The sequence below is a fragment of the Daucus carota genome, chromosome 1 (genome assembly GCF_001625215.2).
Source record: "Daucus carota subsp. sativus chromosome 1, DH1 v3.0, whole genome shotgun sequence".
In the NCBI taxonomy this organism is placed as follows: Eukaryota; Viridiplantae; Streptophyta; class Magnoliopsida; order Apiales; family Apiaceae; genus Daucus; species Daucus carota.
In genome coordinates, this window is record NC_030381.2 from 25,462,781 (window position 1) to 25,533,944 (window position 71,164).

General features: G+C 34.5%; 7 protein-coding genes and 1 non-coding gene across 9 annotated transcripts in view; 3 read left to right on the forward strand and 5 right to left on the reverse strand.

The window, feature by feature from the left end:
- Positions 1 to 1,561: 1,561 nt before the first annotated feature.
- LOC108223689 (uncharacterized) lies at positions 1,562 to 10,553 on the forward strand. Its single transcript, XM_017398443.2, has 9 exons — positions 1,562 to 1,787; positions 2,071 to 2,233; positions 2,777 to 2,887; positions 7,482 to 7,616; positions 8,422 to 8,526; positions 8,753 to 8,922; positions 9,019 to 9,118; positions 9,663 to 9,921; positions 10,232 to 10,553. The coding sequence occupies exons 1-8, from the start codon at positions 1,696 to 1,698 to the stop codon at positions 9,903 to 9,905; spliced, it is 1,119 nt and encodes a 372-aa protein (XP_017253932.1). The 5' UTR covers positions 1,562 to 1,695; the 3' UTR covers positions 9,906 to 9,921; positions 10,232 to 10,553.
- Positions 10,554 to 11,530: 977 nt separating this feature from the next.
- LOC108204992 (uncharacterized) lies at positions 11,531 to 14,989 on the reverse strand. Its single transcript, XM_017374725.2, has 4 exons — positions 14,805 to 14,989; positions 13,800 to 14,070; positions 12,815 to 12,875; positions 11,531 to 12,270 (listed from the first exon to the last, which is right to left on the reverse strand). Exons 1-4 carry the CDS (start codon positions 14,873 to 14,875, stop codon positions 11,663 to 11,665), a joined length of 1,011 nt encoding a protein of 336 aa, XP_017230214.1. The 5' UTR covers positions 14,876 to 14,989; the 3' UTR covers positions 11,531 to 11,662.
- A 5,987-nt stretch (positions 14,990 to 20,976) lies between these two features.
- On the reverse strand, positions 20,977 to 22,399 carry LOC108195868 (uncharacterized). Its single transcript, XM_017362874.2, has 2 exons — positions 21,824 to 22,399; positions 20,977 to 21,393 (listed from the first exon to the last, which is right to left on the reverse strand). The coding sequence occupies exons 1-2, from the start codon at positions 22,343 to 22,345 to the stop codon at positions 21,223 to 21,225; spliced, it is 693 nt and encodes a 230-aa protein (XP_017218363.1). The 5' UTR covers positions 22,346 to 22,399; the 3' UTR covers positions 20,977 to 21,222.
- Positions 22,400 to 22,457: 58 nt separating this feature from the next.
- TRNAG-UCC (transfer RNA glycine (anticodon UCC)) lies at positions 22,458 to 22,529 on the forward strand. Its single transcript has one exon. It is a non-coding gene; the product is annotated as a tRNA-Gly (tRNA).
- A 2,302-nt stretch (positions 22,530 to 24,831) lies between these two features.
- On the reverse strand, positions 24,832 to 36,262 carry LOC108204893 (prolycopene isomerase, chloroplastic). Of its 2 annotated transcripts, none has more exons than XM_017374561.2 (10): positions 35,942 to 36,262; positions 35,204 to 35,427; positions 34,669 to 34,779; positions 34,477 to 34,530; positions 33,946 to 34,233; positions 33,434 to 33,625; positions 33,177 to 33,335; positions 31,848 to 32,084; positions 29,401 to 29,723; positions 24,832 to 25,307 (listed from the first exon to the last, which is right to left on the reverse strand). In XM_017374561.2, the coding sequence occupies exons 1-9, from the start codon at positions 36,099 to 36,101 to the stop codon at positions 29,409 to 29,411; spliced, it is 1,740 nt and encodes a 579-aa protein (XP_017230050.1). In that variant the 5' UTR covers positions 36,102 to 36,262; the 3' UTR covers positions 24,832 to 25,307; positions 29,401 to 29,408. The 2 variants fall into 2 exon arrangements, with proteins under 2 accessions (XP_017230050.1, XP_017230051.1); XM_017374562.2 differs by having other exon boundaries at positions 24,832 to 25,303; positions 35,942 to 36,237.
- An 8,183-nt stretch (positions 36,263 to 44,445) lies between these two features.
- Positions 44,446 to 50,103, forward strand: LOC108216051 (KH domain-containing protein At1g09660/At1g09670). The gene is made up of 8 exons (XM_017388750.2): positions 44,446 to 44,659; positions 44,768 to 44,918; positions 45,721 to 45,806; positions 46,811 to 46,959; positions 47,767 to 47,898; positions 47,985 to 48,101; positions 49,485 to 49,628; positions 49,709 to 50,103. Exons 2-8 carry the CDS (start codon positions 44,812 to 44,814, stop codon positions 49,874 to 49,876), a joined length of 903 nt encoding a protein of 300 aa, XP_017244239.1. The 5' UTR covers positions 44,446 to 44,659; positions 44,768 to 44,811; the 3' UTR covers positions 49,877 to 50,103.
- Positions 50,104 to 51,085: 982 nt separating this feature from the next.
- LOC108207157 (uncharacterized) lies at positions 51,086 to 54,435 on the reverse strand. The gene is made up of 3 exons (XM_017377618.2): positions 54,288 to 54,435; positions 53,285 to 53,554; positions 51,086 to 51,226 (listed from the first exon to the last, which is right to left on the reverse strand). The coding sequence occupies exons 1-2, from the start codon at positions 54,361 to 54,363 to the stop codon at positions 53,322 to 53,324; spliced, it is 309 nt and encodes a 102-aa protein (XP_017233107.1). The 5' UTR covers positions 54,364 to 54,435; the 3' UTR covers positions 51,086 to 51,226; positions 53,285 to 53,321.
- A 13,945-nt stretch (positions 54,436 to 68,380) lies between these two features.
- LOC108205387 (elongation factor 1-gamma) overlaps positions 68,381 to 71,164 on the reverse strand; it is a 3,892-nt gene continuing 1,108 nt past the window's right edge. Inside the window, exons 4-8 of the mRNA XM_017375329.2 lie at positions 71,054 to 71,114; positions 70,926 to 70,978; positions 70,637 to 70,738; positions 69,603 to 70,119; positions 68,381 to 69,045 (exon numbers count right to left, since the gene is read on the reverse strand). Coding sequence (XP_017230818.1) covers positions 68,666 to 69,045; positions 69,603 to 70,119; positions 70,637 to 70,738; positions 70,926 to 70,978; positions 71,054 to 71,114 — 1,113 coding nt within the window. The 3' untranslated portion in view covers positions 68,381 to 68,665. The remainder of the gene's footprint in view (positions 69,046 to 69,602; positions 70,120 to 70,636; positions 70,739 to 70,925; positions 70,979 to 71,053; positions 71,115 to 71,164) is intronic.

Genomic DNA, 71,164 nt, shown 5'->3' on the forward strand with positions numbered 1-71,164 from the left:
GGAAAAAAGGGGGGAGTTGAAGGGATGGAGTTGGGCGGGGGAATGATCAGTGAGAGTTTATTTGTTTTTTCTTTTCATTACATACTTACAACATACGCTACATCACGGTCAATAACGTTGACCGTGATCTTTTAACAGAGAAACACAGCTGGGGTGCATGTTGTTTAATATTTATAAGCTGAGGGGGGCATAGTGCCAACATTATAAATACGTTACCAAATCGCCAAAACCACCTAAATTAGGGGATGCAAACTGTGAATTACTCTATCATATATGAAATTGATAAATAGAGTAGCTTCATATAAACACAGATTAGGTTTATACCATATGTGTCGCTTAAAGTTGTTATTATTGGTGTAACCTAGCCGCACTCAAGGATATTTGTTCATCTTTTGAGAGAGTAGTTTTTATTATGTTTAAACATTATTTGTTCATCAATATAAAAGTGTTCTTCATTGTATTTTGTTAATTTTTGATTGATTGATTGTTAGTGTATTCAACCTCCTTCAAATCCTACATATCTTGCAAGTGTTTTGTTGAGAGACATGTAAGGATGGGTGAGTGCCCTGTATACCCCTTTTATTTATGCACCTACCCAAAATACCAGTCTGCGTAGACAGTGCCCAAAATCACATTTTGGATTCGCATTCTGTGGATGCGCAGTCACATACGCATGACACATATGCGTGATCGTGATGCCATCCTCTTCCCTCTTCTGTTTTAATGTGTCTCGGCATTACGCATTCACAACATGCGTCTAGAAAACTACTCAAACTGAGAAGCATATGCATTCACCATATTTGTTCGATCAGCTACGCAATAACATGGGGTACCTTTCTTAAGTCACCCCTCAATTCTCACCCTAATACTACTCAACTTCAACGCTTTATGTCACTCGACCTCACTCAATGAGGTCATCACACATCACTGTATCAGTATGCATTCACACAACCATTTAAACTCATACGAGTTATAAGCACAAGGTTATGCGTCAGACTATACACTATACACATAAAGCTTATGCGTGGGTACGGGGATTCAAGAGAGATGAATATGTGTTTGTAATTATTATGTGCTCTGTATATTGTGATTTGTGCGTGCATACAAGTGTGTCTGTGTTTAGTGTGTTTAGTTTATCGTATAGGTATACACGCATATGACATATGCGGATTCCAATAGGTAAAATGGATAGTCTCAACCAAAACTGATATATTGGACATTTAAGTACTAAAATTACAGTAAAAAGGGCATTTTCTTTGTAAGGATAGCACATAAAATTATTTATTTTAGTTTATTGAAAAAATAATTTTAAAAAATATATATTTTTGTATTAAACCGAAACTGAATCGAACCAATCTGCTAAGAAAAGATTCAGTTTGGACTAGTTTTTAGAGCACGGTTGGATAACTGAGTGTTAAGAGCTCATCTTTTGTCATTCAGGTCCTGAGTTTGACACTGGCTTACCTCGACAGTTTCTCAGAACAAATACTCATTTGTAATCATATTTATCAAAAAAAAAAAATAAGGTATTATATAGTGCAATTTATTTTTTAAAAAAAATAACAAGTGTAGGGATTTTTAATTTTACGTCTACGTCGTCAAAGCGTATTTCAAGACGAGGAAAGCTGCACAGTGAAGGGTTGAGCATAAACCCCAAGATTCTTGTTAAAAATTCATTGAAAATCTTGCTTGGTTATGGGTTTAAGATCAGTGTTTGATGCATCTGCAGTCAGAACTGAATTTGACAACTCTGGAATCAACACCCACTTCATCCCTTTAATCTGGAAGTGAGTCCCCCTTTTTCGTTACATCTATGTGTGTGTTTATGATTATATATGCATATTGCTCTTATTTGTCGCTAGTTGATAATTCTTGGTGTTTTATGATCTGGGTTCTTTGTAAAATTGCATATTATTGTACCTAGTGTGCGTGTGTGTGAATGTGAATGTGAGAATTCATGTATATTGTTTGTATTATGTATGTATATTGTTTGTGTTTATGAATGGATTGAAGAATTCTTGGTCGTATCTAACTTGAGTTGGGTGCAAATTGTGTCATTTTGCAAAAAAGGTACTTGCTTCACAACCCTAATTGTGAATGGGAAGATATTCCGTCTTTGCCCTCAGCGGCTTATACGTTACTTCGCTCAAAGTTTAAAACTTTGAGCTCGACTCTGCACTCTGCTACTGATTCGTCTGACCAAGTTACCACCAAGATGCTCATTAAGTTGCAGGTAAGGTGTAGTACAACACTAATGTTTTTCGTTATGTGTTTATGCCGAATTTATTCTGCACATGATAATATTGGTTTTGAAGTGTGCGTACTATTGATTTAGGACAGTTGTATAGTTTATAAGTTAGGTTTTTTTAGACTGTAGCTTAGGTTTGATTCTTTTACTTCAGAGAATGAGAAGATTGACATTGTAATTTTATATCATAATTTGAATAATCTGGAGTTGATCACAAGGTTCTGAGGCATTAATTTGATGGCTGATGGTCAACTGATTTGATACAGAGAGAGTAGTTTAGTAGCTGGATGATTATATTGTTCTTTTCCCTCAAGTTTTTGCCAAGAGAAATGTAAACTAACCTTGTCCTGTATATTATTTATTGAAGATGTTGAGTATATAATATAGTTGCTAGTGGTATGACATGAACAAAAACTGTCCTGTACATGCTTTGTACATGCTTTAAAAATATATTTTACACTTCGCTAGTTTAAAGTTACTAGTGTGCCTTTGATAGAGATATAATGTTTTGTTTTCTTATACTTGCAGAATGGTGCATTTGTGGAAGCTGTAATTATGCGGTATGATTCAAGTTTGGGAACGCTTGGTGGGAAACCTCGTCCAGGTGGTCTTAGGTCAACATTGTGTATATCCTCTCAGGTTATATTTCCCATCCATATGTAATAGGCTGATTTTCACTTATTATTTTTGGAGCTTGAAGTAATTGTGTGTCAGGCACTGTATTTTGAGTGTGCTGGATTTTCGAATGTTTTTGTTTTTCAGAGTTTATGAGCTAGAAATGCATTAAAAAAGTGAGAAAACACAGATATCTAGCTTATAGAGAGATTGAGAGAGATGATTGCTAAGATATTTATAGAGAGAAGCAGTTGATAGAAAAACCTAGAGAGAGAAAGAGCAGTAGAAATGAATTCTTTTATTTAATTGCAAAAATATAAAAGAATTACAACTCAAACTGGTACTTATAGGAAATCCATATAGGCATTGAATTGAATACCCCTCAATAATGCTTATACTACTAGTCTTACAACTATTATAATTACTAGTACGCCTGTAACTCATGCAAAGCCTAGTACCTGTTTCAAAATTCACTTCGAAACAGACTCTCTCTATCACTCACAATGGTCTCATGCAGTGTCATCAAAAGTATTAAGCGCACCGAGGCGCAAAACTCTCTGGAGCCTAGGCGCAAAGTGCAAGAGCGAGGTCCGCGCTTCTTTGAAGCTAGGCTCATGTTTTACAATTTTTTTTATATATTAGTTAGGATATATGTATATAGGTTTATAACATAATTTATACTTCATAATATATTAAATCGCACTTTAAGCCAAAAATAACTTAATTTATCCATTATAATATATTAAATAATACTTTTAGAGGGAAAAACAATCCTAAAATTAAATATTAAAATTCAAAATTTATGTTTCATAGGCAGAATTCCAAACTTCCAGCTCCCAACCTATGTTACTCCGACTCTGCACTTCTGGCGGCCGTACCCATGTCGACACGACACGACACGGGACACGTGCCGGATTCGTCTGTGCGCATACGGATCCTTCATCGTCGCCATCGGAAAAATTTTGTAGGTCGCCCGAAATTTTTGCAGATTGCCAAAATAACTACCAATCTTATCATGTGTTTTCAGGTTACAAACTAGATCGGAATAATTTGAAAGGTGAAAATTAAGGACGAGCGCCGATGATGACGAGCGGGGAAGACGACTGGTGGAAAGAGAAGAAGAAAGAGATGGGAAAGAAGAGTCTGAAGAGAGAGACTGCTTTTAATTGTTTTTTTAATTTTTCTATACAACCAGCTGTTAGCACATGCAACACAGCTGTCTTCCACTTTTCTTTTTAATTTTCATGCGTGAAGTTTGGAATTTAATTAGACAGATCTTTTCTTTTCTTTCCTTCCTCTTTCATTCTAAATTTGGTATATATTCAAACTCTTTTTTTTATGGTGCGTAATATATTCAAACTTAAAATCTTCAATTTATTAAATTAAAATAAAAATCATTATAGTCCTAAAATGAACCAAATTTTATGAAAAAAGATAAATTACATGAAACTTATTTCACTGATCTTTTTGATGATTGCTATGAAAATATAAAAATATTATTTATTGAAAAATAGTATATTATGCCGTGTCCCCGTACCCGTGTTTAAAATTCGGACGGTGTCCCCGTGTCCTAAATTTTCAGAGGTACCGAGTCCGACACCCGGATATGTGTCGTGTCCGACACTCCGTACCCGAGTCTGAGTGACTTAGCTCCCAACAGGTAGATATTTTATCAATCATTTTCACCAAAGTCATCTTCATCGAAGTCTTCATCTTCAAAATCCTGATCTGAGTCTTCTGACTCTTCTTCATGTATTAAAGTGTTCTCTTCAAATTCAAACTCCTGTTCTTCTTCTTCTTCTTCTTCTTCGTCCTCATATATTAAACATCGAGGCCTCTTACCTCTGCTCTTTTTTGAACTTGAAGGATTGGGGTTATTTTGAACCCTATTAGAATTTGAGGCTGATTTTGGTTGCGATATGGAATTATATGCGGGCTCTCTAGCACCTGAAGCTTTTTCAACTGTTGACTAGTTTAGTCCATCATCATCGAAGAAGACCTGCTCATCATCTTCATCTGATTCCCCGTCCAGGAGATGAGAGGAAAGAATGGCTAGGCTTTTCCCCTTTTAAAGTCGTTGAAAGCTGAGAGTCTGATATAGCCTTTTTATTTGGACCTAAAATTCTTTTTTTTTTGTTATGGGTTAGTACTTTTGGGCCTTAAAAGTGACCCAAAATTCTTTTTTTGTTATGGGTTGGTACTTTTGGGCCTTAAAAGTGGCCCAATAACATTAAATATCTTATTATGCGCTTAGCTTCGCTAAAGCGCGCTTTTCTACCGCTTCGTGCTTAAGCACGCTTTGTGCTTCAAGGCTAAAAGCGTGCGCTTGATTGAAATTGCTTCGCCTCGACATATATGAGGCGCTAAGGGTGCGCTTTGCGCCTAGGCGCGCTTTTCACAACACTGGTCTCATTTCACGTATTCCATGCAGTCTATAGACCTGCTCATAAAAAATCTGACCTAAACTCTTAAGCTGTAATAGGACAAATTGGCTATAAAGTGGGCATACCTGCTAAACCTATAAACCACCCAAATAATTTAAATCCTTTGGATTTTGGCAAAGTAAATATGAAAATTATAGCTATGTCTGTCCAAGGCTCCTGAGAAACATTTTAGGTTTCAGTAACCCTGTGCTTTTCACATTTTTCCCCTTTTACTTGCTGGCATATTTCACATTCCCTTACCCGTCATATTTTGTAAGCGGCCCCGTTTCTAGAGTGCCCCCCAATTTCATTGCTATGCATCTCTTTAAAATCTTTTTTTCTCAAATCCCTTGCTTTCAAGTTCCAACTACTCATTTGATTGATACCTCATCAAGTCTTGCTTTAAGTAGTATTGTTGGGGACCAAATTTGTTAATGGAAACCTCAGTGATGATTATTTACAACTCTTGATCCCTTTCATAGCTATCAATGATCTATATTCTATTCCATCCAAACTGGTACCATAGCAGCTAATTATTGGCAATATTCTATTATATCTACCTTGGAAACAGGAGTAAGCCTAATCGACTTCCTTGCCACTTAAACTGCAATGCATGAGATTTATAGTTACATTAAGCTCTCCTTGTTTAAACACTCAATGCCCATAATAATACCCCAATCTTGCAAATCAGTCACCCAAACCTTAATAACTGAATTCAGTATCCCTTTCATTTATGCTGTGTACGGATCCCTGTCATTCCACTATCAATGAAGATTTTAATAGCTTTGCTTTGACAAACTCCTTTAAACTGCATAAGCTGATATTGCCTTGAAATTTTTCATTCCTAAAGCTGTTAATATGTTTTCATGACTGTTAATATAATCTTGTGACTCTGTCGATCCTCTATATCTCTTTTCCCTTTAGGATCCTCATCATACTATGGTTCTTTTGTAGTCTTCTTCTAATTCAGCTACCATCAGGAAATTCCGAGGTGTTTTGCATTTTTGTTCTTTTGTTAACTCATCACAGTAGAAACATAAACATTACCATGAAAGTCTATGGTAACCTACTCAATTTTTCTGGATGAGAAGTCTCAGAATTATCTCCACTACAGTAAATAACTCATCCTCATATAATCTATCGAATTGCATCAATGCACTTGTACTCGACTACTGTGGTCTTACACACCAGTACTTCAGACTTTAGCAACAGCATCAATGCACTACTTCAATCACGGTCCCCACTTACTATGCAACTACAATTACCACAAACGTCAACTATTCTCCAGCATTCAGTTGTAAATGCAGCAAACAACCAGTACGCCACTTATGACTTAACAGAACAAATATGTGCTTATACCGAACAGTTTCAAACCTGCTATTATGTACTTTCCGCTAATAACAACTGAGAATGACTATCTACAAGTACACGAGTATGATTCAGCTAATTCAACTAAGTTATCAACGAGATATAACAGGAAATTAACAGATATAAGAGATGAGCTTAAGACGAGAAAACCTGGGTTGATGATGGCAGATCTCTGAGAATACAGCTGCAGTTTCTGCACCTAGAGGTTCGTTTCACTGAGAATGAAGTGCACAACACGATAGAATCTGTGGTTGATTAATTTCTGCTGCTATGTTACCAATTACTGAGGAGCTGGACTTTGAGTTTTCTGAATTTTTTAATGTTTTTGTGATATTTTGAATTTATTATGCTACTAGAAATTCAGTAATCAAGTAAGAAAACAGAGATCTAGCAGAGATTAGTAAACAGAGATTACTGAGAGATTACTTGTGAAGAAAGTTGTTATAGAGAGAGTTTAAGAGGATAACCTAGAGAGCAAGAGTGGTGGTAATGAATTCTATAAATAAATTAAAAGCATAAGAGAATTACACCATAAATTGGCATTCATAGGAATATAATGTAGAAAATTAGCTAAATTCCCTTGCTAATGCTTATACTACTAGTCTTATTCAATTACTATTACTGGTTCGCTGCTCCCTGACATTATGGTATTAATCATAGCTTAAGCTATCTTGAACTTTGGATGAATAGTTAACTGTTCAGACTCTTCACATATTTATATTATGTATTTTAATCCTAAAATACGTCTCAAGTCATCTTGATGATGTTCAAATAATTTGTACTAAGATTAATTTTTTGAATCCTATGTATATTTCGTCTTTCTATAGGTTGGTTGCAAGATGGGATGCACATTTTGTGCAACGGGAACTATGGGGTTCAAAAGTAATCTGTCATCAGGAGAGATAATAGAACAGTTGGTGCATGCCTCTCGCATCTCAAAAATCCGTAATATCGTTTTCATGGTAAATTTAGTTTCTACGATATATTTACCTTTTAGTCTTCTATATCTTTCTATAGGACATGGAATTAGCAGATGCAATGCATTGTTGAGTGGAACGTGTGCAGCTAGTTTTATCTGTGTTTTCATTATATGATGCAGTTTCTAAAGTGGTTTGTCAATTTTCAGTTAAACTAGATGACTTTTTTATATCATAAAATAAAGTTAAAACGTTTAAAGATTTTCAATTATAACTGGATAACTTTTTACTATTTAGAATCACAGATGAGTCCTGATGTTAGATACTTAAAGTAGTTAGTTTTTTGTAACATTAAGTTGATTGAATTAGTATCATCATGCATTTATGTTTAGAGTCTTCCATCACGCATGAATGGTCTACTAATCTTTCCTCAGTATTTGGTATAAGATTAAGCATTTTTTGGGATATATTGGTCTCTTTTATTTCATAGTCCGTTATTTGTCTACTCTGCATATCCATGTGTTGCCACTGTTACTTGAACTCTTCATTTTGCCTCAAGTACCTGTGTCGGACACTCGACATTCAGACATGGGTATGGACACCTGGACACTTATTTCAAGCCAAAAACTTGTAAAATTTTCAAATTGTTGCTGTGACTGAAACTTGGACACGTATCCATGTTGGACACTTCCAGTCCAGTCCGAGTAGCAAAGTTGTGCCACAAATTTTTTTGGATATCATTGATTTGGTTTTGGATGGGGGACTGTGCACTGGGTTTTTCATTCAAGGAAACTGGTGTTACTTTGCTGGTTCACAACACTTTCAATGATGTCATTTGAATTTTGTGCAGGGAATGGGGGAGCCATTGAATAACTATACTGCTTTAACAGAAGCTATCCAAGTGATGACAACTTCTCCATTTCAGCTTTCACCAAGGAAAATTACTGTCTCAACAGTATGTACCCTTTATTTTTGCTAAATTGTTTACCTGTATTATTCCTGTATGATTACTAAGAGAATGAAGGATTTTACCAAATTACGACAAAATTTATGCTCAATAATACCATCAAGCTCTCATGTTACCAAGCAGTTTAAGCTTTCAAGTGTATAAATGCAACCCATAACTACTTGCTCAAAATATTTTTAGTACAACAAATTTCTTTGACTTAAAACCTTCATAGGTTGGAATTATCCATGCTATTAAGAAGTTTCATGGCGATATGCCAAATGTGAACCTGGCAGTATCTCTACATGCGCCAGTTCAAGATATTCGTTGTCAAATAATGCCTGCAGCGCGGGCTTTTCCCTTACATAAACTTATGGATGCACTGCAAGAATATCAAAAGAACAGGTTCCTGTTTGGGCTTTTATATTTTGCATACTCTTTCCAAATTTATTTTTTTAGTTCCTTATTTGCCATGTGTTAACTTCTTCCATAAATTCTTAGCCAGCAAAAAATCTTTATTGAGTACATAATGCTTGATGGGATAAATGATGAAGAACAACATGCTCATCAGCTTGGCAAGTTGCTTGAAACATTTCAAGTGGTGAGATCTATCTCTATTCTAATGTCACTATATGTTTTTAGTATACAGCCAGTTAGTTATTCAAATTTTCGCAAATGACACCCATTTTTTCTATTCCTGAAGATGAAAATAAGATTTCTTTTAATTCTGCAGGTCTATATTAATATGTAATTATGTCAAATTATGCTTGTTTACAGATTAAATGCGACAAAGAAATTGTGAATTTAGTTATATTTTGGAAGCTTCTTTTATTCTTTGTAGAGGAAAGCTTAATAATAATAATATTTCAACGGTCCAACTAATGATGAGAAAACACTCTTCACTATCATACGGTTCAAATAGTGTCTAGGAAAGACAATTGCTAGTGCTGCAAACTTGGAGATGCTTAGGGATCTATTATACGGGAGATAAGGTGGATTATTGGACCTATAATCATGTTGATGTTTGTGCTTTATTACTTGAGAACCTGGAAACTAATAAAAAAATTATAATTTATAAAATCTACTCATAGACTCTACATATTAGCATTTTGGTTCCTTTATGCAACTTCATGCTTCTCTGGCAGGTTATTAACCTGATACCTTTCAATCCAATCGGTAGTTCAAGTGATTTCGGAACGAGCAGCGAACAGAAAGTTGCAATATTTCAGAAAATCCTCCGGGGGACCTATGAAATACGAACTACTGTTCGGAAGCAAATGGGCCAAGATATAAGTGGTGCATGCGGTCAACTGGTGGTCAACATGCCAAATAAAAGGTCTGGCATGAATGCTGCTCCATTAGCTGACATTGAAGATCTGCATCATTAATGGATGCAATTTCGAGGTAAGAATTCTTTTCATCATATGATTCTCTACTAATCATGAGGATGGATATCACTATTAGTTCCCATAGTGGCAGACTTTAAACCACATTTGTATTACTCATTTTGTAGTTGGCCTAATATGTTTCGGATTAGAGGTTTTGTCTTGACGTCGCCTAGTCTTATCCTTTTCTGAGCCTTTGCTCTTAGTAAAAACTCTCAACTATCAAATCATGTTGATGTACAGTTCTCATTGAAGAAATGATCCTTATTCCTTGGTGCTAAATTTTAGTTATGGGCCCTAAAAGAGGGAAATTGTCATATTGCTTGCAGGTGTCCGTGTGTTTGGTGCCACCACAGCCATTTAAGCTGGTGGAGTCTTGATGAAATTTGAAAGACAGACTTGTCATTGGAGGAACATGTACAAGTTGCAAGTTGCTTTCATCAACTGTAGGCTGTACTTTGAGTCGGATCATTAGTAATATTTTTGCACTCCATACCGGAGGTAATTGGTCTACTGATATGCTAATTTGTAGAAATGTGTAAGAGAGTAGTAAATATCAATATATCAGCAATACAGATGGATGTAAACTTTGAACAAGTTTTTGTTGAAACTAGAAATTTTTGAAGTTTTAAAGCACCTTCGTATGATGTATATAGATATTTGCTCTTGCTTCTAAATATTGAAGGCTCAAAGATGATCGGTGTTTCTGCAAATGATGGAAATTAAATGACATTGAGGTTCTGTTTGTTTTACGAAAATAGTTCAATCATATTTGTTTAGTCTTGACATTTTTCATTTTCTAGCTTCTGTTTGAGTGTACGAAAAATTTCAGTACAGAAAAAAGTCTCCTTAAATTACAACTGCAGAAAAAATGTCTTATGTAATAACATTTGCAAATTCGGAGTGAAGTGAGCTACAAACGGGTCAAACATTTTTATGAGTCATTTGAGATTCACTCGCAAAATATCACTCATAGAATTCAGCTTAGACAATAAACTGAACCTATCTTAGTTATTCAAATATTTTTTTATGGAGAAGACCTGGAGATTCAAATTACTCGATTAGCAACGCTTGCAAGTTGCAAGCCTAATCAAGTCTCTATTTGTTGTGTGCGATTCTGTAAGTATTTCATAGAATCGAAAATTCAATCCAAATCTAACATTTTTAACTTTTTATAAGTTTTCGTAGAATCGATCTTTTCAGGTCTCTAATATATCAAACATTATTTACCCCAACTCAGAGCTTAACAATTAAGACTCAATTGAACTCAAGCCCAAACCATTTAGTAATACTCTTATCAAGCGTATTGTTCAGCCGAACTTCGAGCTAAATAATCAAGACTCAGTGGTTAAGAGCTTATCATCTACATCCCAAGTTTCAGGTTCTGAGTTCGACCCTGGCTCACCCCAAAAGTTTCGTAGACTCATTTGTAAGGCTATAAGTCATATTTGTCAAGGAAAAAAAAAGAAGCCTGAACCCATTAGTAAAACTCGAATCAAGCATATTGATCAGATCTCGGCTAGGTAATGTTCAGATAATCTTGGCTCGGTTCCGTAGAAAGGACACTAAACCAAGTCACCAACTATAGTTGAGGACAATATCAAAAAAATATAAGAACACATCAAAAAGAAAGGATCAAGAACAATAAAGTAAACTCTTACACAAACAATCATAAATCCACATTGTTTTTTCCAGGCTAGCTTCAAGTCTACATTAATCATTAACCCAAAAGCTGAGTGCAGTCCCATGCAGGAACTGAACTATGATGACAGAAGTGCTTCAACTTTGGCAATCTGCTCTTCCTCATTTTTGGAGGTAGGACTCTTGTTGGTCTCGTCGTAAAGGTCATGCTTCCACTTTTCAACACGTGCACCACCTGGATAATTACCTGGTCTTCTGTTAAAGTTTTCTCTTCCCCTGTATGTATCACCACCAGCAAATCTCTCTCTCGTTGAAAAGTAACCTCTCTGTTGGTTGCTTCTATATGTATCTCCACTGCTTCTGTTTGAGTTTCCATTCCATACAGGCGGTTTTTCAGATCTGTTTGTACGACGGAATTCCTGACCTCTATCCTCTCTTCTCTCACCTCCTGGATTGAGGTAGTCGGTCTGACTTTTCTTTAGGGTCTCAGACACTTTTTTCTCAGCACTTTTGGACTCAACAGGAACTTTTTGCTCAGTAAACGCAGGCCTTTTCTTTGCAGGTGGTTTCCCTTCAGACTCCCTTTCAAAGAACCGGTCATGGCGCCAAGCACGACTGTCATCCCCACGAGCATGTGACTTCTCATCTTTCTGCAGATTATTATCAACTGCTGTCCTGTCTGTTCTTCCACTCCGCTGATCCTTTGAGTCCCTAAACCATCCTCGCTCTTCAATAAAAAAGAAAAAACAATAGTTAATAAGAACATAACTGGTGACCAGCATGCAACATATCTTTTAAATGAAAGAAAAAGGAATTTTTTTTCTGACAATGAAAACAGAGAAATCACATTTTTAACAAAGTACTACACAAATACACACACATGCATATAGTACATTCCTTTATCATATCAGTGTTATACCCTATAAATACAAAACCTTCAATTGAAACAAAGTTACAGATGCTTAATGAGATCTCAACAGAAGGGCTTCTAAATTTTTAATGGCTAATTACACTTGTTTCACTTTGAAGATTATTAACATTCTTTGAAACATATACAAAAATATTAGCATGTCTTAGTAAGTCTGCACATCCTCTATAATTAGAACAATTTCACACACCACCATACATGTTTGGTAATCACTATGCAGATCTGACAAGGTAATTTCTTACAATGTGAAAAATAGGATACGACTTAATTTATTACCAACCGGCTAAAGACAGATTAATTGTTACAAGGAGCAAGGAACAGCAAATGAAAATAGTGAACTTACCACTATCATCCTTGCGACTGTGGCTTCTGCCAACATGCCTGGCACTGCCACGCTCATCGTGCTGTTATAAGACACGCATACGCAAGCCTAAGATGGTTATTTACACAAAGGTAGACAAGGCACCAGGCCAAGCAATACTCCAGTACTGCTCTACATCAGTCAGAATTCATATATTTATTTTTCACCCAAAAGGCCAAAACAAAACATCATTAACCGCATATATGCTAGACGGTATCAAGCATTCGTATGTATGACTGAAGTGTAAAGCCAAAGTTAAATCTGTATATACTTGTGTGCTTTTACATGACTTTCCGTGTAATGATTACATAATTATAGCTTTCGAGTTTCGACATGATACAGACCCTCTTTCTGTTCTTGAAGTAGGGTCTTGCTTGAGTTTCTTTATCATTTTGCTTCTTTAAAGGCCAAAGCTTTACAATATAGTAGTGTAGCATGTAAACCCCTTCCCCATCCTGTCTTAGTTAAACAATATACTAGAACCCATACAAACACAATAGGGAAGGTTAAATTTACCTTAGATTTTAATTCAAGTTTCCTATTATTGTACATAAATGAGCCTTTTATGCACTAATGTTCTAATTTGTCGATTTCTGCCATGTTAAGTCATATATAAATTCAGTAGCAAGTAGTACTTCACATTTCTGTACCTTAATTCTCTAATAAATTCTGTTAACTTATTCTGAGAAAATTAAAACTCTCCAAACAAACAAAAATGAGCACAGTTTTTTTTTAGTAACCACAAGTCGGGTTACTTATAAAACAGTTACCCAAGAAACAGCTATGGAATCCCAAGATACTAGAAACTGTATCAGCAATCCGCAAGGAACAAATGCAGTAATATATGGTTTAACCGTAATCAAATTTGCAAAATGAAGGAAAACCTCTCAATCAGACCTGCGGACAAAACTGGATCAGTTGTCTATTTTAAGGATGATATGCACAAAAGAATACAACAATATTGAACCTGAAAGTATGACTTCGATTGTTGCGCGTCATCTCGATTGGTTGGATGTCTCTTTACATCTCGGTTAGCATCAGTTTTCTTGTCAGCATCCTTTCCAACAAACTCGCCCTCCTCCTTTGCATCAGGTGCTAATGGAGCATCAAGAGGTACAGCATCTTGCAGACGGCGTGGGTGCTTCCGATCATGATCTTGAAATTCTTCAGCTCCCACTTTAAGCTTGCTAGATGATCGCTCAGTGACTGATTCATCATCCCTTCTTGTTCTCTTAGGACTATAGTATTAACAAAAATACCTCAATAGATATTATTTATTAGATGCTAGTTATATCAACTCTAGTTCATTATTTCATCATAAAGTTTTATCTTCGAACAGCATTATTAAAATTTTTCAGGAATGGCCAAAGTATAGCCTCTAATTGACATTCACTTCTACAACAAATGTATCGCAATTTACATTTACCTTTGACATCATTTAATTTACACCAACTAAACTAAGAATAATCTTTCCGCAGCACTAATGATGTGACTATTACCGCCAGTACCCTAATACATTGACAAATTCCATAGCCTTACCAGCTTCAATGACTCGAAAAGACTGCAAACTGAATATAGACCAAATTACCAAAACATACCCAGTAAACTGAACCGAAAAATAATAATTGTCAAAATTAGTCTCCTCACAATGCCTACCAAACCCTTGACTCTTGAGCCGGAAAAAAAACAGACCCATCTCGAGGGCAGTATAACAAATTCCATCAGACCCATTTGCTAATTCACATCAAATTATACAAGCACATTACACACACGTCACAAAATGAGTCAACAATCAAACAAATAAAGCCCCAAATATTAAAACAACGAAACCCCAATATAATATTTAAGCTCATGCTCTCATATATGCACACGAATTATACAATAGTAGGCGATGCAAACACTCATAAGTTAAATTTTCTAGAAAATACAAAGAAACGGGATGATGTGATAATAATAAAGAGGGAAGAGGGACCTGGGTTCTCGATCAAATCTCGAACGGTGTCGTCTGGAATCAGAATCTCGACCATGTTCTCGGCGAGACATAGGAGTAAGAGAGAGGAGAGAGTATAGGCCTCTGAAATTTTCAGGAACGGGGAAAACCAACACTGCTCAGCTCTAGCCTCTAGGGCTTCTCTCACTCTTGTACATAAAGGATTGGAAACAAATTTGTTTTTTAATTTCTTCGGGAAAATATATAAATTAAAATTAAGAATGACTCATTAGTCATTACCATTAAATCTTGGTGTTTGAAAGTAATTTCATAAACCTTTTCGAAACAAATGTTACTCCCTCCGTCCCTTTTTAGTTGTCACATTTTTATTTTTTTTTGTTAAATTGACTAAGTTTTGACCAAAGACCAAAGATTATAAGTCACTCTTTAATTATTTAAAAAAACTGAAAATTACATCTTAAAGTAGATTATAAGTTATTTCCGGTGACATATTTTTTTATTTTTTCAATTGATAAAATATTAATAAATTTCAGTCAAACTTTGGTCAATTTGACCAGCACAAAACCAAAATGTGACGACTAAAAAGGGACGGAGGGAGTATTTCAGAAGTTTGGCCAATAATAATACTCATGTTTTGAAATATATTGAAATATAGATCGTTTGATTTTTTTTCATGCGTTCTTCTAAGTCATTTGTTCTCATAATTAATATTCCCTCCGTCCCCTTTTAAATGTCCATTTTAGTTTTCGAGAAGTAAAATTGACAAATTTTTGACTAAATATTACAAATTATCTATTAATTATTCTAATGATATAATTTTTATTATTATTCTCAATTATATAATAAATGTAATTTTGAGTCAAAAAATAATCAATTTAGCTGGTCAAAAGTCAAAATAAATATGTAAAAGGGGATGGATGGAGTATTATTTAAAAAAATTCTATTCTAAATATATGATTAATATTAGAATTTACTTAAACTGTACGGTCAAAAGATTAAAAATTTGTGTCAAAAAGTGAAGTGACATATGTCTCTAAAATTCATATTATTGTTTTATTTTTAATCAACCAATACAATTCTAAAATCACAAGATCACAAGCGGTTGTCTGGTTCGAGAGTTGGTGTAGGGTTGAAATCAGTAATCGGATAGTGTGGCATATGATAGAGATATCATTTTTATATCATGTGTTTGGTTGAATGATGGAATAAATATCTTTAATTGAAAATATTTTTACATAATTAATTTTATTTTATTTGAAATGTTATTTTAATTAATATTTTTATATTTTTTTTTGAGTTATTAATTTAGTTTTCTATAAAAAAAATACATGTAATTGTATAAATACAGATAAATAAAAAAACTTTGATTCCCCGTAAGTATGCTTGAAATCCATCTGCGTACTTGGATATGAAAAACTCATACATTGTGGGTTTGACGTGTGGGTTTCATACAACTTTTCCATAACGAAACACTATGTATGAGTTTGAAATGAAGAAAATCCATACCTGATACCTGAAAAGCTTAAACCAAATGACCGCGAAAGTGTTACAGAGTAAACTTACCACGATTATATTATTTCGCATTTTTGCTCAATCATAGATATCAAACATGTCACTTTTGTACGACTTCAATATGATATTTCTCCCAAGGTTCCGGACTTTTTCGGGATCGAAATATAGTCTCCCCGAGTATTATAAGTCTTAATCGCTAGAAAATTAAAATTTTAATTTTTGAATAAATTATTTAAAATGATGTTCAAAACTTGTCTAATATTATCTTTATATTAAAATTATTATTACTATTTCTAATTTTAGTTCATATGTTCAACACTAAAAACTGATCGCAATCTTGTTATTCGCAAAGAAGTAAAAAATAATGACATGTAATTATGATCCAAAGAAAAGTATTAAATTATTACTTGTGTAATATTTTGATTACGAGAAATATCGATTCACAAATTTATTTATACACACCATCTAAAATCTTGTGTATAAGAATTTGTAAAATGCACAATCCAACTATCCAAATAAATTAAAACTCTGTATTATTAAATTCTCATTAATTCTATAACCCGATCATCTTTGTCGAAAGCAACTTTGACATCCCCGCCCACTCAGATCTAGCTTCATAACCCAATCATCTTTGACGAAAGTAACTTTGACATCCCCGCCTACTCAGATCTAGCTTCATAGAAGAGTTTTCAAGATACATACAACTATATCGAAGAGTTTGTAAGATACATAACATTCAGATTTCATCCGACATAACTTGGTAAGTCATTTTCTAATTCGATTCTCAGATAAATTTTTACCGTTTATACTGAAATTAAAATACTTAAATCCTAATTTGATATATTGTGTATACAAATTCATTTATCCTTTTGTTTGAGTTAAAATTTTTGATTCATTTGGATTTGATTAAAATTTTGGGTTTCAAATGAATCCTGTTGTATCGAAACCTTGCAATTGAATTTGATTTTAGGTATATAGGGTTGATTCATATTTTAATCGGTAATTATCCTAAATATTTTGTTTTTGTGAGAATCAACCGATCTACATGTTAATATTTAAAATTGTGGCACAAAAGTATCAACAAGATTTGTGACTTGTTTTGATTTTCTCGAAACTGCACATATCATGAGACGTATAAGATTTTCTACTTGATCTTTAAAATTTTTTATATTTTAAAGTAATATATTAGATTTTTTGTTATGCTTATTAATTTAATAACTTTTTGTAATACAGGAAACAATGAAGAAAGTGCTTCAAATAGTTGTGTTTTGAAGGAAGAGAGTCTTCAGGTTACATTTTCATATGTATTGAAGTTAAATAAAAATCTCATATGCAGAACCTTAAACCATTCCATTTTTTCCATGTGTATATGTAGTAAATGTGTTTGAAAAAAAAATACAAGATCTTAAATCTTCTTCCCAAAATGTCATTAAAATACAAAATATAAATATATACACGTAGGTAAAACTCCTTTTTATTAATTTTGTAGATTATATGTTCTACAAAACATGTTATGTTTGGTCTCTGAGGACTTTAACAAAATAGGGGTTGTAACTTTTTCCTATATATATATATATATAGGCTCATGATCAAATAGAAACCACATTTAAAATAAAAACTAGAAACCAATACAAGTTAGTGATATTCGCAGTACAATTTAGTGATATTCTCTTTAGAATTTAGTGATCTGTGTTGCAAGAATTAGTGAAAACTTGCAGAACAGCCCAGAATCTCCATATATGTTTCAAAAACTGCTCAAATCTTCAGATCTGTTCACGTTTTCGATTCAGATGGTGGTGACGGTGGTGGAGATGGTGGAGGTGAAGGTGGAGATGGAGGAAGGATGATTGTAGCGAAGGTGTGGGTGGCTTGAAGTAGGGGTTGGAGCATTGCCGGAATAGTGGCGGCTCCGCCGTGTTTTGAAGTTGAGCCGAGGTGGAGAAAGAAGTATGAACGGGGCTGAAGAAGGTTGAAGCATCGACCAAGATGGGGTTGGTGAAGATGGAGGTGGAGATTGTGTTGTTAGAGAAATAATGGAGGTGGAGATGGAGGGGGCGGGCGGCATAAAGGTGGTGGTGGTTATGGAGGAGGTGAGACGGAGGTGGTGGCAGTGGCGGATGTGGAGGTGGGGTTGGTGAAGATGGAGGTGGGGTTGGTGAAGATGGAGATGGAGATGGGGTTGTTTGAGAATTTAGTGGTATCTGCTTTAGGATTTAGTGATATTTCAGTTTGGTTTTTAGTTTCTAGACTAAAGAGGTTTCTATTGGAGTAAAACTTTATATATATATATATATATATATATATATATATATATATATACATGTGTATTGCTTGCAGAACATGTTTTGTATAATTAACATATTTTGTAATATTATATGTGGTCTTTTTATAAATCTCATATAAAAAATGGGTCTCATAATATATGTGTGTGATTGAGTGTGGGTATTAACATGTCTGTTTTAAAGGCAGTGAAAAGTGATTCTTCGTCTCTAACCTGGCAGCTTAATATGGAATAATATCACTCCTGACCATGTAAATTATCATATTTTATAACAATCTTCTTTTGTCATCGCTACCGCTGCCTTTTAACACTTAACATACTTATCCATGTTTACCTTTCAACGTTCACTGGTAAAATAGTGACTTTCAGCGTCAGTCAACAGGCGTAGCAAATGTAGGAGACGATGTAGGTTGCCTATAGCGTCGGTTAATTGAGCGTCGCTATTGGTTCCATATAGTGACAGTCTTCTAAAACGCCGAGGCTAAAAGTGATGACCAATAGCATCGGTTTCTAGAGTCGACACTAAAAGTCATGACCTACGGCGTTGGTCTCCAGAATGACGACGCTAAAAGTCATAACTAACCGCGTCGGTCTTATTGGATGTCGACGCTAAAAGTGATGACTAATTGTGTAGGTACACCGGAATGCTGACACTAAAAGTGTATGACCTATTGTGTCGGTCTTCCGGAATGTCGACGCTAAAAGTCATGACTGATTGTGTCATTTCTTAAAATGTCAACGCCTTTGATATATTTAACCTATATTTTTGTTATTTTTAATTATTTTTTATTTTTTTTCCTTGTTTCAGACTTGAGGATGTTTCTGCTGAAAATGCATACACTTTTGACATTAGAGAGGTAAATGTTTAGATGAAATATTGTAACATTGTTCTTAAATAATCAATTGCTAATTTGATAGAGTAACTAATGTCCTAAAAACAATGCAACTAATCTGAACCCAAAAAAGCAAGTATATTGTGGACTTACTCTTGTACTTTTATAAGATTACCTTTTGCGGGTTTATTACAGCGATCAAATAATTGTGGTACTCCCTCCGTCCCCTTTTACATGTCCATTTTGCTTTTCGAGAAGTCAAATTGACCAACTTTTGACTAAATATTACGAGTTATCTACCCAATATATCTAAAATCTGAAAGTTGCATATTAAAATAGACTCAATATATTTTCTAATGATATAATTCTTATTATTTTTCTCAACTATCTGATATATGTAAAGTCTAGCCAAAATATAGTCAATTTGACTGTCAAAAATCAAAATGGACATGTAAAGGGGGACGGAGGGAGTACCTCAGAATATGGCAAGATATGCCATTTATGGATGGCTCATCTATATTTGAGCACGTGTTCTTTTGTGAAATTCTGTATAACCTTCATAGATGAGCCCTCGAGCAGGTATTATTTCCTCACCAAGAGTCCATGGGGCCGTTTGGGTTAGCTTAAAAGAAGTGACTCATTGCTTAAATTAGAGAAGTGGAGTAGAAGTGAGAATTAAATAAGTTAATAAAGTATTTGGAAAAGAAGTAGAAGCTGTGAGAGAGAATAGCATTCTCAGCTTCTTAAAAGCGCTTCTACTTATTTACACAAACGGATCAAGAGAAGCAGTCAAACAAACAACCCCTTTAAATCTTTGTGGCATTCTAATAGCTTCTTTTGTTATTTTTATTATACTTGGTATTTAACATCTACATTATTCATGTTGCGCACATTTGTCAGTTCATATCAAGTTAACTAGATCACTACAAACAGCCCCTATAAATCTTTGTGGCATTTTAATAGCTTCTTTTGTTATGTTTATTATACTTGGTATCTGACATCTACATTCTTCATGTTGCGCACATTTGTCAGTTCATATCAAGTTAACTAGATCACTGGAGAAACTGTTGAATAATGCTACAACTCAAAAGAGAAAAAGAAAAAAATTGATAGAAGGAGAAGCTCGTTTTGATTCCATTGAAGGACAGCAGGAAGCAGATCCAGTTAAGTGTCCGGCTACATTGGATATTTATGCCGGTTGTAGAATTTCGCATTTGTGAACTACGGTAGATCCGCTTTGATTCATTAAAACAATAGAGAGATTACGTGTTCTGCATAGGCTTTTGTTTAGGCTAATTATTTTTTTGATGGAGCAAGGGTACATAATAATAAGTTTCATCCTGTATTGTATTTCCAGCCCTATTGTGTTTCTTGCTCGTAAGGATTAATAACCCATTACAACTGGTTAGGCCTTTTTTTGGTTTTTTAATATAATATTTGGTATGTAAATCTTTTATTATTGATCAATGTCCATTTCATGAATTTTATCTCTATACATTGAAAAGTTTCAAGATGATCTGCATGTTGTAATGTATCCCAGAAACACTTTCTGCATCAACATCTCAAGTTTAAACAAAACTGTATATTTGTTGCAGAAGCCGACGGATACTGATAGGACTTGATAATACTTCACTTTCCATACAAAACAATGACCAGATAACAGGTTTTAAAATGGCAAATGTTGATCAGCATTTTCTTGTACTATCAGTTTCAAAATGGACTTCATACTCAATGGTCAAAAAAAGGTGAATATTAAAATCTATAATCGATTTTTGGAATGGTGATGATACCTTAGTCATAGGAAAATGAAGTATTATTTCTTAGGAATGAATCTAGTGCACCATTTAACAAGAAGGTGTTCCACATTAGCCTCCATTCTTGTCCCAACGCCTCCCCACACCAGCATATGAGTGTAGTCTCCCATCGAAGAACCTGTGACTTCATATACCGTCTTGAATCCGATTCTTGTGTAAAATTTAACCAGCTGCAAGTTTGCCAGAATTTCAGTAACTGACAAAGATCATAGTCCTACATTCATTCATCAAACTACAATCTTGATTTACTGAACCACTTTTACAGATAAAATGGTAACAAAAATTGGAAGTCATTCGAAATAACTTCTATAGCATCTGCTAGCTGAGGCAAGACCTGCTTACAAGTCAAATTATGAGGGTGTTTGGATTTACTTGCAATTAAAAGTTCATCAGATTTGGTTACAAAATAAGAATGCAACAAAGTACTTATAATGACCACATGACAATTCTAAAATATTGTTAAAATTGTGTTACTCGGACTCGAGTACCCGAAACTGACACTCCAACATGAATATGGACACTTAAACAGTTATTTCAAACAACTAGAGTGAAAAAAACATGGAGCAAGTAATGTAGTTGTGGAGCATAAACAGAACAAACCTTTTTGTGATAAAGATCAGAGTCATTAATAGCCAGTAACTCAGCACAAGTACATCCACAATCATATCCATATCTAACAGCCACTGCTCCAAGAAACACACCAATCCCAAAAATGGACTTGTCCATTCCCAATGTTTCTCTAGTCAACTTGATGGAATCCAAGTGCAAAATCTTCCTTCCAAACCACACCCTTATTATCCCTTCAGCCCTCCCAATCTCTGCTTCACTATCCGACCTTTTCGCTGTTATTCGGAAAAAGGGTCCAAGAGTTTGAAGCCTGAGCTCAAGTTTTTGTTGTTTTGATGAATCTAGAATGTCTCTCATGGTTGGTATGGTGATTTTAGGCTCATCTTTGGGAAGCCCATTTGGGTTGTTTTTGGTTGTGAGACTTGCTTTGGTTATTGATGTGATGTGGTGTAGTGAAAGTGAAGTGTATGTTGTGGAAGATGATGAAGGTAGTTTTGGAGTAAAAGGTTTCAAATATGTTAGGACATGGTTGTTGGCCATGTGTGTGAGCTCCATGTCTGTTTTTTCTCTATCTTTTCTTATTTCCTGGCCAGCAACTTTTTATATACTCTTTACTTTTGCCTAGTAATTATTCGAATATAAAAAGTTCATTATATTTAAACAGTTAGCGTTTGTAGTCCAACGGTTAGGATAATTGCCTTCCAAGCAATAGACCCGGGTTCGACTCCCGGCAAACGCATAGTGTTTTCTGTTTCCATTCAGACTATACAACTTTTACAGGTGAATTTTCGGGTATTCAGTTTCAGTTAAGACTATGAAGGATTTTTTTGGATTTTAAAATTTTGGTGCATTGAATTTCTATTTCTAATAATTTATTAAAATTTTGATATATTCCATCACACTATTTGTAGAAGTACAATTAATAGAAGAATATTTATTTGGATTTTTTAAAATTTCGGGTATTTTATCAAGATTTTAAAAAATCATTTAAAATCTTAAAATATTCTTAAATGACTATTCAAAAACTCAAGAATTTGAATAATTTGCTAGTGCATTTGCACTATCTGAAACATCATCAAGTTCTTAAAATTTTGACAAAAAACTCTACTCAAATCAGTAACACTCTATGATAAATTTACAAGATTTTAAATCAATTTTGTCAAACTACACGTAGAATTGAAATCCACACGACCTTTAAAAATTCATAGATTATTATTAATTCGTTAAAATCCTAACCGGATATATCACATTAATCTCGACTTGGTAATTTCATGTAATGTGCAACTATCTTTGTTATTCAGATAATCCAAACAACAAGTTAGATTGTAGAAGGGGGTTTGAATACAATCTACAAAAATTTCAACTGATTTTTGTTTAACAGATTATATTCAAGCTACAAGAGAGAATTAAAACAAGAATAAAAATTTAAAGAACAAGGATCTGAAAAATTTCAGGTGGATTATTTGATCCACCTGAGAGATTTTTATATTAAGAACCTTCCAAGTAAAAATACTTGGCTGCTTACAAAAGAATGAAGAGCAGAAGCTTACAAACAAAAATTTCAGGTTGATTGTTCTCAGTGTTTGGATACTTTGAAATGTAAATTACAAAGTGAATATATACTAGTACAAACAAAACTAGTCTGAAAAAGTATTTTCCTACTCTGTTTCTACCTATTACAAATATAGAATTTCTTGGACTTGATACAACATTTGATAGTTTGAAATTCTTGTTGCTTTGCCAGAAATAGTAGGTTTCGAGGTTCTCAATATTTGACTAAACTGCTTTTGGTTTAGCTTCCAAAACTGGTGCAACATCTGTTACATCAACCCATGTGCTTCTTGTCCTTTACTTGACTTATAGTTGTCAATTGCTAACTATCAACTGCTAAGATTATCGATTGATAATATCTTTGAACTAGATTGATAGGCTTTTTGAATTAGCGATTGATAGCCTTACTTGATTATCAATTGAGGTGTTGATGTAGCGATTGATAAACTCACTAATTAGCCATTGATACTTCATGACTAGCGATCAATATTCACTTCACTTGGATAGATTACATGATTTCAAATATTTACAATTATGTCACCCTATCTATACATCCATTGATAGATCAACTGCTAATCTAAAAGTATACATTATAATATATCGATCGCTAAGATGCTTCAGCTTTGTTACAGTACCTCATCATCCGTTGATGGGTGAATCTGATCAATTGCTACTGCCTTAGCATGCTAACAATCGATCAGCTACATTCAATTTTATTCTAAGTAAAAATAATACACTTTGTATCATCAATCATCACATATTCCTGACAATCTTTAAAAATACATAGATTGTTACTAATTCATTAAAATCTTAACGGTATACACCTCATAAATCTGAGTTAATTTCATGTCCATCTAATTTTTATTGAGGGGTTGCTACCTGTCGCAATATCGAACCCGACCCGGATCTGCAATGTAATTTACTCCAATTTACTGAGACAAAATTCGAAAAGGACCCGAAAATCATCAAGCTAACCCAAAATTAGAATTTCATTCCTAAAAACTTAAGTTTTCAATTTTATTCAATTTCAAGTGACTTTAACTTGAACTAAAATCACCATGTTTATTGACACAAACACAACTTGTTAGCCCTCCCCTACTGCTGCTCGACTTAAAACCTCACTGCGTGTGTGCATCACTGTGTGAGAGAGATGCCGCATAAGCCTTGCCCCTTGGAGTGCGTTTTGCCCTTGGTTTAAAACCAAGAGCTATATGGGGGATAAAGTTCAATGGTACAAAGATCAGATCTTTACACTCGCAGCAATTTAAAAGCTATGTAAAGGTTGCCAGATGCTTCTGAACGGAAATAAACTATCAACATTATGATAAATGAAGAAACTAATACATTTATATTATATTTGCACTGTACTCTTGAACTGAGAGATTTATATTAAAGGACAAGTACTTCGTTACAACACTGAACAAATGCACAAAAAACATGAACTAGATACACTAACAAAGTCGAAAACATGAACAACGATACACAATCACTGCAAGAACATAACATGAAACTGCTTAACAGTAGGTTATTAAAGGACAAGTACTTCGTTACAACACAGAACAAATGCACAAAAAACATGAACTAGATACACTAACAAAGTCGAAAACATGAACAACGATACACAATCACTGCAAGAACATAACATGAAACTGCTTAACAGTAAGTAGCATAAACAAGACAGATTTCCAAACATGCAGAACATAAATTGAAGACTAAGAAGTTGGATCTCGGTATTTTTTCATCTTCTTATCACTGCAAAAACACAGGACGCGACGGTGGATATGACAGCCATTGTTGCATAACTACAACTATCAAACACAGCTTCAAACCGCAACTCTTGTAGACCCCAAAGAGTTGAGACACATGAACATATCTTCTTCAACATCTCTACTATCAGTGCCATCTGTATCAGTATTTTTCTTTGAAATATCTTTACACGACTGCCTGCAGATCTGTGTGTATCTATCTATGACAAGCAAATGTGTTATGTGTTAGTATATATACACAACATACATAGAGAGAGAGATAAAGATAGAGATGCCAATTAATGTTCACTACATCATCTTAGATTGTTCGTAGCGAAAAGGGGCACGTTGCGGACACATGAAAATTGCATAAAAAGTTTATTGATGCTTCCACGATGCTTCGCTTTTTATGGCAGGTTCTACGATTGCATGTCAGTCTCACGAAAGCACAGCCTTTTTTCGAAACGTAAAAGGAAACCGCTATGATTGATTTAACTGATACTTTCTCTATTTTGGCCGTTCATTATTTCAAATTTGATGTGCATATATATATTCTATTAAAATACGTTAGGAATTGGATCAAATGAGAAACATATAGATGTGAAGCGAAAATGAGATCCAATACGGTTTAATATATTAAAAACCGGGGTTTAGCAAACTGAATCTATCAATCCCTAAAAAATATAGGGCCCTGAAATTTCAGAATCACATACATATATATATTTGAAATAAATGTGAAGTATATATGAATTAGGCCCCATAAAACCCATATTTGATTAGGGTCCCTTGAACTTTTGGGTCACCCTAGATTGCACCGATCCATAAAGGGTGTACAGTTGAACGAGGGTATAGTTCATGTACGGTTAAACCAGCCCTTAAATACAAACTAAAAACCAGTACAATTTAGTGATATTCACTTTAAAAATAGTGATTTGTGTTACAAAAATTAGTGATTTTTCAAAAATTACCCCCTCCGTCCCATTGATCAGTATACATATGGGGAGTGGCACGGAGGTTAAGAAAAAGTGTAATTTAGTGATGAAAAGTAAGAAAAGTGGGTGAAGTGGTGGGACCTGTTAATATTTAATGTATAAAATGAGTGTAGTGGGAGTAAAGTGGTAGGACCTACTAATATTTAATGTATAAAGTGGGTGTAGTGGAAGAAAGTAGTGGGTGTAATTAAGTTTTTATATTATAAAAACTTACTATTTTAGGTATGTATACAATTGATGGGACGTCCCAAAAAGGAAACTGTATACAATTCAATGGGACGGAGGGAGTAGTAATTAGTGATTTCTTTTAAAAACCAGAGGTAGCCTTGTTGTGCCATTTGTCCCATCAGTAATTTAAGGCATCCAAAACGTGGTACCCCTCACTCTATACACGTGAGCACTCTCGTAGGAGGCTCGCTGGAAGCGCTACTCTTGTTCTTATTGATAATTGATTCTGTATTATTCCGGCAGAGAACAAAGAAAACTTGGGACGTCAACAACAAATTCAGATCGGCTACCACAGACATTTCTTTATTACCTTCTGTCAGAAACCTGAAGTTTATCACCTTTGTTGTCTTAGGAAACTCCGTAATTCAATTTCGGTGGTGGAGGATTTGACGGTGGTCGTAAATTTGACGGTGGTGGATTTTAATCACTATTCTTAAATACTGAAATCACACATTTGTACATCACAAATTACCGTGTTATATATAACATATCTCTCAAATATAAATATATACATACATATATATACAACATATATGATCATCATCGTCACCCGTATTACAATAATGGACCTCCTGCCACCTTTATCAGCACCATTTATGACTTGCCACCATCCGCCACCATAACTTTCAACAACTAGTGACTACTTACCACCATCACACACCTCCTCTCGTCGCTTACTAGCAAGGATCCACCGCATTCAAGTTTGAGATATTATTTAGATTTTGTTCGTATTTTAAGATAATTACGTTCTGTTAGGATTATATTTTCTGATATGATTCTTTATAAAGACGAGGAAGGTAGTAATCATTACAAGGCATGCAAACTGATCAAGATTTGAGGATTTATGGTGCATATGGATATAAATATTGGAGGCTCAAGGGAATATTAAAAATTAAATAGGCTATAATTTGAGCGAGTCAAGTTCAAGCTTCTTTTGTCAAGTTGAGCCTAAAAATAATCAACCGTTCGAGCCCGGCTTGTGTATTAAACGGGTCGAGGTCAATCCATTACCCAGTTTTTGAGCTCTCGAGTTCTTATCAAACTTATCGGGTTTATCAATCTCATCGAGTTTAAGTTTTAACTTGATTTCCATAAAAATTATCCTATTATTGTAATTTTTCAACTTAAACCTGTAAAAAAAAAATTCCCTCTATTATAAATGTCAAATAAACTTTTAAAGTAACAAACTTATGTCATGAGAAATAACTTAAAAAATTCAAAAATAAGTTGATTGTACTTGTAACTTAATATCAATGATTTTATTAGTTAAATTTTCAAACCAATTTCGTAGTATTTTGATCTTGTCTTCATAACTCTTTTACGGATACAGTTTTTATAAGTTGTGTATCTTTAATAAATAATAACAATAATAAAATAAAATGAGAAACATTTATAATTTGCCAAAATAAATGTAAGGAATAGGCACCAAATCATTAATACTTATATTGATTACATTATTAATTTAATGGCACTAGAACACACGATGATTTTACTAGACTGTGTTAGATGTAGTTTAAACTAAATTGCATAAAGGACATGTTGCTATCCTTGTTTAGCTCCATCAAGTATGCTTTTACATATATTGTTAAACATCTCAAAAGGCTTAATGATGTGTTAAATGCTTTAAGATATAGTGTGGATTATGAAGAATATTATTTGTCAAAGTGGTATAAAAGTACTTGTTAAAGTTTTTGAAAGAGGGGCGGAAGGAAAAAACAAATTTCAACCAAGTAAGACAAGTAGCACTTTGAGTGTTAATAGCCTGATATAATATTATTAGTGAAACATGTAACATTTAAATATTCAGTTTAAAATTTTGTGCAAACTTGAAGATTTTCTTGATGATGCAAGGTCAAAATAGAGTTTATCATATGAACCCCTCACGTGTGATATGTGATCAAGGATTGAAGATTTGTTATAGTAAGTCGATACCAACCCTGAGTTGGAAGCAAATAAATCAGAATAGGAGAGGGTTGCTTCCATGCACATGTTTAGGGATCGATAGAGGAGAGGGACATTTTTTGTTCACAAAATAAAATCAGTGCAAAAGAAGAGTGAGAAAAAGGTAAAATTCTCAATTAGGAAATCTGAGTCGAGAAATTATTTGTTAGGCACGTTCCTCCAAGAATTGTAATCCTAATTTATGAACAGATTTGAGCAGAATAGTATTTGTGGTAGGGTTATTGTTTAAGACAATAAGGTGGTAATTATCACAGGTAAGATTCCAGAGTAGAATAGTATTTAATGAGTTAGTGCTCATGCTCATAAATATAGGAGTTAACCTTAGCGTGAGTACTTGTGAGGATCATTAATTTTGCCCTTGGTTTTTTATTATATTTTGCAATGTTTTATGCCAACATATACATTGATATCATATTATAAGAAAAGAAATACATATTTGACGAAAATTTCAGTAACAAATTTGCAGAACTGGTGATTCCACACACTTCCATTACCAGTGGTTCTGCAAATCAGATGTCAAAATTTTTGCCAAAATTATACTAATTTTCACATAATATAGGCTCCATGAATAATTTGCTATCAAATATTGAAGAAATTTAATTATTTTTGAAAAAAACAACTGCAGAACCTGTGGTTCTCACGAGTTCTCACGCTATGAGTGATAATCATTTTAATCTAAGCCATAAATAGAAATGGTTGTAGGCTTTTGAGATTAAGCAAATATTAAACAGTTGGGTCAAAATTACATGAGAATTTTTGCAACAAAGCAAGGTGATTGAGTTTATTAGTGTTGAGTTAAAGAGAGATTCATGCATTCCATTTATATTAGCAGCCTGTATTTCCACATTAAATCGCCGTGCTATTTACTTTCATCTTCGTTCTTTTGGTTTATCAACGTTATGTTTGTGGATGCAAATATGCAATCCTAACAAGTACGTGTACAAAAATTGTTTTTTATGCTGACGACTCCTTATTGTATATGACTATTTGTTCACAGTATGTTAATAAATGTACAAATTAAAATTAAAATAAAGGTGCAGTTTATCACACATATCATGATGAGTATGAAACTTGAGAGAGAAATATATGTGTATATATGGATAAGCAAGGAACAAGGATGAACTGAACTCACAGATGTTGCTATATTCCAACAGCATCTAGAAGCTGCAAGTGCTGGGAAACAGAAACCAGTGAATTAGCAACAATGGCTCCACTAGCAGCTACAGCCGGGACTCCAATGCCAGGAAACGTAGAATCTCCGCAACAATAAAGCTGAGGTATCGGTGTAGGATGACCTGGAAAGGTGTCTTTACCAGCTTGAATAGCAGGACCATAAGTACCTCTGTTCCTCCGCAAAAACCTTTTGTGTGTCAATGGAGTTCCTACTAATTTTACCTCACACTTCTCTCGGCTAAAACCAGGACCAAGGGCACGCTCTACAGCATTCCACATTACCTATGTGAAAAAATTCCATCAACATTGTAAATACATAACTCAACAAAGATCTATGAATGACACATAAAACTTAAGTGCATAGACTAGTGAATTTTCAGATTGAACATAGGAATTTTTCTTAAAAAAAGGACCTTTTAAATGTAGTGTAGCATCTTGGAAATGAGAAAATATAAGATACTTGCATAACATCTTCGCCTAATCTTTGTATTGGAGTTTCCTATCATATTCACAAACATAATGTTTTTGGTAGTTTTACCAAAGAGTTAAGTTTCATTTTTTTAAGTTTTCTATTAACTGATTTGTGAACTGAAAGAAAATTGTTTCTCTAGAGTTGGCTGTACTATTATTTTCAATCTTGAGGTAGTAAAGCAAAGTTATAACTCGGATATCTAACTAAGTTCCTAAAGAAACTAACTCACTATAGTTGCAACAAGATTGTCTCATATTCCTCTACAAAATGATATGAAATTCAGTTAAAAAAAGATTTACTTACATGAATTTGTATACTTAAAAAAAATAGAATATTTAGTTGACATTAATTTTCTGAGCAAGCATTTCCATAGATAATAATTAATTCCTTCAACTCCTTTTTCATCTCAGACAACCCTTCCTTCACAATTTCACAATAAAATATGGTCTTTTTACCCGAATCTCAATATATCAGTTCCAAATTTACATGCATATGGTAGCCAGGTATTCAAACCCAATCTAGAGAAGGAAACAAGAATCATGATTTTAAAAATTCTAGGAAAAAACAAGCATGTTTTTAATTGGATCTAAGTATGTCAGGTAATACATGTATTATTCTGTTGAAACTGAATTTAGATATCTTTTACCCTCATGGCATAGCCTTTTTTAACGGATATTGCAGAAGGGCAACAAATTTATATGTTAGTATATTAGGTGATACTTTTGAATTGCAATTCTGCAAGTGGTCGGACAAGCTAAATGTTATATACTATGTGATGCTATAGGTTTACATTTACAAATTAAAATATTAAAATATACAATAACATAACTTAGTCGTAAAACATTAAATTAGCAAAAAATATAAATTTGTTGTGTATCAGACATGGAAAATGCCTATTATTACTCGCATTATAAAGTGGATTACAAATAACCTGCAAAATGTTGTTTGTTCTTCAAAGTGCAAATGCACATATTGTATTGTGAATAGCTTGTTAACATATAACAAACGCAATTTTTTTGGTATACAATGCAAGCTTAACAAATCAATTGTAAGTAATAAGTAAATAAATATAGTGTGGTATGGATTAATATATGATTCATACTTAGAGATAACTAAACAATATATACATATATGTTCAAAGACAGAATTCAGTACATAAATAACGGGGCCAAAAGAAATGCTTAACGATAGAGAGTGTTAAGATAGTACGGCTTGGAACCTTGATATGATACTACAAAGAAAAAAATGCATGATCTGACAATACCATTACAATATTATCCAAGACAACAAGACCTGTTAAGTCACAATAATAATAGTTAAAAAATAAAAATTAGATGGTCCTGGCCCCTTTATTCCCTTCCTAGTTCCTCCAGTGGACAGCGAAAATAAAGCTCTCAAGGGAATGAACATCAGTTATAAAAGAACCTTTGCAAGGGAGCTCTTACCTTCATATTTTTCGTTGCTCTAAGATAAACGCGAAGAAATTCTTAATGTTCGTACATCTACCTAATATGTTATTGATCCTTTTCAAATACTTCATGAGAGCTTAAACTGTAAAATCGATGTTAAGATATTAATACTACAACCGAAAATGCGTTACTAAACATGATGGGCTATCATGACATTTAGGTAAGTAAACAAGAATGGATTATTGAAGATGTAAAAACAGATAAGGCATGCTTTTTTACCAGACCTAATAAGAATAGAAGATAGATTGCACAAATCAGTAAAGCGTCATGACTTTCAGACTCCTATATGCTGAATGAAAACCAGCATTCTAGGTTCTAGTTGTATTGGAGCTCGTTACACACCTTTTTATGGTAGGGCTATGTCCCATTCTTGGTTGTTTTTGTGTTTTAATATATTTCTATTTAGAAAGGGAAAAAAAATCATGACATATTTTACATAAACGATCAAGAAAGTTTAGGTCTCACCTCAGATCGTTCATCTTTAAGTTTTTTGTATTTACTGCTTTTGCGATCAAGCCCTTCCCAAAGTCCGAATGGCTCAGTTCCTGGTGTATAGGCATGTAACACATGTTTTCCTGGGGGTGCAAGAGCGGGACTAAGCACACTTGGAACAGATATCAAAACCACATTCTGATCAGCATCAACTCCTCTCTTCCAATCATTGACAACGATGTGATGAATACCCAAGTCCTCGTGCATACCCTGAACATCCAGATAATCTTTTCAAAATGTTTGATTAAGAAATAGATTCTGTTTTTAATACAAAATAAAAATGTGACATTTGACACATGCTGAATAAATTTTCTTTAGTTAATATTATGGAAGTTAAAGTATCAGAGACCAAAAACCATGCTATCTAGTAGAGGGACAAAAAACATGAGCAAAATTTATTAATTGTCCTTACAATACTCAGCTGTCTTGAACTGGCATGAGCATGATTGCATTACAAAAAGTTCCTGTGTTCAAGTACTACACTTTTACTTTGTGGAAATCCAGTAAAATATAGCATTATTGCAACTTTAATTATATTTTAAGACTTGCTTTTCAGAAAATGAAAGCATCATTTTTATAGCTAAGGAAAGTTAGAGATAAAACTTGAAGGGAAGTTAGATGACTGTATACAGAAGAGAACATACAAAATTTAAACCATTAGAATAAATCACATTACTAGCCATATAGCAATAGCAATCTTTTCTTTGATATCTTCTAATTTGCACACTTGCACAAACTTCATGTATCGAAGTGTTGTACATGTTATAATGCAGAAGCAGCACTGGAAACTGACATAAGAACAGGAATTAATGATGCAGTAGTTATGTCAGAGTATTATTCACTACTAATGGTATAATTGGAAAAAAAAAACAGTCTTATACTAAAGCATGTTTTGTGGGGAATATGCCTGCTCTAGTAGAATTGCCTCTACAGGCTACATACATTGGCAAATCAAAATGCGTGGAAAAGCAAGGCACTGGTAAATAATATCAGAAGCAGTATTCCATATTCAGTTCTAAGATTTATAATTGAATCACTTTTGTAAGGGAAAGAGTAATGGAGATAGAATTTTTGGACATATGAAGATTACTGAGATTATACTTACGCGACTATTTAAACATCACAACATTGCCCCAAAATTGTTGGGTCTTGATTTTACTAAAAACAACCATCCAGGGATGTATTAAATTATTAATTTGATATCAAATAACTTATTTTCAAATAAGCAGATATTATTGGATGGAGAACAACTCACTCGGTAAACAAACACACAAAAAAAAAAGGTGGTCAAAAATAGCCAACCTCGGAATCAAAACCCAAATGGAGATGCATGAATGATTCACATTGGGGTGTCTTCTCAATCCTGTCCTGGTAGGATTTGGGAACAACTTCCTTCGGTAGTAGATTCAGAGTATCCCACATAGAAGCATTGCTAACAATTGCCTTTCTTGCACGTACAAACTGTAGCACAATTTACAAGTTTTATCTAATATTTGAGAGAACGTTTTTACTTACAGAATTCTTCACATTTCTGTATTTTGTCCCTAGTAATTACTCACTTGACCAGTTCTTAGCTTCACTCCTACAGCTCGGCCATTTTCAACAACAATAGTTTCCACATGACTTCTGAGAGATATCCGTCCACCAAACTTTTGTACACCTCGAACAAGAGCATCGACTATTGCACCACTTCCTTGAAGTGGGTATTCTAGCGTGCAATTAGGCTTGTACCATTCTGCAAACATGTACACCTAAAAAAATTCACTATCAATTAATAATAGTAATAAGAAGAAGAACAACAACAACAACAATAACAATAACAATAAAAGACACCAACAACAACAGCAATAATAAGAAAAAGAAGTTTTATTTCAAATATATTCAAAACAGGAGCAGTTGAGCAAAGTTCAAAAAAAAAAATACATATAAGAAAGCATAGCAAAAATATTAATGCTCTTATAATGTAATGTAGACATCTAGCTCTATCATTATAAATAGAAACATCGAAAGAAGTTCTCAGACTTAACGTTTTCATATGAAATATATAGATGATTTATCTTGATATACTTACCATCTCTGCTGAAAGTATACCATCCGATTTCACCCCCGCAAGCAAGAAAGAAAGAAGATCTACCCAATTACGTATGAAAGGATCTTTTAGCCCCAAAGAGTCCACAATTTCTGAGAAAGGTCTAAGAAGTTTTGTTGCACCAAGAGCTCCCCGAGGTCCCATTTGAGCAAAGGATTTGATAAGAGTTGGTGCATATCGAGCTGCAGCAGTGGAAAGAACACCCCAATCGCCTCGAATAGATACAGGTGGCAAAGCCATTGCAGCAGTAGACATTGGAAGTATTGCATCCTATCAGAAAATTCTTTAATTTTGAGCTATAGCAGCAGTAGAAATTGGAAGTGCTGTATCCCATAATTTCACAACTCCGAAGTTCATTGGAACAATATAGGTGAATGCTACCACAGAAAATTGAAGTGAAGACTCGGACTTCATAATTTTGTTTGTTTAGTGAACGAAGAAAGCGAGACTCTGTGGCTAATTAAAGGAAAATTCCAATATTGACAGTATGAAACTATGTATACTAATACTCACAAGAAGTTTACGCCATTCACGTACGGCATCAGGACCCGCATACCTTTCAAGATCCTGAAAATTAGCTCTAAAAATTATAATTTGCTCTCCTTTATTTGGTAGGCTGAAGTCAATACTACAATTCTTTGTCTATTGTCAATGAAGCTTGGAACTTGCCATCAAGCATCTTGAACATGGTTCATTTTAACACACCTTGAAAAATTCTGTAGGACCGATGCGTGATAAGAATTCTCCTTCAGGTACATAAACTTTCCATGAGTCATACTTGACGCAAGGTATTGGTTCACCTAATGCATCCAGAACCTGAAATTTATATATGTGTGGTAAGCTATTCTTGTGTGCCTTAGATAGCGCCCGTTTGGCTTACCTTATACGTAACTTCTAAATTGAAAAAACATATGTATTTTAAATTGGAAAATGCTAGGTGCCCCAGAAAGTGATCCCAATTTTTTTTTCCCAAATGTAGTTGCCAATATATGATTGCCTTCACTCACACTAATTATAATGGGACCCCCTGTATACACATCAACCGCCCAATTAAAATTAGCCATTTGTCATGAAAAAAAATGGGAACAGAATTTGGGGTACGTAGCACTACTCTTTTAAATTTATAGGCTGAGCCAAACACGCGCCACGATAATTACACCTACACATGAGTGTAGCCTATAGTCTATAGAGAATAAGTTGGTTTTGTTAATAAAACAAGAAATGATGCAGACAAAATTACTTGTGCTAGGGGATTTGCTTGAAGACCTCTTGACTGAAGTCCAGAAAACAAAGATGGACCAGAGTCGAACTTGTAACCCTTTATATCAAAGGAATGAGCAGCCCCACCTGGCAAATCATGACTTTCAAGTACCAGAACATCTTGGTCGTACCTCGCAAGAAGTCCAGCACAGCAGAGTCCACCAATCCCACTCCCAATAACAATAACATCCGCTTCTGCTTTGCCTGCACATTGTCCACCCTTATATTAATATAAATTTTCCATCAGCGCACACCAAGTCCAAGTACCTTCAATTGACGGTTAACGAGCTCTGTTAATGAGAATCAGAACCTTTATCCCATGCGTTAGTATTTGGATTAGCATCTCATTTGCTTGTAATGTAACCTCATTCCCGTTAGATGGGTAAATCATTCCCTAACTACACCTTGGGATTTCATATCATTCTCATTCTCATTAACACCCACTCCCATAGTAAAGTAGACAATTAAGTTAAATTTCATATTAACTTGCCTTGGGGATTCAAATGAGAAGTTATTTAAAGTGGAATTGTGGTCCGTAAAATTTGCATAAGTTTGTGTTAATGCTAATTAACTTCAAGTGTATTTCAAAAATAAATGAAACACAAACAATTAGACACGTTCACATTCGGCAGACAAATAAGATAAAGCTCGACTCGACTCGAATTGCAGTGATAGAGCAGGGAATAAAAGATTAATGATGACAAGTAGAAAATTAAACCTGTGGATGATAATATGTTGGGAGTGGGAGGAGCGGTTGTTGCTGAGCTGGAGTTTCGCGCCAAAAAGGAGCCTGCTCGCCTACTTGTTCTGACTCCGCTATTCAAATTAAAATTGGTGATAGAGCAGCAGGGATTGTGCAGATGAACAAGCAGCGCCATGAGATTCAACCGCAATCTGGCGATTCGAATTAAACCTCACTTGTGTGTCTGTTCTTGTAGCTTAAAACCAGACACGTCATTCTCTTGACCGCCCTAAGTTATTCTATCTTCTTCACACAAATGCTTCTTTCTTTAAATATTTTCTTCTTGCCTTTCGTGTTAACAAACACTTTGGTAAGATCCCAATAATTTATTACTCACTCTATTTTTTAATATTTGAGTTTTTGATTTTTGCCACACATCTTTAGGTGAGTTGATCGGATAATAAAAATTATTATTTTTGATCGACTTTTTCTGAATTAAAATTTTGATTATATATTTTTATTCATAAAAAGAAAATTTAAAACATAATAATTTTAACTACTCGGTCAAAGCACCTAAAGATACGTGCCCAAAGTCAAAGCGTCAAATATTAAAAAATAGAGGGAGTACACCCTCCGTCTCTTATTACTTTTCATGTTTCTCTCTAACACGTTTGCCAATCTACACTTTTGATCCTTAATATCATTAATTTTGTATTAATATTAAATATAAAAATTTTATTGTATTAAAGTACTCGTGAATACGAATCCAACAAAATCACTCACGACTATATTTAGTCTTATAGATTAGACGTAAATTAGTAATTAGTCTCATGTTATGATCAGTCCCGACATATCAAACAAGAAAAGAATAAAGAAACGGAGGGAATATCTTTTACTAATTTCATAGCGTTTTTCCTTTTTTTTTTGTTTTTCAAATAAAAATTTAAATATTAATTTTTCTTCAAAATACTATGAAGTTATATATAATAGGAGTGTCAAAATGCATGTCAACAAATAACGTAAAAAACCTGCTGAGACAGATTGGGAGTACTATAATAATCAAAGTTTGATATATTTTAAATTTTATTTATAAAACTTCTTAGAACTTAATTTATTAATATGTTATATTAATTTAATATTAACATATTTTTAATGTCGATGTTTAATCTGAAAAGGTTATATCATCACTTAGAAAAAAAAGGTTATCTCATCATTTGAAATAAAAAAATTACAAATTTCCAAAATTATCTTTGACATATATAAATGATATGATTATTTTAATAATATCATGCCTCGTTATACATTATACATAAATCAAATTAATTCCATTTGTTTGATATATATTAGAGACAAAAATTTGTTGTATCTAACCATATCAAGATCGTAAAATGTTACTGGATGACATTCTGCTCAAATAATGGATCAATTTTTTCATTGTATTTAGATTTGATTTCAAAATTATTTTCTCACATATAGATCGATCTCGGATATTTAAGATTCGGAAATTAAATACGAGTCAGTGTCCTATTTTCAAATTTCTAACCAGATAATTTATATAGACCCGAATACGAGCCACTGATATTAAATATAGTTTTAGTTTGAAAAATACTCAAATGCACTCGTGGTTTTGACCATTTAGATGGTACGCAAAATACTTTTGGCTTCCAGATGGCACACTTATTATTGTACCATTTTATATCATATCTCTTCCGTCAAATTCTGTTGCGAACATTAACTAATCAATGAAAACAACATATATATCAAATAGAAAAAATAGAAAAAATATCCAAATGATACATCCACAATAACTAAAAAATTCCAACATGCTCCAAGTAGACGTGACAAAATAACAAGTCCCAACATGATCCATCAAAAGCAACAGACACTCAAAAGATGCAAGTCTGAAACACTACATTATTAGACATCACTCGCTGGTATTTGGGGTCATTTTTTTCCAGTTCTGTTATACTAGGCATTACTTTTTGAATATTTGAGATCTAGGACCTTTTTTGACAAATCCCCGAACTGTCAACTATAATTTGATCATGAAACAAATAACGAGCTAAACAAATAGCTTTTTTGTTTTTAGATCGCTTAACACATATAATATTTAAATTCTTTGATCTAAAAAGTATTACAATTACACATCGAGCAATCCAACCTACATCATCTATGAAACTGACAGCATCACAACTGACCTTCACATAAGCATCATCTATAACCCAACGTTCAGAACTATCAGATATATCAACTGATATTGGAGCAACAATTGTTCCCAACATATGAACAATTTTTTGTTGTGAAAGATGAGCTCTTGCGATATCCACCGCCATCCCAGAATTGATGCGAATTTTATAGATCACCTAAAATATCGTATGAATTCTTTTTAGAGAAACTTCCGACAACGATATGAATACACGCACAAAACTCAAAACATGACATACTAACATCCCAAAAATATGATCATGACTAACAACCTTGATAACAAGGTACTCAACAAAATCTATAGATCTTGGTTTATTGAAAAACTGAAAAGTCCTGAATTTAGTGCTAAAGGAAAACTTAGATAATCTGTCTCAAATTTGAATTTTTAATCGCGGTTGGATTTACATGTTTCATGTTTGGGGTGCTTAGTATGATACCATATGATCATATGGTACCGGGCATGAAATGTACAAATTCAATATTGAATTTACCCACGGTTTTGAGGCCTGTGGGCTGTGGATATAGTAGACAATGTGGCAGGTGCAGTATAGACATTGGAAACGGGGGACGATGCATGCTCAATCCAGTGGTTAAAGACCGGTTCTTCTGGTTATTAACCAACGGACCAGCACAATCTGAAGAACATATTCACATACCCCATAACACTTTACTTGTAGAATCAGAATATCTGACTCTACTGACTCATTATCTATCTACCCACACATTGTATCTCTTTTTTCTTCTTAACACAGAGATGGACTGATAGAAGCTCAATAAAATTGTGGTTCCACCCGTGAGTATTACTTACTATGATTTTAAGAATCCGATTATGTGCTACATATTTTTACTAAAATATTTGAAATATAATAAGTTAAATTTCACCAAATATTAATAATTCTGATTATACGATTAATCAGGGCCATATCATCTCAGCGATTAATCCCGATTATCGGAAGTCACGAGAGTGGTAAGAATACATATACGTGTAGGGATTTGAAGTTGGAGAGGACTTGATAAGAGTAAGTCCAATGCTAGGTGCTATATATCTATTGCTATTGCTATTGCTATTGCTATAATATAGCACCAAAAAGTGTTTTTTGGTGCTAAAATAAAACTTGCACTCCAATGCTAAGTTCTATAAGAGCAACTCCAATGCAATGCTATACTTGGTTCCATTGCTATATTATAGCATCAAAAGTAAAAAAACTCAACTCCAAAGGGGTGCTATATTTGGATGCATCCATGCATAAATGCATCCTTGGTTCTATATTTGAAACCAAGGATGGATCCATCCATGTTGCCACATCATCAAGAGCTAGAAATTGGAAACTAGTTAATGAGTTAATGAGTTAGGTAAAAGTTAATGAATTTGTTCTATATACAAGTTAGGTAAAAGTTAATGAGTTGGTTAAATATGAAACTAGTTATAAAACTTAGCATTGGAGTGCAAGTTTTATTTTAGCACCAAATTTTTTGGTGCTATATTATAGCAATAGCAATAGATATATACTCCCTCCGTCTCTAAATACTTTTCCCATTTGTACTTATCACGTTTGCCAATACACAATTTCGATCATTAATATCTTTAATTTTATATTTGTATTAAATATAAAACCTTCACCGTATTAAAGTACACATAAATATGAATCCAACAAGATCACTCGTGACTATATTTTATCTTATAGATTATACGTAAATTAGTAATTTGTCTCATGTTATGAACAGTGCCGACATTGCAAACGGGAAACGTTTTTTGGGACGGAGGGAGTAGCATCTAACTTTTACCTAACTTCTATAAATAAAATATAGAACCAAAGATGTGGCAACATGGATGGATCCATCCTTGATTTCAAATATAGAACCAAGGATGCATCTATGCATATATAGCTTCCTTGTTCGTAGACAAAGCGGATTCGGAATTGTCTTTCATTCCAAGGCCTAACTTGTATCCATGCGCTTCATATTCGCCCGGAGTTCGCTCCCAGAAATATAGCCATCCCTGCCCCCTCACGTCAATCCCACGAGCCTCTTCTCGATTCTCGTTCAATCACGGCGGGGGAGCAAATCAAAATAGAAAAACCCCATCCAAATATAGCACCCCTTTGGAGTTGAGTTTTTTTACTTTTGATGCTATAATATAGCAATAGAACCAAGTATAGCATTGCATTGGAGTTGCTCTAAGAAGTTCAGCATAGGACTGTTTGTTGGTTCAACAAAGCAGTTGCAGGGGCATGATGAACATTCAAGGTAAAAAAGGAATAGAAACAAGGTGAAGACTGAAAGAATGATTACATGGGAAGATCTTTTAGCATTGCTTTCTCTGTTTTATTTTGCTTCAACTGTAGACAGTACATGCAGAACTCAGACTTGTCGCTTTCATCGAGACTTGACTGTTCTGTGACTTCTGTCTGTGCACAACTAGTATCAATTGTATTAGTTTAATTTTAAACATTCATCTGAAATTTTGTACCTGTAAACATTTCAGACGTGTGTATCCCAAATCTTGTATTGTGATCTCTTATGTAAAAACATTACTAGTCGGGTTTTTGATATATGTATGATATATCATATTATTAAAAGTCGGGTTTTTGTTAGACTTTAATTCTAGATTTTTTATAAAAATAGATAAGATTACGCGGGTGTTTTGGGGGAGCTTTTAAACTCTGCTTCTGGAGTTATAAGTTAAAAAACTAGGAATTTTGTTTCACGATTTCTACTTATTTTCAAAACACTTTAATCACTTATAAAAAGTCTACATTTACTTCTATTTTCTACTTCATTTGTTTTACCTTAAACAAAAAACATTATTTTAAACTCACTCAAACAGCCCCGCATTGTCTTTCAACGAGAAAATGACTTATATCATCAATTTTCTCACCGAAAATATGTTTAAGAACCATTAATCCCTCCGTACTCTCACTGAGGAGCATAATGCCATTGGATTACGGTGATCTTCTCTCTCATCTATTATGCATCTTCCAAATTAATAGCTTATTACGTACATTGCATTATAAATACAAAGCTTCAACACTTGAATCCCTTTCCTGACATCTCCATAGAAGAAAAACACACACAAAAAAGGGGCTTGATCATTAACTCCGAAAAGAAGAATGGAGAAAATCTGGAAGGACATTCCGGATCTCCCCTCTCTCGAAAACCCAAACAACCATTTCCATGGTGTCATGAATCTCCAAGAATCTCTAGGCAGGCCCCTTGTGTACCTCACCCCTCTTCTCCCCGCAACAAATGTCTTCTTCCCATCATCTTCTTCCTCTCATCAAAGTCTTGTTAGTGACATCACTTGTTCATCGCAACCTCAGCTGCCTCTGGCCATGCACTGTGGTGGTGGTGCGAGGAGAAGAACGGGGTGTTCCCGTGAAAATGATTATCAAAGCAGCAGTGATCGCCGGCACCAGCGTTTGATCAGGAACCGGGAGTCCGCTGCTCGCTCAAGGGACCGAAAAGAGGTATAGTATTACTCTCGTATTCATTCGTCCCGACCAAACACAATACTCCTTCCGTTCCCGCTAGTACTACATGTTCACTGTTTGCACGTATATGGAGATTTATATAAAGTATACTCCCTCTGTCCCATTTAATTCTATACGTTTCTTTTTCACTGCTCGACACGCACTTCAATGCTCTTATAAAACATAGTTCTACAACTTATTTTTAAAATTTTCTTTTTCTAAATAAAAATATAACATTCAAACTTTTATACACAGAAGAAAAATCTTAAAAACAAATTATAAAACTATATTTTACAGGAGCATTGAAATCCGTGCCGCGTCCCCGTCCCTCAATGTATATAACTCAGGGGGACGGAGGGAGTATGTTCATAATATTTTTCTGAAATTTTATCTTTTTAATCAACGTTTGACCATCAAAATTTTATTTAGAAGAAAAAATTATAAAAAATATTACGGAATTATATTTTAGACGCTTCTCTGCTCTTTATATTGTTCTGTTTTGGCATTTGGTGAAATGTAAACAGGCACGGACAGCTGAGCTGAAAGAGGAGATGAAAAGATTAAAAGCCGAAAATGCGGAACTAAAACAGAAGCAAAAGGTAATGGAGGAAGCAAAAGCGCTAAAGAAGCCCAGTCTTAACCGCTCAGCAAGCGCTCCATTCTGACGAGTCGTTGGTCTGAGTGCAGACATGTACATAAGTGCTTCTGGTGTTTGTTTAATCAGACGATTAACAAGGAGTGGTTGTAATTTTCAACTCGCAACAACCTTAAGTAGTGAAAATCGTTGCTAATCAGGCTTTTAATTTCTTGTGTTCGTTTCCTACTACTCCCTCCGTTCTTTTGTGCAAAAAGTCAAAGCGACTAAAATCGAGGCAGTAATTCTCAAACTAACAACTTGAACAATGATTGGATTATTACATATGTTGTTAAAATTAGACGCACTTGTGAATTTGATGTTGCTTTATGAAGCGACTTTGTGCATAGATTGATTAGAGCAGCATGTTTCAAGTTTCAGCCCATTTCCATGATGCAACTCAATTGCTTGCACCTCATTCTAATCGCCCAGTCCTGCTATTCTACAAGTGTTGCGCACAATTTATGCAAGTGAAATATTGCTACTAGGACCACTATTCTATTAGCTCTTTTTCTATAAAAATTGCTATATTTACTATAATTTTGATGAATCTAAAGTCAATGACAAATTAAAAAATTATTTAAACTAAAATAAAATATGATAATATATTTTTGTACTTTTTTAAATTAAATTATATATATGATGTTAATAATATTATTTACAGGATTCGAACATTATTCTTTAGTATTTTATATAAATATTATAGTATAAGTATTTCAATATGTTTTTTTTTTTTTTGAGAAATAAGTATTTCAATATGTTGTTAACGGAATTAAAAATTTACACTCCCATCAGGTCCTTTACTGTTTGCATATGTTCAGATCACTGAGGCAGGTTATATATGCAATTGCATTAACATAAATGCAAGAATGGAGAACTACGAACTGCATATTTGAGTTGGATGCAAAGCTGGTGGTGGAGGCCATCTATAATAACACAGGAAGATCGAACTTTCATGGTATGATAGATTGATTGTGTGATTTTACTTCAACATTTTGAGAATGTTTTAGTTGTGTATGAACATTAATCAGCCAATAATGCAGCTCATATGTTAGCTTGAACTGCATTTTCTATGACAAATCATATGAAATAGTTTCATACCGCTCCAGAGTTCATTCGTTGTAATCTGATTTCGGAGGAGTATTAATATATGCAAGTATGGTTATTTCAAAAATAAAATAAAATCACGAGGCAAGATATTTTAATCATTTATAGTTTTTTATAATCATTTTTTATATATTTTAATAATAAATTTAGATAAAAAAAGCTGAAAATTATTAGTATAATAATCTCTAAAAAAATATATGAAAAATCATTTTCAATCGCGCGAAGCGCGTTTTTTTTTTCTCTAGTTGTAATTATATAGGCATAAGTTAGGATGACTTGATATCAGTTTTGGGTACATCAAAGCTAGAGTGTCGAACGGAAAATTTTGAATACGGATCTGTCCGTATCTGGATTCGAAAATTCATACCTAGATTTAAATCCAAAAATTTTTAAGCGATGATATCAGAGTCAGGATCCATATCCGTCGGTTACTATCCGGATACAGATAATATTTTTAATCAGATTTTTATTTTTAAATTAAAAATTTAAGAGAAATTCAAAAAATATTAATAAATGCTAAAAATTAACTTTTAAAAATTGAGTTAAGAATTAAACTCATTAAAGACAATTTATATTCATTCAAAAATTAATTTTAATATATCTTTCAATATAAATTGGTTTTCTTTAAAATATTAAACTTAAATATTATAACATATGTCTATAATATTTTACAATTATATTAATATTATATATATATTTAATTATAGATTCGGATATTATCAGATACGAATATGTCTATGGTATTGCCAGATTCATATACTGATGATATCCGCTTTGTTTCGGATACAGATAATATTCGCTTTATCACGGATATAAATACGGATTTTCGGATGAATATCAGATTTCTCACATTTTTTTTAGGGCCCTAATCAAAGCCAAACCCCAAAATGATACGATTTTAAATTAAATTTGAGCAAATCCGAAACTGTCTTAAACCCGAACTCAAATGTCAGCCCAGTTCCATGATTTAGAGGTCGAGTTTGTGTCATTTTTACATTTTAGCACGGGTGGAACATATATTGAACTCGTGGACCGAAGCCCACACGAAAGATTTCGAATACTCTCGACAAAAAAAAATCTCGAGCACAAAAGAAAAAACCCTAAATAAAATAAAAAAGTTCCATAGGCATCACACACTTATATATACGCCGAGATACAGCATAGAGACAACGAGAGGAAAATAAAGAATCAAAGAGGGGTTTTCTCCATCTGTCATTTTCTCAAGGGTGGTCCACTCAGGAGAGGGAAGAGTTGAATCTCTTCCCATTCCCACTCTGGCAGCAGCAGCAGCAGCCAGCCACCCACCTCTTTACCCTCTTCATCAGCTCTTGATTTCTGGTCAGTCTTTTTTCTGAATCTTGATTGTTTTTCAGTTTTCTGTGTGTTTTTCTACATGGGTTTTTGATTTTTGTTCTTATAAGTGGGGATTCTTGATTCTTGGAACAGATTGGATTGCTGTAAAAAAGTGATTTTTTTGATATCTGGGAAAGATGGACAGCAGGATTCAACCTGGTAGCTTTTTTCAGTATTCTCCTACTGGAGTCCATGGAGTTCCTGGCCCAATGCAGAGGTCTTCATCTCCTTCAGATCGTGAGAGGTGAATTTTTGTCTTCTGACAGATGTATTTGAATTGGTATTGTTTGTATATGCAAGTTTGGAACTTGATATGGATGTGCTTGTTATTCTGGTGATTCATTCTGTTTTTACATACTTGTTGTTTGAAATTTTTGTGGAATTGGCTTGTATAGCTTTTTGTATGATGGTTTGAAGTTGTGTGATTTTTAAACTTGATGTGCTTTTAGTGTGCAATTATATGTGTAATTTCCGGCGTTATCTTTGATATGGCCTATGAAATTAGCCTCATTGATTAATTTCCTCTGAATGTCAATGTCTTATTTCAAGGTCTGGGGGGGGGGGGGGGGATTTAATTTTTATGATGGTCCTAATGAGAGTTTGTGTTCTTTCAACACCTTCAGAGATTCTGCATATTTCAGTTATTTTAATTGTTCTGTATCATTTGAAGAGCTTTCTGATAGTTTAGGCCTTCATCTTATATGATATGTGACATTTATATATATATTTTTTGTTCTATCATGAATGACAAGATGTTAGTGGATTTATAGCTTGATATCTTCCTATGTTCATCTACCTGTATAAACAAACACTTTCAACTCACAAAAGCAATCTTTTTTATGAATAAGGCTTGCTTTTTATCCACCTTTAGTAATTAGTTAAACATGACATAGAAGGTTCTGCTTGTATTTAGTTGCACATCTGTGATGAAGCAATTGGTAACTTATTACATAGAAATTTGAATGGCTATCGTTCTGTATCTGCAGACTTGTACACTTTATGTTGACGCTTGTTTTCATCTTGATTGATATGGCTTTTGTTTGCAGATATCTATCGGAACTATTAGCAGAAAGGCAAAAGTTGGCACCATTTATTCAGGTTATGCCTGTGTGCAGCAGACTTCTAAGTCAAGGTAGGTCTAAAAGGTGGTATTTTTTGCTCCGCTATATCTATATTTGTGGAAACTCAGTAATTTCATTGTCAGTACTGTTTCCATAGTCAGCTTCAAGGTAATGAAACGAATAAAACAGATATTTCGTGGAGATCAAGCTTCCGCTTTTTAGGCCTGTTTTTAATAATTTTTATTGGAAAATAATCTGAAGACTTTTCACATAACTACATAACCATATTTGCATGTGGCAGAAGTTGTAGTTACTATATATGAGTATTAATTTGATAGTTTGTTTGATTAACTAATTTAGGCATGTCTAAAATGTCAGGTCATTGATTTTATACCAAATTGATGAGTGTACCATTGAGAAATTAAAATCTGCCAATTCTGAAAGCAAGTATATTTTTGTAGCTATAATAAGAAACATTACCAACTTCAACTACATAATCATTATTTGAAAATATCTGCAATAACAAAAGCGGTCAATAAATACACGTGTATTTGCCCTACCTGCATGTTTTAATTTTGTTGATGTGCTGAAATCTTCATATTAGCTACATTACAGCCAAATGAATTTGATTTAAGTAGTAATAGAGGTATATGCATGTTTACTACTCACCCTGACTTCCACATGAGAAGGCTTAATACATGAAAATTAGCTATGTTATTATTGTCAGTATTGATTTTCAGGGTTTATATGCTGCCTAAAACCCAAATAAATGAGTTCACTTTAGCAAGCCTGCAATGAATAGTAAACAATACTATTCATTGCTACCATAACAGCTTAATATTTATTGTGACGAATCTCATACATAATTCATGTCCTTGAAGTGGTAATGAATTGTTTTTCCCCTCTTTCTATTGAAGTTTAAGAATATAATTGTATGTTTATGGAATTGTATCAAGATCACATTATACTTGCAGTCCTCATTATTAATACATCTTTAATGCTACTGCTTAATTACCACACTCCCACCTCTTGTTAATTGAAAGTTGTTGATGTCTAATTGCTCCTTCATTTCCAGAAATTATGCGTGCTTCGGGATTGGGGCCGAATAAGAATTTTGTGGATCATGAAAGATTGGGGCATGAGCGAACATTTAGGTCTTTTGTCCAGCAGCCTAATGGAGGACCCATTGATATGGAATCCTGGCCTCCAATGCAAACAGATCAAGTAATATTTTCATTTATATTTGTGCTGACAGTAATATTTTGCCTCTTTTTTTGCTAAATAAAAATTATATTAAGACAAAAAGATATGTACAATCAACTACTAAAGAAGGTCTTGGGGTTAAAAGGGTAACACTCCCCCCCCCCCCCCCCCCCCCCCACACACACACACACCAAAAAAAATAAAAATAAATAAATAAATCAAATGAATAAATAAATAAAATAATAATAAATAATTGGCCTTTGTATCACCGTACATGCCTCTATTTATTAAGTTGGTATGAAGCATATTTGCACCAATGGTGACTAAAATTTTATATGGAGTACATAATGATCCTATATCAATTTGGCCCCCCAACACATGTTATTTAGAGGGATTCAAACAGAAGAATTGCCATGAAGATAGCAAAACCTTAAACATGTACGTAGCACTTCTGCGCAAGTTAAATTGTCAGCCCTTGCAAGGGACAATGAGGAAAGTGTTCAAGTTTCTTTCTCAATTTTTAATGTAACATACTAGTTCTTTTTAATCACAATTTTAGCGGTTGTAAATCACTGCATTATGTGTTTTCTAATAATAAACCAGCCATCCTTTCATATTTTAAAAAATGTTTTAGTACTGTTATCATAGAAGGCTCATACTTGTGTTAATTACTAGGAATTGTTGGAAATATGTTAGGATGCTATATTATAATTTAGAATTAAAATTATATCTTTAATTCTGGAAACATAGAAGCATGAGGGAGATGGAACCAACAAGCTTGTTAAAACTTGATTGGAAAGTATACTAATATAATTGTCTTTGCATCAGGACAATGGCCTTATACGAAGAATGGCTCCATTTCAAGCTGCCTCTTTAGGTTGGCCCTCGTCACCAGGGTTTGCTCCGCCTGTTATTAAGCGAGTTATCAGACTTGATGTTCCGTTGGAAAAATTCCCCAATGTAAGTACTGATACCTGCCATCATATATCTATGTTTTTTTACCTTGTTTTGCCTTTGGTCCCTTGTTCTAAAGCAAAGCATGGCAGTTCAACTTTGTTGGTCGTATTTTGGGCCCTCGCGGGAATTCCTTGAAAAGGATTGAAGCTATGACAGAGTGTAGAATATTCATAAGAGGCAGGGGCTCGGTGAAGGATTCTATGAAGGTATCTAAAAGCCCATCCGTTTTTAGTACTTATGTTAAACAAAAAACTTTGAGATTGTTTACTAAAACTGGCAATGAGTTTTAGTCATAGTGTCACGTTGTGTGAATCAAATTAGAAAACATTAATATCTGGATCACTTACTTATTGGGTTTACATGTTTTCATTATTCATGAAAAAATTTGAAGTACTTGGCTTTTATTTCCAAATAGAGTTATATTAATTTTGTAATGCTATGAAAAAGAGCTATTCACATTTTGAGTGACGTAAATGTTCTGCGTTCAAATTACATACAAATACTCTTGGTGTGCACCATAAAGTGCAGTAGCTTCTAGAACAGTGGAAGCAAAATAAAGACGCAAAAAGTATTAATAATTTATCTTCGTTTATTATAAACTTTAGTGTCGAGCGGAACTTGTTTGCCAGTTCTCTAAGTTGACCGCAAATGAATTGCTCTGACGTAAAACCTGAGTAGCATGTGGCCTCTTATATATATTAATACGTTTACGGGAAGGACATATCTTAATACAACATTGTAGGGAGTAGGGACGGAGGTTAGGTATTAGAAAGCAAATCACTTTTTAACCTATCTTTCCATATTATACTTGCATATTTAGCTTTTTCTTTCCTTATTAGACTCGCATATCCAGCTTTTTCGCTATTATGTTACTTCAGTCGTTTTGAGTATAACCCATTAGTTATCCAACCATATTACCCTACTTACAGCCCTGCTCATGTGTAATAACATATTCCTTGTTCCTGCCTCCATTTAGTAATTTGGTTGCTTTCATTTGGACATGGTTCTAGTCATGTACTTCAACATTATCAAGATAATGTTATTATCGCCTCCATTTAAGTGTCCTCAATTGCTTACTTTAAGCTTCCTTAGAAAGTAGAAGAGACAAAAGATAAGTATCTGATTGCAGCTTTAGGGAGAAGTGAATTCCATTGGTAGACCTTCCTTTCAGGGCAAGGGTATATAATCATTTAAGTAAATTTCAACTAGGCAAGGGTATATAATCATACAAGTAATTTTCAACTAAAGATACATGCTGGACTAGGTGGCCTGGTCAATAATTATAGAAACTTAGTCAATCTGCACAATGCATAAATATTATTAAGTTGCTTTTGCTTAATACTTCGGTACTAGTTTTCGTCAATATTTTTCGCATCTATCCTTTGGTTCAATGTTTCATTTTTGTGCGATGATACATGTGTTTATCAATGTTTGTTGCAAAAGTCAACTTCATAGTCCGGCACTTTTTCCCATAATATATTCAGAACATTTTTTTTCTTGCCTGAAGCATGTCTCTCTGGAAATAAATTAATTTACAAAAAAACTAATTTTTGAGGACAATGTATCATTTTCTTATATTCCTTGACCAGGAAGAAAAGCTGAAAGATAAGCCTGGGTATGAGCATTTGAATGAGCCGCTGCATTTATTGGTAGAAGCCGAGTTCCCAGAAGATATTATAGAATCCCGCTTGGATCATGCAGTGGCATTATTGGAAAACCTTTTGAAACCAGTGGTATGATAATGTTACCTTGCCAATTGTTCTTCCTCGCTGTAGACATGCATAGATATCTAATTCACCTCCCTTTTTTTCAGGATGAGTCCATGGATATCTACAAGAAGCAACAGTTGAGAGAACTGGCCATGTTGAATGGTACACTTAGGGAGGAAAGCCCTAGCATGAGCCCGAGCATGAGCCCGAGCCCGAGCATGTCTCCGTTTAACAGCGCAGCCGGTATGAAACGAGCCAAGACCGGAAGATAGCATTAACGTCATATACTATTTTTCTTTGCTGAAATAGTTTTTTCAGTGGTTATTGATGGTTACTATAAGGATATTAACTCCAGAAACACACATGCTTGATTTGGGCATTTAGCGTATGTGGCTTACTGGCTGGGCCTGCTCTATAATTTTGATACCAGAACATCTTCATTAGTTGATTGTGGTTTTTTGAATCTTTATATACAATATTCAAAGGTTGCTGAAACTTATTCTGGGCATCTCACATTTAGAAGTTTTGATACTTGGTGGAATTTGAAGACCATCAAATTTGTTGTGAAATATTCACTTCTTTGCCACAAGTCTGCGGCAAAAAAAAAATATGCTGATTGATGTCATTTTACTTGAATTTTGCATAATGGGTCTGTGTTTACTTGAATTTAATAAACTACCTGCCTCAAAATTTTCCCATTAAGCTTTGTCAATGCATTACAAGTGTAATGCAACATGCATGTAATGTTACTGATAAGACCTTATTATCAACTCTTCGTTTTAGTCTGTCTTGTGCTTTAATTTTGATCTGGGCTCTGATTATTTGTTAATATCTCAGCTTACATGCATATTTTTTACCTGTTTTTTTCACTGTTCGTTTGCTCACTGAATTTTTGAACCTTAAGTACTTGTTTAGTGTCAAACTTGAAAAGCGCCAAGATAATTAACTTGTACATTTTATCCTCCGTTGGTACCTTTTTCCAATACAGGTTCACCTTTGGTTGTAGGTAAACTGTGAAAGTTGCTCTTTCCTAAACCTTAACTTCGTTCGTTGGCTGATATGTAACACCAAATATTAATCCTCGTAAATTGGTAAAAATCTGCAAGTCCTGCAATAAATGTGGGAGTATCTGGGCTTATGAAGATTTAATATCGGAGAACATAATAGCCTTACAATTTATGTGACAACATTCACGAAATTTTCTTCTTCATCATACTCTAGAGCTGCAACGTTAATTATGCCAGTACAAGTGTACAACGACTACTTATGACGGGGAACAACCTCAATATGATTGTTTAACCATAAAAATAGAGGAGAATAACTAGTTCCAGACTTCTGATAACAAGAGCAAAAGGCATATCCACGCATTTAGTTGATAAATATTTCTTTTACAGGACTCTATACTCGCATATTACAACGGAAATGGAAAAAGGTGGGGAACTTGTAACTGTGATCCTATTAATACAATGAATACATATATGGAATAAAACTTGTGCCAGCAAGTAGTATCTCTAACACAGATGCTATATATTTGAAATAGAACTTGTGCCCCCAGTAGAATCCCCTACCTTACCGGCTCTCGCGGGAATTGGGTGTTGTAAGAAGAATTGCGCCACTAAAACCTGTGTAGAAAGCCTAGAGTCAGAACTTATGCAAGATAATTGACTGCCAAAAGAATGATCAGAGAAATTAACTGCAGATGTCTCAACATAGTAAAGATAGCCAAAAGGTACTCCGTGCATTTGGAATAATTATCATTATGACATTATGGCTATATTTTTTTTCTCAAAATAATAATTTCTGCACTACTGGCCCAACTATTATAATTTAAAGTATATATAGTCCCCGTGTTATGCCGTGGACAAAACATTCACTTGGTAGTTTGATCTTATGAAAGGAGGTGGAGAGGTTTGTTACTAAAGTTATATGCAAATCGCAGCCTCTTGATTTGGGCCAACTGGACTTTAGTTACTGTACTTTGGATAATGGCAAAACACATCACCTTACGAAAGTTATCAAGTCACTGCAAACCCCTTAGACCAACTTCTATCCAGTTTGACCGTTGCTGTCCAACAAAGAAGGGTATTTTTTCACTATAGAAAAAAATCAGTTAAAATAAAAGGGTATTTTAATAAAAATCATAAACCCCTAAATATCAATTAACTTAAAACCCTTAATGGTAATCTAAACCCAATCATCGTCTTCTCCTCCTCTCCCTTTGAATACCCTAGACTTAACTAAATTCGATTGCTAACAATCATAAGAGACCGATTAAGAAAAATAATGAATCAAGGGAAGCAAGCAAATAGTGAAGAAACAGTAATTGTCAAAAATCAAGATGAAGCCGTAAATGATTATGGTCTACCTAATTGTTAAGAAATTCCTGACTATGAAGATATAAATCTCTCCCCCCCATATTTACATCTTTTTGATGTTTCGATATATGGGTTACATGTAGATCTTTAAGATTTTGAGACTTTGATACTCGGATATCATGAGACTTTGAATCTGTCCAAACCTTTTTGGCCACAACCCAATTTCCACAAACACATTGCTCACCCATCTGTTGTGAAGAGAGAGTTATAGAGGAAAAAAATTAATTTAATTAAGGTTTTATAATACACAGGAAGGTAGAAGATGCTTATATATGGGGGAGAAGACTGTCAGAATAGTTCTTTCCTAAATTGCACTCGACAAAATGGATGGTAACTGTTAAACTTGACAAGACTGTCAGAATAGTTCTTTCCTAAATTGCACTCGACAAAATGGATGGTAACTGTTAAACTTGACGGAAGTTGGTCTAAGGGATTTGTTGCAGCGACAATTTTTGCAAGGGGATGTGTTGTACAATTATCCAAAGTATAGTAACTAAAGTGCAGTATGCCCAAACCACGGGGACACGATTTGCAAATAACTCTTGTTAATAATCAATATTCCCTGAAATGAACTTGAGAGTGATAGGATTGTTTGGCGAAAGTTAGGTATGAGAAATGGATCCTTGCAGAAACAAGTAGTCTACGAATTTCAAAGCAATCTTACTCCGAACATATACTAAGATGCAACCTTATTACTAAAGTTTCTATGACTTTCTTTTTAAGATTAACAAAGTTCGTGGATACAACCTCTGTACTTCAACATAGGGGTACAGTCTGCACAAACATCACCCTCCTCAGCCTCCCTAGTGGAACATACTGGATACAATCGTACTAACATGCAACACCTAGGGGTGCATACATTATGAGGACGCTGAATGAAGAAAACTTGGATTCAAGGACTTCAAATTGACATAAAGCATCCTTATGTTCCTCTTGAATGCTTCATTACCCTTGCAAAGGAGACACTTGGATTCTGAGCATCAGTCCAGCTGCTGATACAGAGACTTACTAATTCCCTGATGGAAGGTAGCAGTTTGATGAACCAGATGACTATAAAGGGGTTTTCCAGTTTGGCCCATTATTTTATATTAATGTAGTATTACGGTACAATGCAAATCAAGCAGTGCTTTTGAAGAGATGGCATAAATTGGTGTAATAATCATTTTTCCAATATAAGGACTAGAATATTTCTTGTTTTCTCAACTATGCAGGATACACATAAAATCACAAAAATATATTAGAAGATCTTGTGTGCAAGGCTACGTGCCTACAACAATTAAAAAACTGGAATACAAGAAACCAAACCTTCAATTTATGAACTCCGATAAACTGTGATACGGTTTCAATCCCGAAGCCCAAGTTCAACCTCGAGTTCATCATCCTCTTCAAACAACTTTAGCAAGCGGGCATATTGCTCTTCACGTTTCTTCTTTTGCCAATATTTAAAAAGGAATACAGAAAAAAGCACAACTACCAAAATAATAACGCATATGATGACAACTCCCTTCCCCTTGCTATTACTAGAAGTAGCATTCTTTTTCCCATCATTGGAACTTGATGAATCGCCTGTAAAGCCTGAAAACGGGAAACTTATCTGAGGGCACATTTTAGATTGGAAAGAATTCTGTGACATACAAGACATATTTCTTAAAGATCCCAACTAAGACCTAAAACAAGGAGATTACAAACAAAGCTATTATTCTTTGTCGCATATACCATTATATACGTACTAACAATTCTGTTATCCAAGAAATCGGACTCAGCACGATGTTTATTGTCCTTTATGTTTAAGAATAAACACGATTGTATATAGAGGCGGGACTAAATTACACCAGAGAACAATTTTATGCCAAAACCAGTATTCTCAATACCTAAATAAATTAACTCAGAGCTGTATAGCTCAGTTTCTTCCGACTTCAGTGGTCCGAAGTACATTATAACAAACTTCTCCGCCTTACAAGTCCATAGAGCTTGGCCAAACGGACCATCAAACGACACTGTCTACCCAATTTACTCATAATACCTTCTTTTTTAACACAACAAAGACATAAATCCATATTCACCTATCACAATTTCAAATTAAGCAGCACATACAATTACAACAACAAAACTAAAACTCAAATATCAATACAAATACAAATCAGAGGCTAAACACAACAATTTGACAGCAATTTCAATTAATCTTAACCTGCCTGATCAATAACAACAATTTCACTTAACATATACATATATACAAACACAATTATATACCCACCCCCCACACACATGTATAATATGAAATTGAAGTGAGAAGAAAGAGATGAAGAACCTGAAATGAATTGCAGAGAAAGTGAAGAGAAGAAGAGCAGGAAACGCAACCAACTTGAACACGAGATCTCGTTCATCCTCTTTCTCTCTCTAGAAATCTTTCTCTCTCTACCAAGTTATTAATGTTTTGGTCTGTAATGTAATACTCCCTCCGTCCCTATTTATTTGTCCATTTTGGAAGTAAAAATTTGTCCCTATTTATCTGTCCATTTATACTTTCAAAACTAATTTATTGATAGTTTTTCAAATATATCTTCATAATTTCAATTTTCAAGACTTGACTTATTTAAAACTTGGTTGAATTCATGTTTTCAAGACATAAAGTAGGGATATTCCACCATTTTCAAGACATTAATTAGAGGTATTTAATGAAAAAGTTTATACAATCAAGTATTCCTTGGTATGTGTTTTTTTTTCCAAAATGGACAGATAAAAAGGGACGGAGGGAGTAATACGCTAATGTTTTTCCTTTTTAGAATTTAAGAAACCACTGCGTCTTGTTTACTTATTTGCATTTATCTCCTTGCTATATCTGTGATGTTATGATTATTGGACCATACTTTTTAATATTGACAGTTTTGGTTCAACTTTCATTTCATGATTGATTGATAGGTATTTGAATTATAGGGCATTTACGCATGTATATAACAAAAACTTTTTTGTTTCAAAAAAAAAAAAACAAAAACTTTTTATGAATTCTCATGGTGAGTATTCGATCGGTTCAGATGAAAATAAATAATTAAAAATTGATATATAAAGCGCACCGATTCAAAGTGGTGTTTTAAACCGAAATGAATTGAAATAAATCATTTCACTAATTCAATAAATGAATTCCAAAAAAAGTTGAGAAATTACGGTACTAGATCTGCAAGCACATCCAAATAATACCAGTGCTACCAACTTTTAGAGGCCATTTGTTAACAAGTGAATGACACCTGATGTGCTGAACGACTCATCTATTATTGATTAAGATTGTTTGTTAATTTCCTTTTTAGCTGGACGAAACCAAAAAGTTCCTGGACGAACCGTGCTACAAAATATACCCCCTCTCGTTCAGATTGTGACCTAATACTTCGATGTGACCTGATATTAGCATATAATTTTTTAAAAATTAATTAATACATGTAATTGTTTCATCTTTTATTATATTATTACCGCTTATTATAGTTTGCATCAATTTTTGTGAATAATTATACTATTAATATTAAATTACTATATAATTATAAAAAAATCAAAATAATAAAAAGTACATATAACTATTAGTAATGTCGATATTATTGATAGCGGAATTTTTTAAAATCCTAAAATATATTAACACTTTTATTTCTGCGTGTAATTTTATTTTTTATGTAATTAATATTTATATTCAAATATTTTTCTTATAAAATCAAATATATATTTCCTTATCTACAATAATTAGTATATGTATATAATTAATCAAATTAAAAAATAATATATATAAATATTCGTTTTTTAAGATCTTAAAAATTAAATTTTTAATATTATATTATTATTAAATCTTGATATAATTATATTTTATTTTTGAAGTAGATATTCATTTTATTATTCATTCATATAAAATTGTGATTGTTGAACCTACGACTGGGCTCTAACTGGACAAAAATTTAATATAAAATAAAATATGTCATACATAATAATGAATAAATCATGTGTCTGATAAAAAAATATCAAACTCATGAATCTTGTCATTCAGATAAAATAGATAACAAACAACAATTTTTATTCACCATCCAGATTATTTCATTCATTCAAATTTCAATCATCCAGAAAAAATGGTTCAGATTTAACAAATGACCCCTTAGTTTGAGTGATAAATGTTCATCTACACTGTGATAATGTAATTTAAACAAAATATATTTAGAAATTAATTCAGCAAAGTCCAATTTTAAATATGTATTAACCTATTTTACCTGATATCTTAGCGTGTGAGTCGAGGTTTTAGACTTCTATTTGTTGTAATATTGACTTAATTAATAAATATATAAAAGAATTAATTAAATGGATTTGTAAAATATATGGATCGGAAGTTACAAATCTAATTATTAATGAATTAGAATTATATTATTTAATAATATGTGGGAGTTATAATTGTGGGGTTACAATTTTCAATTAATGATATAAAGAGAATCGTAGGGTTGTTATGTTTTCTAAGGGGTGGTGATAAAGCTAAGCCTATAAATAATGAAATATATTTCATTGAAAAAGCACACAAAAAGTTGCTTGTTCTAACTTTTATCGGAAGCCATGTTTAAATATTTTTCTTTCACTTGTAAGTAGATTAATCTTTTCTTTCACTTGTAAGTAGATTAATCTATAAACTTTTCACTTGTAAATTTATAGATTAGATGTAAATTAGTAATTTGTCTCATGTTATGAACAGTACCGACATCACAAACAAGAAAAGAAAAAAGAAACATAAGGAGTATCCTTTTTCATCTTCATCTTCTGAGCAGCACATACTGTTTTAGTAAAGTTGTCTATATATGTTATGTTATGCTCGGCGATCTGCACTGATTCCTTCTTGGTTTTTGTGTTTTTTATATCTCCTGTTTTGCTCACTTTGTTGAGGTAGTCAGTTCTCAGTAGTGATTACATGCATACTATTTGCACCTATATATCCTATGCCTAGCCTTTAGCTTAGTCGCTTTGTATTTATTATTAATTATAGGCGGTATTTTTTTTCTATTTTTTTTTTTGTGAGTTTTAGTGTCGTGCGTTGTTTTTTTTTAAATAAAAATAAAAAATTGAGTGATTAGAATTCCGTTGATTTGTTTTTTGGTTTGATAAAAGTGGATAAATTGGTGCCTGGGACCCTGGGAGTGTTTATGTATGCAGGCCATTTTCTGCTGTATGTACTTCTGTTTCTAAATCGATAGTATGACTAGTTTCATCAAACAACAGATGTTTTATAGTTTTTTATAATAGCATATATAATAAATTGTTACACCCATCCAATCCGATATTTTTTTTGTGCTTACCGCCTCTGTGTGTTTTTCTAGTATAGCCAGTGTTGTAAAAAGCGGGAATCGGACTTAGTCGGTGAAAGCACCGTCTAGCGATTAATCGGATAATCGGAGATTAATCGGAGTGATTAATCGGATCATTAATCGTAATCAATTTAATATTATTTTTTAAATAATATATATTAATATAATTATATATAGTATAAATTTATAGTCATATAAAATCAAAAGATTAATGATTTTTTATAACACAAAACATGCCTTTATATGCATATACAAGTCCAGTCATCTCATGTATAAACTTGAATTTGATTGAATCTGCGAGGGAAGATATTGCAAATTTATGTAATTAGAGTTTAAAGTTAATATTGAAAGAGTGAAAGGTAATAAAACAACTTTAATTTATGTGTTCTGTCATTTCCGTGCCTTTTGTTTTATTTAAAATTAAATTTTAGAATTTTAAGATTTTTTTACTTTTTATTTTTAATTTTTTTAAATTCACCGATTTTTGACCGACTTTTTCCGATTAATCCCGACTTTTGACCGATTAATCCCGATTTTCAGAAAAAACGATTTTTTCACCGATTAACGCTTAATCGAGACGGTGGTCGACCGAACAACGATTAATCGGCGATTAATCCCGATTAATCGCCGACTTTTAGAACACTGAGTATAGCACAGTAGTAGTTTCTATTACTCGACCCCTTTATTTGATTTTAAATTGGTAATAGGTCGTTGCATGTAAATATGTTTTTATAATTTTTGGCCAATCATATTCAAGTTTTTTTAATATTGGTGTGTGCTTGTAATTTTAATATATCTTATTTTTTAGTGAATAGATTTGAAATGACGAGCAAATTGATTGCTTCCGAATTGGCAAAAATCGAGAGGTTGAATGGCACTAATTATGACATGTGGAGCCGAAAGATCAGATATGGTTTGATCCATGATAATTTGGAACTTGCTATTGAAAAAGATGGTCCGATTTTGGGAGAAACTCCTACTGATGCTCAAAAAGAGGAGCACAAACAATGACAAATTTGTGATACGAAGGCAAAGAGTCTTATGTTGATGTTAATGGAAGATAATCTGATTAAGGTTTTTGAGACTTTTGAAAGTGCTAAGAAACTTTGGGATGCTCTCAAAGAAAAGTATGATGCTATTTCTGATGTGAATGTGCAACTTCTATTGCACAAGTACAACACTTGTAAGATGTGTGAGGGCGACAATGTCATTGACCATTGTAATAAAATGTTAGTGATGGCCAAGGATTTGGCAGCTGCTGAAAATGAGTTTTCTGAAAATATGCAAATTGCTAGAATTTTGAATAGTTTGTCAAGCTCACTCAATATGGCTGCGACCACTTTAAGGTTGAATGGAACCATCAAAAATGCATCTCAACTTTCGACGGCTTTAGCTATGAAACATGATTTGGTGAACAGCCATAGGCGGTTGGAATTGAATTTGGCTCAAGAAGAGGAGCAACAAACTAAATTCAGGCCAAACTATCAAAACATGGGTCAAGGAAGGCTAGGCCCTTCAAAAGGAAGATTTTTTAAACCACACCAACAAAAGAAGAAGTTTCCACTTGGAAGTTGTTACAATTGTGGAAAGTATGGACACTTTAAGAATGATTGTCCCAAAAATCAAGAAGAAGTTGATGAGAAAGTCCAAGAACAGAAAGGACCAAATAAACGTGAGTTTGTCGGAGTTATTGAGTGCAATGCTGGTCATGTTGCTACAGACATTGATGGATAGTGGATTGACTCTGGTGCAACCCGTCACATTGCAAAGACTAAAAATATTTGATCGAGTATCAAGAATTGAAGAAGTGAGAGCAAAGAATTATTATGGGCAATAATACCTACTTGGACGTGGTAGGAATTGGTACATATAGGTTGAATCTTGAGGATAGTGTGATGGTTCTCAAGAATGTAATGTAATGTTTGCTCCATGCATGAGGCGTAATTTTGTTTCTGTTCCCGCACTCTTGAAAAATGGGTTGGAGGTGCGTTTTTATAACAACCGAGTTTCAATTGGGAAGGATAAAAAGGTGTATGCAATGGGTAAATATGAGCCCGATCATGAGTTGTGTTGATAGAGGAATTTGGTAATCAACAAAGATGAGGTTCATGGTCGGAATCAAGATCTGTGACGGTGGTTTCGGTCGCCGGAGTGCGGTGGTTGTGTGTTTTTAGGGGTGGCTGAGATTAGGGTTTTGAGTTGGTCTCACGTGCTCTCAACTCATGATCCCCTAATGTGCCTACGTACCCCTATATTTATAGGGGATCAAGCCATACGTAGTTCTATTGAACCAAGACTCCTAGTTTGATCAGGACTAGGCTTCTTGGGGATAAGACCAACCTTGGGCCGGTGACTTATCACTTAGAGTTCTACTCCAGTTAGAAGTAAGCCTTGAGGCAACTACCTTAGACTCCTAGTCCAAGTACATCACGGATACGGCATCATCTCCACTACGAGAGATGACACTAACCGCTACTTTTCGTAGCATGGAGGAGACATCGGATAGAGCCGTGACCACTTCCTTGAGGTGTAGGGACGCGTCCTTACCCCCTAGCGAAGGTTCTCACTAAGAGGTAAGACCATTGAGGAGCCAAATTACACGATCGTCTCAGTCCCCCAATGAGGGCTAACTCACCAGAATACAGGACCCAGACATATGATCGGCCTTCATGTCACCCCTGAGGGCCTTCTACAACCGTGATCATCCCAAGCCCCCGCACGAGGACAACCCGGCAGATAGCAGGATTGGGGATTATAGATCACGCCCGGTCGTAACCCGGGAACTACCAGATGAGCCTGATAACTTCCAGATGAGCCTGGCACTAGTCTTCGTATCCCTCGGAAGGGTTGTTATATCCCCCGGAGGGGTAGATCTTCGTATCCCTCGGAAGGGTCGTCATCGAGACTCACTCATCCTCACACATAATAAGTTTACCTATGGGTGCGACCATGGAGGGCGCGCCCTAAGTCCTCGCATTCTCATTTCTCCACGCGCCTTCAGTCAACCCCGCACTTTAGGGCCGCGCCCTCGGAATTACTCCGGGAAGGGCGCGCCCTTGTCCTTTCCTTCATGCTAAATTCAGTCATAACAAGTACTCCCCAAATTTTCTTGATATTGAAGATATCAAGGGAATTTTTATACCGTGCCACACACATTATTCTGAGGGCGCGTCCACGCATAGAGGCTCGACTTAAGCCGCGTATTATTCCTTGATATTTCAAGGTGCAGACTGTGCCACACGCCTTGTAAACATATAATGCCAGTGTCTTTGGACATTTAGCAAATTGCTAAGTATGAGGCTGGCGCATTTTTATGATGTGTTCATAAGTAATGAGCAATCTTTATGTAGATAAAAGAAAACAGGGGGCGCGGCCTATCTGTCGTTGACAGTGTGCAGCTTCGTTTATTCCTTCAAAAGGACACATTCAACCATAACATTCGCGCCAATGAACTTCAACAAAAGAAGGGCGCGCCTTCGCGGTGCGAAGGTTTGTGGCTGTTTTTCAGCCTTAGTGTGTCCATGATACCTAGGAACAATACATATAAGGCGCGACTTACAGAATGGCGCCGCCTTGTTATAACATGACCCCTTTTTTATCTTTTTCTAAAGAATTGCCTAAGCAGAGGGCGCGGCCGATGGCGCTTCCTTACCTGCAATATTTCTTTTCTTCCAAGGACTGTATAAGCAGAGGGCGCAGCCTACGGTGCAGCCTTACTTGTAATGTGGGCTCTTTTGATCTTTTCCAAGGATTAAGTAGAGGGCGCGGCCTTTGGCACAACCTTACTTTTTCACGCATGAATCACTTGCTTAAGAAATTTAAAAGGACCACTCCCCAGTCCATACATCATCCCATATGGGGCATCACGAATCTTATCGTGGTTTAAAAAGCTCCGGTGCATCGCACGGGTCCCAAAGCTCATAGCTCAATGGGGAATCAATAGTATAAAGTGTTATCCAGAGCATATCATGGATATGTAAGATCCAGAGCATATCATGGATGCGCAAGTATAATGTCCAGAGCGTATCATGGATGCGCAAGTATAATATCCAGAGCGTATCATGGATAGGTAAATAATCATAGCATCCAGAGTAGATCGTGGATGACATCCAGAGCGTATCATGGATGGTTAAAATTCATAGTACCCAGAGTTGGTCATGGATAATTAGGTAACCTTTGAAAGGCCTTAAGTGTACCTTGATCAAAGACCTTGCAGGTATCATCCTACGTTCCTATAGAACGGAGGGCGCGTCCTAATCAAGAAAGACAGCTCCTCTAGAATGTTGGACTTGACCTGCACACAATCATACGTATATATGACTTCCTTAGCGATGCTCAGCGTTACCTCATGACGCGGCCTGTTAGGGGGAGGCGCGCCCTCTCAGGAATTATTAATCCATGCACATGACTTAGGAACTCGGGGCGCGCCCTATTAGGTGAAGGCACGTTTTTCAAGTATCTTCATTCTCATAATTATCATCCTGGGGGCGCGCCTTGTCAAGGGAACCTACATATCACTCTTAAGGGGCGCGCCCTCTGGTGCCTCATGAATACTCCCGAGGGGCGCGTCCTAAGAAGTGATGTGACCTCCTCAAAACTATTGAGCTCCTTCCTGCGTATGTTTGTCTTCACTCAAAATCATGTTAAGCAATCAATGCATTAAACATACCTGAGGGCGCGCCCTGTCAGAGGGAGGCGCGCAACCTTTGACTTCTTTCGTTTTCACAATGTTGAGGGGCGCGCCCATAATAGGGAACCGATAGAGGGAGAACCATCTTTCTCGAAAATACTAGTTGGATATGGCGCGCCCCTTCTCTCCATGAGAGACGAGCTCATCGTTTTGATTTTTTGTAAGAGCTTATGTAGACACAGCATAATATAGAATTTCGTACCTGAGGGCGCGCCCTGTTAGAGGAGGGCGCGACTATTCGGCACGGCGAAGAGGCGCATTCCTCATCGAGGTAGTCGAACACCACGATACTTGCAGCTTTATACATGCAATAGTCCTAGAGAACCAAATACTGAAGGGGTTTAGTATTTACCTGAAGGCGCGCCCGGTCAGGGGAAGGCGCGCACCCTTTATAAATTTTCAAGCTAGGTTCCATTTGAATAACTCCCCGCTCGTAACTTTCCCTTTCATATCGTCACATGTGGTTAGGCCCACAAGATACGCCTCTCGTAAACCTTGAAGCATTCGTTCAGGGGAGGGCGCGCCACTTCAGAAATCCTTTGAGTCCAAGGATGCGAACTCCTTCCTATAACGGATTAAACCACGACAAACTAGCTGGTAATAGTATGTGAAGGTGATGCAAAAAACTTACCTAGAGGCGCGCCCTGTCAGGGTGAGGCGCGCCTTCTGGAGGCGCGTCATTCGAACGTGTCAGGTCTCTGAAAATCGCATCCTTCGCTGACTCCCCATTCCGAAAAACCCTGCTCGCAGCTTAGGTTATCCCTGGAATTTCATTGAAGATGGTCCTCCTTTGAGCTCCCGGTAATTTGACGATAGAGGCGCGCCCTGTCAGGTGGAGGCGCGCCTTAAGGGATTGAGATGCAGCTCTTTTTCTTATAAACCGTGACTGTTCAGACCCTTTTATGTGTATTTCGACCAGAAAGTAGAATACCAAATCACTCCTGGATTGTAGAGAATTTTGCTATCTTCGCGTGAGCAGTAAAATCACTCAATTCTGACTCCTGGAACTCAAGTTATAGCCAAAACCGTGATTAGTGCGCAGACTCTCCCACAAATCCGAATTTCATCTTGTTTAGGCCAAATTAGCCTCAACTCCTTCCAATTTTAAGAGTATCAGGACATCTCCAAGAGCCTTCTTGTTGGCTCCTTTTATCATCATCTCCTTCTCTGAATAGGGTTTAGGTGTCATCCTAAACCGATTAGCAATAGGTTTTCGAAACTGAATAGGATTCTTGGGTGAAAATTCGTAACTGTATTTCGTCCCTATTTTCAGACCGATTCCAGCCCTTTTCTCATGATGATACCACCTCTGAATTAACCGGAATATGACAAGCTTCGCGTGGGCTGTAAGATCATCTAAATCGGATGTCTAGAACTCAAGATATGACCAAAACAGTGTTGGTGACACTTGTAGCACAATCCCTACGAATTTTCTTGTATGTCCACCATGAAAACCTTTAGAACATTAGATTTGATTTTAACATCTTTCCTCCATAGATGTAGATCTTGAATAGGCCCCTCCTTCTAGCGCCAATTTGTTGATAGAGGAATTTGGTAATCAACAAAGATGAGGTTCATGGCAGGAATCAAAATCTGTGATGGTGGTTTCGGTCGCCGGAGTGCGGTGGTTGTGTGTTTTTAGGGGTGGCTGAGATTAGGGTTTTGAGTTGGTCTCACGTGCTCTCAACTCATGATCCCCTAATGTGCCTACGTACCCCTATATTTATAGGGGATCAAGCCATACGTAGTTCTATTGAACCAAGACTCCTAGTTTGATCAGGACTAGGCTTCTTGGGGATAAGACCAACCTTGGGCCGGTGACTTATCACTTATAGTTCTACTCCAGTTAGAAGTAAGCCTTGAGGCAACTACCTTAGACTCCAAGTCCAAGTACATCACGGATACGGCATCATCTCCACTACGAGAGATGACACTAACCGCTACTTTTCGTAGCATGGAGGAGACATCGGATAGAGCCGTGACCACTTCCTTGAGGTGTAGGGACGCGTCCTTACCCCCTAGCGAAGGTTCTCACTAAGAGGTAAGACCATTGAGGAGCCAAATTACACGATCGTCTCAGTCCCCCAATGAGGGCTAACTCACCAGAATACAGGACCCAGACATATGATCGGCCTTCATGTCACCCCTGAGGGTCTTCTACAACCGTGATCACCCCAAGCCCCCGCACGAGGACAACCCGACAGATAGCAGGATTGGGGATTATAGATCACGCCCGGTCGTAACCCGGGAACTACCAGATGAGCCTGATAACTTCCAGATGAGCCTAGCACTAGTCTTCATATCCCTCGGAAGGGTTGTTATATCCCCCGGAGGGGTAGGTCTTCGTATCCCTCGGAAGGGTCGTCATCGAGACTCACTCATCCTCACACATAATAAGTTTACCCGTGGGTGCGACCATGGAGGGCGCGCCCTAAGTCCTCGCATTCTCGTTTCTCCACGCGCCTTCAGTCAACCCCGCACTTTAGGGCCGCGCCCTCGGAATTACTCCGGGAAGGGCGCGCCCTTGTCCTTTCCTTCATGCTAAATTCAGTCATAACAAGTTGTTTAAATTATGAAATGTGTTACAAGTTCGGGAATAATGGGTAGTTGGTAATAAGCTCGAGCATGAGCGGTTTTATTTTTATAATAATGGGTAGTTGTGAGCCCAAGTTTGTTTTTAAAGTTGATGTTGATATTGTAATAATGGGTAGTTGTGAGCCCAAAAATTTGTTTTGAAGTTGATGTTGAAAATCATTAATTAAATAATCGAAATTATTTATTTATGACATATTTTTGTAATATGTAGAAAAAAGTGGGAGTTAGATAGAATTTTATTAGTTAAGTCAAGTGGGAGATGTTGTAATAGTGACTTAATTAATAAATATATAAAAGAATTAATTAAATGGATTTGTAAAATATATGGATTAGAAGTTACAAATCTAATTATTAATGAATTAGAATTAGAATTATATTATTTAATAATATGTGAGAGTTACAATTGTGAGAGTTATAATTGTGGGGGTTACAATCTTCTATTAATGATATAAGAATCGTGGGGCTGTTATGTTTTCTAAGGGGTGGAGATAAAGCTAAGAAAACCTATAAATAGTGAATTATATTTCATTGAAAAAGCACACAAAAAGTTGCTTGTTCTAGCTCTTATCGGAACCCCTTGTCTAAATATTTTTCTCTCACTTGTAAGTAGATTAATCTTTTCATATTCCAACACTATTCACTTATTATACATAAGAAAGAACTACAATAGAAAGGTCGGAGAAACCCAGAATATATAATATATAATTTAAAAGTGCAAAACTATAATTCAATTATTTTGATTAAATTGAATTAATATTTTGAATACCTGACCTGGGTTTTTATTCAATTAATAACCGAATTAACTGCAATTTTCAGGAAAAACTAAACCGAACCTAAGCGAAATTGTACATGTGGGTTCGGTTTTCTTCAGTTCTGTTTTTTTTTAAAATTATAAGTTACAATATATGATTTTCTGTCATAATTTTGAACTTTTAATTTAATTTTATCCACTTCTTCGATTGATTGTACATTATTTTTGATGAAAGACAATTTAATAATATTCAATCTAGAGTCTTTTGTGTGTTCCTGGACGAACACTAAAAACTATTTTTGGTTATGCTTGAAAATTTTTATTGGTAAAAATTTTTGTGCATGACTTCACCATATTTACACCATCTCAGCTTACAATATAGAGCTTTTACACATAGAACTAAAACTACTAATTAGAATTGGAGAATAAACTGGATATATATACAGGTGATAGAACTAACTAGAAGGACCTATAATATCATCTATACATATAGAAATGAGTTCTGTCATCTGTGTATGTAATTGTGCTAGCTGGCGACAGTGTATGAAGGTGGAGGTGGTGTAACTAACTGCTTAGTTGGCACTGCTGATGTGGAGCAGTTAGTTACACCAACACCCCTCTCAAGCTAGGATCGTCTAACAGAGGATTATGAAATCCTAACAAGGAAGACTCTTAGTAAAGAGATCAGCTAACTGAGAAGTGGTAGGCAGATATGTAAGTTGAATCAAGCCTTCAAGAATCTTGTCACGCGTAAAATGACAGTCAATCTCTATGTGCTTAGTGCGCTCATGGAAAACCGGGTTTTTAGCTATGTGAATAGGAGATTGATTATCGCAGTGAAGAGTAACAAGTTTGAGATTATTTACACCAAGTTCAGCTAACATATGAACAAGCCAAGTAACTTCAGATGCTACAGACGCCATAACACGGTACTCGGTTTCAGATGATGACTTGAAAATTGTAGATTGCTTCTTGGATTTTCAGGTAATAGGAGAAAAACCAAGAAGTAAAATGTATCCTGTAATAGATTTCCTGGAATCAGCACAGGAAGACCAATTTTTATTGGTGCAATCAAATATATTTTTAAACAATCAGATAATATGTACAAAAATTCTTATTGTAGAGCCACGATGTTTAGAAGCTAACTTTTACAAATTTTATAAGTTTTTTTTATTAATATTTTTCATATTTTATCAATGGCTCATTAATTTAAATAATATGAAACGGTAATTATAATAAATTATTTGAAAACATTGATAATTTGGTATATATGTGTATATATTGTTTTATAACTATGAACACAACTATATTTTCTCTTCAAAAAGTGATGTATTAAATAAAAGATATCCTCATTTAGTTGAATTTTTATACTTTTGTTCAATTTTAAATTCTTATAATTATTATATAATCCTAGGCTGATTAATTCATTAAATGTCAATAAAAATATAATAATAAAATATTCATTTTACAAAATTTATTTCACACATGTATATATAGATTTTTTTGTCTTATAACTATAATAAACAACATATGTATCAAAGTACACCCAATCAAGTTTTGAAGTCCGGATATTGAATCAACTTAATCACCGATAGATACGGAGTGAATGTTAGTGAGGTTAAGGTCAATAAATATTCATTGATATTTTTCTGAATAGTAATGTTTTCAATTCGACAAGATCCGGTGAATATCAGTGAGGTTAAGGTTAATAATTATATATCATATATGATATATAATTAATTAAAAAAATTAATTTTATCCGAGGTCAAGGATATTTTAGTACAAATTTTAAGAATAAAATTATAAAAATCAAGCCCACCACCTGTAATTACAAAAATATCTCTAATTATTATAATATATGATCTTATAACCTCAGCCATACCCGTTCAACATATTTTAATTTAAATATGATTTAATTTTATTCGTTTTGATATCAATTTCAATAAATATGTATCCCACACGAGAAATACTTTTAAATAAGTGTTTCAAATACTTATCTAAGTGCGTAATAGAAGTTAATGATCATTTTAAAATTATTCAATCTAATATCTTAAATTATATATATGTCTATTACATATATATTTAAAATCATTGTATAAAATGAGTATTTAGGAACATTAATCTTTTATCATGTTCAGTAAATTGTTAATTTAGATTTCATTTTATTTATTTTTTTTTAAAGAAAGATTTCATTTTATTTATTCTAAGATACTTACAAAACTAGTTACTTAAGTGCGTAATAGATAACTTCTAAGTTCGTACTTAGATAACTTAAATACAACTTAATAATAACTTTATAATTTTTGGCAAAAATAATAATAATAATAATTTTATAATTATTTGAACCAATATTATAAATTATGTAAACATATACTGTATATGTATTTAAAAACATTACACTCGCTGAGTATTTAGGGCGTACTTTGATAACTTATTTATGTGATTAGTACAAATTAACGATGATTTTATAATTATTTGATCCAACCTTTTAAATTACACAAATATTTATCGTATATCTATTTAAATTTTTGTACTAGCCAAGTTTTAGGAGCACTAAACTTTTTATCGTGTAGATTAAATTTGTTAATTTAGATGTGATTTATTCAAATTTTTTTTTGCAGCGGTTAGAGTATCGATTACCATAATTATTTACGTCCCCGATTCCATCTCTGCCTAGTGCCACCCAACTAACCATTTGATTTCACTCTCTCAAATTCCAGCGCTATATGGCCATTATTTTTATTGATCACACTCCCAACCGGCCAGCCTCACCCAGAAGCTTGATAAATTAATAGTTTCAATAAAAAAAACAATTTTTTTAAACTTCAATAAATTAATAATCTCAATTAAATAACAAAATTTGTCAATCTCAAAATTATTAAGTTTTCTAGGTTTGTTTTGTCAGAACTGGAAATAAAAAAATGCCCTGTATATAACATTTCTCTTTATTTATTCAGGTTTAACTGGCTGCCAGCCTGCCATGTGTGTATTTCGTCAATTGTATGTACTTCATATCGCAATAAGCATTGCCCATTCAACATACTGTAAACTTAAAACCAAAAATCCAATTTTCACAATAACTAACAGTAAGAACCCATATAAACACAATGTTTAGGCAGAAAATTAATTTTAAAGCACATCAGAAACTGTCAAACAGGGCTACCAGTTTCACTGTAAGGCATAATAAACCACCTTTAGATAACAAAGACATGGGATCACACTACCATCTCAACAAAAATCTATAGTTCATACTTTATCTAAAGCTTAATATGTGATATATAAACTCTGGTAGAGAGCATATTGTTCAAGTCTCGTAATGAACACTGATTAGCTCCTCATTTAAAGCACTTAGCATCCAATAGGGCCTCTCCCTCAAAAGGCTCTTGATCTTCAATCATCTGACTGACCCTCTCCTTTTGCGCTTCATCAGAAATATCCACCTTGGTCCACTCATATAGTTCCATGTCATAGCACTCGTCCATTATGAACTGAGGAATCTCTTGGCCACGGAAAAGCCACAACCCCTTCACCTTGTAGGGAGCTTCAGAGCCAATCACTAACATCTTTCCAAAAGCATACTTGCGAGCCAGATCCATTCGCTGAAGAAATCCACCAACCTTGTTCATTGTGACAAATGATACAGTATTCTCGTCATTATACTTGTAGTCGCAGAACCATAGAGAGTAGCCTTCTGGGTCATACATGTCCCAAAAACCTGCGGTAATCATAAAAAGGCAACAATGAGCATAAATATTTCACAAGCAAATCAAAATTTCAATATTAACACCTAAAAATAAACACGTGTTATCCTAAATCAATAACTATTAAAACAAATGAGCAGCACAAGAGAACAAAAATAAAAATACCAAACCATATATCAAAACTTATAAAACAGTTACTTATTTGTCAAAAGTTTGTTAACATTGTTAGCTACAAAATGAAGTAGCTACAATTTGTTATATTACAGCATATATTTCAGATATATAAACAACTACAAAAATTTACTCAATAACATAAACCCTGTCAACACTGCAAAAGAGTACACCAAAAATCATAAACACAAATTATCTATAACAAAAATTTAATAAGCTTACTGCACATTAAAGATATAATCTCAAGTGAAATTATGAACCTTTCAGAAAAATGAGTGATAGCAGAAGATTCTTTCGTTCAGATTAAATTCTATTTGTTGGATGTTATAGTTGGCGGTTAGGTGGCAAGTCCCATATATATAAATAACTAAAATACAGAACAGAACATAAATGAAACTACCTTTAATTGCAACCTCACGAAAATTACTCTTGGTATTTGAGTACAATCTCTTCCACTCATCCAAAACCATCTTACTTGGAGGCAGCAAATCAAGTGGATTTTTCGCTTTGGGTTTGGGTGCATCTTCAACTTCCTCGCTAGCTTGAGCTTCAGCCTTGGGCAATTCCTTTTTGACTTCCTTTTTAGGTTCTTCATTGGGCTTCGATTTGGCAGTCTCTTTTGGCTGAGATGGCTTTTTGGCTGCCTGGACAGGTGGAACACTTTCTGTCTGTTTCACCGCTCCCAGAATTTCAGCAACTTTGGGTTGATTAACCATAGTCCAGAAGTACCTCTCAACATGAGGAAACTCGGCTGTGAGGTTCTTTGTCATAAGCCTGGTAAAGCCCAAGTACAAAGTACATGTCATGATAATGTCAGCTAATGTCACAGCATGTCCAACAAGGAAAGTGTTTGAAGCAAGATGAGTGTTCAAAGCTCCAAGAGCTCTTTTCAATGCAGTAATTGCAGCTTCCTCCACCTGAAAGTATAAAAACTGGTTTAGTATTTTCCCAACAATGCAACAAGCTTTCCACATTCTACCAAAAGTCAATCATCATTAGGCCTGCTCAAAACATCAGAATAGTTAAAAGAAAATTAACATAATAAAGTTATATAATATAATAATTTAATCACAGAAAAGTGATATCAGCACTGCCTTCATGTACGTGTCTGGAATACAGTGCCTTGAAAGATAGAAATGCATTATAATGTGTATATTTTTACCAGAAAAAACTGTATAAAAAAGGCAAACAAACAAGGTCTGCGTAATTCTTCTCTCTATGCATGACAACCAAATCATACTAATTTAAACGAAATGAACATTAGAAGAGATACAGGTAGGGTCATCTATAAAATCCTCAAGGGCCCAATCCAAATTGAAATTTTATCTATGGCAAAAACAAATTTGCACAGCTATAGAAAAGAAATTTTTTCATATATAGCGACATGAGCGGGGGGGGGGGGGGGGGGGGGGGGGGGGGGGGGGGGGGGATTACAGGACGAAGGTGTGCAGCAAACCCCATTCTTGGCCTCAGCCACACTAGCAAGTTGGCATCAATTTCCAGTGAGGCAAAGTCAATCCACTGCTCAACACAGCCCTGTAAAACGAGAGCAATAAGCAAACTAGATAATCATAACCAAATTCAGACTCTAATACAGTTAGCAGGTGCACAAAAACACAGCTAAACATTACAAGTAAAAGAATATAGAACATTTCAATGATTACTTGTTAGTAGTTTTGACTTTAAAAGGGATAGAGGGGAGACTTAAAAAACTAAGCCTTACATGTTCTATTTGCGAAGAACCAAACAGAGAACTATCAGGCTTCAATGAGGCAACTGCAACATCCAGAAAACACTAAGAACCAAACTAATTATTACGGGAAGATGCACAGAACAAGGTGTAGAGCTTACCATATCGTGCAATGGCGTTGCTCTCAAAAATAGCTCCATCAGGAGTTTCCAGTACAGGCACCTACGAATTATTTATACAAGAATCTTCAGATTCGAATCAAGTAAAAGTTT

What these genes read in the sequence shown, in the direction of transcription:
- LOC108207157 (XM_017377618.2), bottom strand. Translation starts at nt 54,363, where the DNA reads ATGAACGAGATCTCGTGTTCAAGTTGGTTGCGTTTCCTGCTCTTCTTC. An exon ending in TTCTCTGCAATTCATTTCAG is followed by an intron (nt 53,555 to 54,287) that starts GTTCTTCATCTC and finishes TCCCGTTTTCAG; the next exon opens with GCTTTACAGGCGATTCATCA.
- LOC108216051 (XM_017388750.2), top strand. Translation starts at nt 44,812, where the DNA reads ATGGACAGCAGGATTCAACCTGGTAGCTTTTTTCAGTATTCTCCTACT. An exon ending in CAGCAGACTTCTAAGTCAAG is followed by an intron (nt 45,807 to 46,810) that starts GTAGGTCTAAAA and finishes CTTCATTTCCAG; the next exon opens with AAATTATGCGTGCTTCGGGA. An exon ending in CTCCAATGCAAACAGATCAA is followed by an intron (nt 46,960 to 47,766) that starts GTAATATTTTCA and finishes TCTTTGCATCAG; the next exon opens with GACAATGGCCTTATACGAAG.
- LOC108195868 (XM_017362874.2), bottom strand. Translation starts at nt 22,345, where the DNA reads ATGGAGCTCACACACATGGCCAACAACCATGTCCTAACATATTTGAAA. An exon ending in CTGATCTTTATCACAAAAAG is followed by an intron (nt 21,394 to 21,823) that starts GTTTGTTCTGTT and finishes GCAAACTTGCAG; the next exon opens with CTGGTTAAATTTTACACAAG.
- LOC108204992 (XM_017374725.2), bottom strand. Translation starts at nt 14,875, where the DNA reads ATGTCTCGCCGAGAACATGGTCGAGATTCTGATTCCAGACGACACCGT. An exon ending in AGATTTGATCGAGAACCCAG is followed by an intron (nt 14,071 to 14,804) that starts GTCCCTCTTCCC and finishes TTAATACTATAG; the next exon opens with TCCTAAGAGAACAAGAAGGG. An exon ending in AATCGAAGTCATACTTTCAG is followed by an intron (nt 12,876 to 13,799) that starts GTTCAATATTGT and finishes GTCTTATAACAG; the next exon opens with CACGATGAGCGTGGCAGTGC.
- LOC108204893 (XM_017374561.2), bottom strand. Translation starts at nt 36,101, where the DNA reads ATGGCGCTGCTTGTTCATCTGCACAATCCCTGCTGCTCTATCACCAAT. An exon ending in GTCCTACAGAATTTTTCAAG is followed by an intron (nt 34,531 to 34,668) that starts GTGTGTTAAAAT and finishes GCTAATTTTCAG; the next exon opens with GATCTTGAAAGGTATGCGGG. An exon ending in TTAAAGATGAACGATCTGAG is followed by an intron (nt 29,724 to 31,847) that starts GTGAGACCTAAA and finishes TTTTTCACATAG; the next exon opens with GTAATGTGGAATGCTGTAGA.
- LOC108223689 (XM_017398443.2), top strand. Translation starts at nt 1,696, where the DNA reads ATGGGTTTAAGATCAGTGTTTGATGCATCTGCAGTCAGAACTGAATTT. An exon ending in CAAGAATATCAAAAGAACAG is followed by an intron (nt 8,923 to 9,018) that starts GTTCCTGTTTGG and finishes ATAAATTCTTAG; the next exon opens with CCAGCAAAAAATCTTTATTG. An exon ending in TGCTTGAAACATTTCAAGTG is followed by an intron (nt 9,119 to 9,662) that starts GTGAGATCTATC and finishes CTTCTCTGGCAG; the next exon opens with GTTATTAACCTGATACCTTT.